Source organism: Perissodus microlepis, chromosome 17 (assembly GCF_051167445.1).
Source record: "Perissodus microlepis isolate ML-2025 ecotype Zambia chromosome 17, ASM5116744v1, whole genome shotgun sequence".
Taxonomy (NCBI): domain Eukaryota; kingdom Metazoa; phylum Chordata; class Actinopteri; order Cichliformes; family Cichlidae; genus Perissodus; species Perissodus microlepis.
In genome coordinates, this window is record NC_140477.1 from 18,977,423 (window position 1) to 19,049,274 (window position 71,852).

Here is a 71,852-nt window from a genome sequence, read left to right on the forward strand (position 1 = left end):
CTTGAGTAACAAGTTTCACCTAATAACTGGAATAAACTCATAGTTTTTAGATTCACACTTAGATTTTTTTTTTAAACATCCAGTTTATATACAGTAGAGCTCAGGCTGAGCAATAAGTGAGCAATCACTGGTCACTAGAGAAAAAAATGCATTCTCCATCACCAACCAATGAAAAGTTGAATTTCAGGGATTTAGCGGTTGCTCGAAGTCATATTTTTGGGTTGCCAGTGGGTCGCTGGTCGGTCTGTAGGCATGTGTGACTGGAGCTTTAAGTAAATTCAGATTGCTCAGTGAAGAAAATAGTAAAACTGAGCCTCATCAAATTTTAAATGCGAAAGCTCTTTTAGTCCAGTGGTTTAAAAACACGCATGATACATTCAAGTGCACAAATTTAATGTTTAACAAGAACAATCGTGTCACAGAAAAATAAATGGAAATTACATTTTATCTTTGCTCTGAAAGCTAAAATCTGGACTGTTGCACATCCTACATCCAAACAAAAATAACGAATTTAACTTTTAAAGAAAAAAGAAGAATATCAACCCTTGCACACTTTGGCACAAAAATTTCAGGCACGGTTTGTCTATGAGGAAATTTTTAACTGCAAAGTACAACGAAAAAGAGTAGGAAATATATCTGGTGAGATGGGATCTACTGTTTCTTCCTCTTCTGCCAAAATCCTTGTGAGTCAGACATTAAATTTGCCAGCGAGCAAGAATCTTAAACGACAGGAAGAAAAAGCACCTCGGGTTTAACTCACTTATACAAAGTTAGTAACACAATGCCGCTTTTTATCTTAGTGTCAAAGTGTGGCTGGGTGATTTTTTCCTACCAGCAACTCAGTCTTTAAACCAAAAAAGAAATGCAAAGACTACAGATAACTATAAACAGCTGTATACAATAATCTTTGTACACAATGACATTTACTTTTTTTTTTATTATTATTCATATTTTGGATGGACAGAAACATTAACAAATATACAACTGGAATAATCATACTGTCAGTTCTCTGTCTGTTTCTTAACAACAACCAACAAATAAGGACTAACAATAACTAATACAAACAGACAAACAAACAAACAAACAAAAAACACCAGGAGAAACAAAATAATATACTGCCTCCTGGGAAACATCAGCAAAAACAAAAGCGATGGGGGCAAAACACCCGGGTGCCTAAAAACAAAACATAACCTTGACCACTGATGACATTAGACAATTTCTTCCCTCTACTGACTTTCAAAGTAAAAAAAAGACAACAACAAAAATACCAACGACACATGAACCCCCCCCCCAAAAGAACATTTATCACAATACCTAGGAGACATTGTCGATGTACAACAAAAAAGGACCCCAGACCTGCTCAAAAATATCTTCTCTCCCCTTAATTCTGTACATAACCTGTTCATATGATGCCATCTTAGACATTTGTTCAGTCCATTCCCTGAGAGAACAGGTGTTGGATGACTTCCAGTGCCTCAGTATTATCCTGCATCCTGTTATGAAAGCCACAGACGCATCCACAGTCTCTGTTTTTTTGAAAGGATATTATTGTCAGGTAACAGGCCCAGGACACATACAGCTGGAGATTTAGAAAGATTAAGTTTAAAAATATCATTCACCATATTAATGATCCTGTCCCACAAATAATCATTTTTCCGACATGTGTACAACATATGAACTAGAGTCCCGGCTTCCTCCTGACATTTCCAACAGGTGTCATTATCCACAAGCTTCAGCCTGACTAATTTACTGGGAGTCCAGTAATTTCTGTGAAGCAACTTGTACTGGATAAGTTGAGACTGTGTTTCAGGTGAGCAAACATACCATGATGAAACCAGCGTCTTCCAACTGTCCTCTAAAATCTGGATACCCAGATCCTTCTCCCAACACTGCCTCAGTCCCCCCAAATTGGGAGAGTGCGCCTCTCTGAAGATCCCATAGAATTTGGATGCCCTGATTCTATTACTGCCAGGGGCTGCAAACATCTTCTGAATACTCGATGGAGGGTCTGGATTATTATTCAAAATGGTTTTAATACAGTGTCTTATTTGAAAAAACCTCCAAATTTCCCTTGGATCCCACTTAAATTCTCGTCTGATTTCTGCAAACGATTTCATGCCAGTCTGCCCAAATAAATCCCCCATCTGATTGATACCTGTCCTAGCCCAAGCCTCCCACCAGACCGGTTTCCTACCAATTAATATTTTCTTATTATACCAGATAGAGGCTCTAGCGGTAAGATAAGGGCTAATGTTGGTATATTGGTGAGCTCTAAACCAGGTATCTTGCATGAAAGCCAATACTGGATCTTTAAACGGTACTGGTCTTCCCTTCTGAGTAAGGAAGGCCTCTAAAGACGAAGGAGCCACAAGACTTTCCTCAATCGCAACCCATGATGGCTTCTCCGTAAAGGAATTATGTATCTTAACTAACTGAGAGAGGGAGAAAGCATAATGATACCAGACCATCTTGGACAATGCCAACCCGCCACTGTCTTTAGCAGCATATAATTTGGACCGATTAAAAGATGGCTTTTTGCCTGCCCACACAAAACCCTCCACACATGTATTATAAAGCTTTAGGAAATTATGTGGGACTGCTATCGGTAACATGTGAAGAAAGTACTGAAGTTTAGGGGCAATAATCATCTTCACCAAATTAATTCTGCCCAAAAGGGACAGATTTATTTTAACCCAATTCTGCAACAGCGGACGAATGTTTTGAAGCACTGGGGAGATGTTTACTTGCATTATGTTGTCTAAACCAGGGGTCAGTTTAATCCCTAAGTAAGTCAAACCCTTGGGCATCCACTTGAAATGCCATGAGCTCCTCATAACTGGCGGACACAATTTAGAAATGGGCATAACTTCCGACTTAGACCAATTTATGGTGTAGCCAGAGATTACAGAAAAGGAATCAATAATTGAGGAAATTGCAGGAACGGCCTGTTCTGGGTTACTTGAGATCAGTAAAATGTCATCTGCATACAAAAAAGTTTTATGTTCTTCTTGACCCATATCCACCCGTCTGATTTGCTTACATTCACGTAATGCAATAGCCAAAGGCTCCAAAAACAGGGCGAAAATGAGAGGTGATAAGGGTGAACCTTGTCTAGTACCCCGACTTAACGAAAAGGAGGGTGACATTATCCCATTGGTAGTAACTGTAGCCATTGGATCTGTGTATACCACCTGAATCCACTGCCTAAAAAAGGGACCAAAACCGAATCTCTTCAACGTATAAAACAGAAAGGGATACTCAACTTTATCGAAGGCCTTCTCTGCATCTAAGGAGAACGCGACGACAGGGTCTAAATTAGTCCTGCTCTTCCAGAATATGTGCAATAACCTACGTAGATTATCTGCAGAACTTCTGTTTTTCACAAAACCGACCTGATCCCTATGCACCAAATAAGGAAGAACTTTCTCAAGCCTAAAAGCTAGTATCTTAGAAATAATTTTTTCGTCCACATTAATTAATGAAATTGGGCGATAATTCCCACAATACTGTGGGTCTTCCCTTTTTTATGTAATAATGTGATCACTGCCGATCGCATACTAAATGGTAGTCTCCCTCTTTGAAACGCATCTTGATATACCAACAGTAGTCTTGGAGCTAATTCGCCCATGAACACCTTATAAAAATCTGATGGAAATCCATCGTTGCCTGGAGATTTGCCCAATCTAAGACTGCCAATTGCCTGCTTAACTTCAATTAGTGTAATCTTACCTTCTAATACAGTTCTTTGATCTTCAGACAGGCTGGGAATTTTAATAGAAGAGAAGAAATCTGACAGCCTCTGTTCCTCCACCAATCCATTAGAGGTGTAAAACTCCTGATAAAATTTAGTAAAAGTATCATTAATTATTCTTTTTTACTGGTGGTCAACTTATTATTATTACTAGGAACAAAAATAGATGGTATAAGGTTGTCAATTACAATATTTGTATTACCTATAGTCCGCACAATGTTACAGACTTCATGAAAAAATTGTGGCTGGGGAGAATTGGGAGCATATATGTTGACCAATGTCATTTTCCGCCCCTGTAAACATGCATCCAAAACCACCCATCTACCCTCCTGATCTGTATAATGCTTAAAAACCTGAAAATCCAAGTTTCTTCTGATCAATATGACCACCCCTCTTTTTCTAGCCGAAAATGCACTAAAATAAACTTGCGCCACCCAATCTCTTTTAAGCTTTAATGATTCCGCCTCATCGAGATGGGTCTCCTGAATCAGGGCTATGTCTGTCTTTTTCTGCTTCAAGTATGTGAGGATTTTCTTCCTTTTAATAACATTATGACAACCCGCTATATTCCACGACACTATTTTACATAACTCCATAACACCACGCGAGCCAAGTTATTGTACAGATTTATCCAGAAGAAAATCCCATTTACCCATATAACAAATCTTAAAGCCAGTTACATGAGACAACCCAGTGGTCCAAAAAATAGGTCTATACAGGACAGTTGGCACCATAGCATCAAAACGAACAACAAAACAAAACACAGTTGAAAAGAAAAGAAAAAGAGGAAAAAAAAAACACCATGAAATCGTTGGTCCGTGCCACTCAAAAATCCCATAATGGCATCCCTCCTCACGTCTCCCCCCCCCCCCCCAAAAAAAAAAAAAAAAACCCCACAGAAGTAAACTAAGCCTTAGCTTATAAAATCCTCTTAATCTACATCACCCGGAATGTTAGCCGAATCTAGGCCGCTCAGAATTGCTTAGCCTCTGCTGGGTTGGAAAACTGACGATACTGGTTATCCACTGAAAAAGTCATAACAGCCGGAAAGCGAAGGGAATAGCCAATATTGCACTGTTGCAGCAAGCGACGCACCTCGTCAAACTTCCGGCGTTTTTCTTGTACCTCCTGTGCATAATCCTGGAAAAAACGAACTCTCATGCCTTTCCAAATGATCTGCTTCTTTTTTCTGGCAGCCGCCAGTACGGACATCTTGGCTTTATCCCGTAGGAAGCGAACGATGATATGTCTCGGTCTGGAGTCCGCAGCTGGCTTCGGAGGTGCTGGCCCCACCCGATGGATTCTGTCTATTTCGTAGTAATCTCCCATCTCAATGTCCAGAGCCTCAGACAACAGATTCTTCACGCAATCCTCAAGATTACGGCCTTCGGTTCCTTCTCTAATGCCCGATATTCTAATATTCTGGCGCCGTGAGAAACCCTTGAGCGCCGTTACTTTTTCCTGCAGCCGCTGGTTCTGTATCTTCAAGTTCTTACTTATTGAGCTAGCTTTAGCCTCTTCGTCCTCCAAACGAGAAATTCTTGTCTCTGTTTCGTCCACCCTCGCGCCTAGGCTATTCACAGCTTCCCTGAGAGACTCAATTCCACCTTTCACCCCCGTCATGTCTTGTGCTACCTGCTCAAGCAGAGATCTTATAGAAGTCAGCTCGGCCGCCACACCATCTTGGGAAGGACACCTGGCATCCACACCATCAGGTGTCTCCGCCATAGTAGTTAGCGAAGTAGCCTGAGTGTTGTGTGCTTTCCCTCGCGGCATAGTCGGATCGTTGCGTGTAAAGTAATGACTCTTCTGACTCCTTCCACAGAATTTGCCAGGGCAGACCCAAAGTAAGACAAATGACCGGCTCTAACTTATTTTTAACAAGGTTTAGGGGGGGTGGAGTGCGCGCCTCCAACTTATGCTGCCATCTTGGGCGGACGTACCACGTGACTCCCCACAATGACATTTACTAAACATGCAGAGCCAACACACACAGGAGTACGAGAAAATAAACTTTATTTTAACTGAAGGTGTCCCGGGAGGGTAGAAGGAAAACACGCGTGAAACTAGAGAAACCAAGGGACCGGGAGATGAGTCGTGCAGGAACGCCGAAACAGGACTGTGGGAGGCTGCAACAGAAAAAGGAAAAGAATTATTGGGGCGCGGGGAAATAGCAGCATACGTGGGGGAGAGTATGAGTCTTACGGTGAAAGCGGGGCCGTGGGAGCCCAAGGGAGGGGTGAGGGTCCGCGGGGAGCTCCAGGAAAGTCGAGGTGACGAGTACTGAAGGCGATCCGAACTCCAGACGGGCAGGTGGACAGGCAGGTGGCTCAAAAAAACACGCCGAGCTGTTATCTGAGTGCACAGGACAGAATTAGCGCTCGTTCAGACAAATTAGAGTTTTCACAATCGCTTTCCCGCAGGTGTACGTTACCGCTGTGAGACGACTAACGGACTGGCGTGGAGCAGCAGGCTGGGCTGGATCAAATAGTCCAGCTGATGATCGCCTGGGATGGGATGCAGGTGTGGAGTTAACAGCCACGCCCGTGGGCATGGGCATCCCATCAGCTCCTCGGACGCCGGGCCGCGGACCATGACAAGCACTCTTTCTCACCAATTTCCCTTAGCAACAATACATCACTGCAGTTGTCCACAGCTGGAAGGTCTCAAGAGTGCAAAAGAGTGTAGCTTGGTAACTAGATAGAAGTGCTGGAAATTCTCATTGGATCATGTGTAGCAGCTAATAGCTAGTCATGGTCTTTCTGCTAGGAGGAAGCTGGGATTTAGTTTCTTGTTAAAGACTCTTTGAACAGCTAGTGATTGAAGGCTGTATCTCCTCCACAGCAGTTGTGCCACTTAGAACTCAATTTGATAGAACCACTAGGATACTTTATAAGTGGTTTTCTTTTGAATCCACAAATTTCAGCTGTTTGTATTGTAACTTAAAAATGTTCAAAACCCAAATGTGTTTTTATGGGTTGAGATGTTATTGTTGTTGCTCTTGTGTATTTATTTATTTATTTTTTATCGTAAACTACCCAATTACACCATTCATGAGTAATGGAAGCATTTGCATTGATTCACGATTTCAAATGAAAGCAGCATAAGATGCTGATGGTGCACCAAACTAACCATGACAAGCACAGGCAAAACAATTCTAATGTGCCACACTAAAATGACGCGCCATCTTCTCTGCTTGGTGAACGGATAAAGGTGCGAGGTTGGGGCAGAAAACTGTGCAGTCCTACATCTCGTCTAAACCGTAGTCCTCCTCAGGGAAATCCCCCACAGTCACACTCAGGGGCTTCACAAACGCACCGTATTTGCTCTCGCACTCAAAGTACTGCTTCCCTTCGACACTACAGAGATACAATAAACAAGGCAGAGCCAAAAATCAGGACCAGTGTCACTGAAACTTTGAATTATTTAAAAACAAAGCCAGAAAAAGGCCCTCTTACGTTCCATTGTGTTTGCCCAGTGGTTCATCGTACTTCACACCCACCCAGTAGCACGGCTTGAAATCTGTTGTTCCTGCAAGAAATGCAACACTTATTGAGCTCTAGCAGGGCATATTAGGAAGACTTTGACTTCACAATAATGATATTATATGAAAAAAGAAGTGCAAACCCCCACCAAAGCAGCTCACTCTCTGGGAAGTATTTACTTTTAAGGAACTAGTATTTTAATTTCCTAGAAGTTTGTAGTGCAGTAAAAATAACACATTTTGGGGTCAACTTGAAAGAAAGGCAGATGTGAAATGTAAGAGTGAGGTCAGAGGTCACTTGCTATAGTTTGACAATACACACCAGACTTGTCATAGTTATAAGCCTTCTTGTCAATTATCAACCAACAAAGTTGATAATCATTAAGTTAACCTTGAAGACCTTGGCAGATGTCAGTTTTAATGGACTGTTAACATGACCCCCCTCTACACCACTACAAAGTTTTAGAAGAATTCATTCAAAACTTTTTAAGCCATCGTACAGACAGAAAGAATGGCACGCATGGAAATGCTAACAACAACATAACCTCTTTGGGGACCTTATTGAAGTTAACAAACTACCTAAACTGAATCACTTTTATTTGCTATGTTTTTGGAGGGTGACACTTGGCGATAGTACTCAGGTAAAGCTGCTTTCAAACTAAACTAGAACATGTTCACCTCACAGGAAATGTAATTAGATTTTCTAGGCAGACTTAAAACCTGCTAATAAAATAGATTAAACAAAACAGTAGGGTTAGGTTAATTGGAAACAATAAATTGCCCATAGGTGTGAATGCAGGAGTGAATGTGAGTGCCAATGTGTTAGCCCTGCGACAGACTGGCGACCTGTCCAGCATGTACCCTGCCTCTCGCCATAAAACAGCTGGGATAGGCTCCAGAGCCCCCCACGACCCTGAAAAGTATAAGCGGAATCGGATGGATGGATGGATGGACAAAACACACAGAATCCAAACGTGATATTTAGCGTACTAAAAAAAAAAAGTTTGTCCTCCACTGACATCACAGATTTGGGAATGGGCCTTAGATAAATCACAGCAAAGTCTGCTCTGCAGGACAGAAAATCCTCAGCAGCACAGGGTTTACACTAATGTCCTACACAAAGTAAACCAGCTCAGCTTTATCCACACTTACCAACATACATGACTGTGCCAAGCTTCGTGGGCTGACCGGTAGTGATGGGTCGGTTGCGAACAAAATGGCTCTTAGAGCCGGGTCTTTGACGTGAACGACGCGAGCCGGCTCCTTATCGCGAGCCGTGGGGTTTTTTTTTTTCTTTCTCTCACTCTCTCTCTCGCACTTTTTTCGGCTTCACTCAGCATGCGAGCCTTGTGCTTTATGCTGGGAAGAGGGGCGGTAGTTGCACTCAGTAGCACAGGAACAGAGCAGGAGGGAGAGAGAGAGAAAGAGAGCCAGGGACAACAACGTCACATTAGAAAGGTATAGTAATCATCCACAACTATTTTCAGTTGCAGATGATAAAGGATTCAGAAAGTTTATACATACAGGTCCATATGACAGAGAATGTGCATCTTCTTTTTGTTTTCATATTTTAATTTATATTTAATTGTGTTGTGATTTGCAGTGTTTTGTGTTGTTTCACTTTAAATTGGTTTAAAAGGAAAAAGCTGAAAATTTAAATAGTTAAAAGTTGAACTGTGACTAGTAGGTTTTTGTATTATATGATTTATTTATTACATTTTATGTGGCGTGAATAAATAAAAGTATATTTACGGTGGCCCCTACAGACAAAGCACGTACAAACTTCAAATCACGTACGAACCCTGAAGCACGTACAAACCCTGAAGCACGTACAAACTCCAAAACACGTACAAACTCCAAAACACTTAAAAACTCCAAAACACGTAAAAACATGTACAAACTCCAAAACACGTAAAAACTCCAAAACACGTACAAACTCCAAAACACGTACAAACTCCAAAACACGTAAAAACTCAGAAGCACATAAAAACTCAAAACACGTACAAAAGACAACAGAAGTGCTCCAGGGTGCTAGGGGCAGTGTTGAACTTCTGTTACCTAGTGGCTACACAAGCCAGCAAGTACCAACGACCGGATTTGGTGTGTGGTAATAACAGGTAAATGAACTTTTTTTTAAATTTTATTTGACTATATATGAATGGTTGTGTATAAATACACAAACAATACACATATGCTTTCATACTTTCAATTGTGTAATTTAAGTGATCTAGGTAGCTCTGTTTTGGAAGTTCAGAGCTACCTAGTAGGGGTGGGTTTTTATAATCGATTCATCGATTAAAATCGATTCTGGCTTGGATAACGTGAAATCGATTCATTAAAATCCTGAATCGATTTTTTTAATTGTGTGGATGCTTTAAGCATCCACACTATTGAGTTCCTCTTGGGACTTCCGTACACTTTTGGCACTTAACTACTTCCACAATTTTCAGCCGATTTTCACCGTTCAAATTTTAAACTATTCTGCTATTTCTGCTAATGTGTGCTATGTCTTTTGGTATTTTTCACTATTATACTTTTTAAAATATTAAGCTTAATTTGTCCCATTGAAATGAATGGGAAACTTCTGCAATTCTGCTAAAATTTGCTTGTTTTTGAAACTTAACTATTTCCTCATATTTTCACGTTGAACAACCATTCAAACTTTAAAATGTTCTCAAATTATTGGGCTATTCAGGTATAAATCAGCTTTTTCAAATCTTTTACCGTTTTGCTTTTATGCCTCTTAAAGTTTTCAGTTGCAAAATTGTGATTTTTCACAAAATACATGCGTTGTTATGGTTGCTATGCACTTGGCTTCCAGTGTGCCACTGAAGGTTTTGCAGTCTTCTCTTCATGTCCGAACAACTTCTTGCTACTTGCTCAATTTTCACTCAACTTCCACAAATTATACATGAAAACGTAGGTATTTTTGCTGGCTTTCAGAAAATGTCACTATCATTGTGGGATTTATAGAATTTTGGCAAATCTCCTCAGACCAACACAAAGTCTCAAAACTCTCCATATAAAGTCAATGGAGAGTTTGTTCAAAATCACCGCTGGATTTCTGTAATGAGAGGCATATTCGAATTGTCATATCTCCTTAACGAAGCGAAGTTAAGACATGAGGCTTGTCCCGGTATATCTTCAGACACTCCTGATGCTCACAATTCAAGAATTTTTTTCTCACCTATTACCGTTCTGAGATGAGTTGGACTTGTTTGAGGGTAGGAAATTCGTCCTTCGCTCAGATTTCTTCAGATTTCAAACTCTGGAAATGAACCACTTTTTTCTCTCATCATATCTTTTTGATGGTTTTCCACAGAGACCTGAAAATTTCCATGACTGTTCACCAAAGCCTGCTGTCTCTTACGGTGAAAGAATGATATCGATACTCCAAATAGATTTAGAGTTACAAAGCGTTGTTTGAGGGCAAGTCAAGGCAGTTTTCGCTTCGCTCTACTCCGTTATGGTGCATTACAAGTCAAATATCTTCAATAATTCATATTTTAATGATAAATTGTCAACACTTGAAGATTCTCCCATCTCTTCTGAACAAAACGGTGTAAGAATGACCGTTCTAGCCCCTACGGTTAGGAAATTATGGCCATTTGTTTGAGGGGAGTCGTCACTATGAGAAATAGACTGCAATAATCCCGTGTCTCTCTGTGCTGCGTGCACCTGTTTTGGCGGGAAAAAGTACACAGCCTCTCTGATTGGTGGATTCAAATTCAGCAGCTCTCTCCCTGTGTGTGTGTGTGTGTGTTTAGTGGGCGAGAGAGAACCCTACCCTTATTTGGCAGCATGTCATTGTAGGATTTAAATTGAATATAGTTAGACTGGTTGACTGGATTAGAGCCTGTGTTTGTGTGTCCCTCTGTGCATTTGTGTTTCAATATGCCTCCATATTTGTAATTTTGTAAGTTATTACTATTCTGCTAAATCATAGTATTTCTGGTACTTTTCGGTACTTGTGCTAAATACAGTATTTCTGCTAAATCATACTATTTCTGCTAAATTATAGTATTTCTGCTTGCTATTTGTGCTAAATTATAGTATTTCTGCTTTTTATACTATTTGTGCTAAATTATAGTATTTCTGCTTTTTATACTATTTGTGCTAAAACATAGTATTTCTACTAAATGTAGTATTTATGCTTAATCATACTATTTCTGCTTTTTATAGGATTTGTGCCTAATATAGTATTTCTGCTTTTTATAGTGTTTGTGCTAAAACATAGTATTTCTAGTAAATGTAGTATTTATGCTTAATCATACTATTTCTATATATTACTGCCAGGTCCCCAGGCAGCCAATCCTCTGTGAGGCCTGAGACATTCAAATTTACATATCAGGGCCTGCACGGGTTCCCAGCCAGCCAATCATATCTTAGGCATGACACATTCAAATTTACAAATCAGGGCCTGCACGGCTTCCCAGCCAGCCAATCATATATGTGGGCTGAGGCATTCAAATTTGCATATTGGGGCCTTCGTGGCTTCTAAACCAACCCGTCACCCATGTCATATATCTCTAAAAATTCATATTTTAATGATAAATTGTCAACACTGGACGATTCCCCCATCTCTTCTGAACAAAACGGTGTAAGAATGACCGTTCTGGCCAATACAGTTAGGAAATTATGGTCATTTGTTTGAGGGGAATCCTCACTATGAGAAATAGACTACAAAAATCCTGTCTCTGTGCTGCGTGTGTGCACCTGTTTTGGCGGGAAAAAGTACACAGCCTCTGGATTCAAATTTAGCAGCTCCCAGGCTGCTTGACTGAAAACATGCTTCTCTCTCCCTGTGTGTGTGTGTGTGTGTGTGTGTGTGTGTGTGTGTGTGTGTGTGTGTGTGTGAGAGAGAGAGAGAGAGAGAGAGAGACCCTCTTTAGGGCAGCATCTCATTGTTGGAAAAAAATATAATATATTCAGACTGGTTGACTGGCATAGACCCTCCGTGTGTCTCTCTCTCTGTGCATTTGTGTATACATATTTAATTTTGTGTGTATCTGTTGGCTGTTCCTTCTTGTTTTTTAAATTTATTTTTATTTCTTTATTTTTTTTTCACAGGTGAACAACAATTAGTTTTGAGGGAATTTAACCATGTTCCGTTTTTTTTTTCAGCTTGTCATCTTACTTTTCCAGTATTTTCACTTAAGTTATTACTATTCTGCTCAATCATAGTATTTGTTCTAAATCATTGTTATTATGCTATATTGTAGTATTTCTGCTAAATCATACTATTTCTACTATATTATATTTTTCTTTCTAAATATAGCATTTCTGCTATATAATTGTATTTCTGCTATCTTATAATATTTGTGCTAAACCAGAGTATTTGTGCTGAAACATAGTATTTCTGCCAAATGATAGTATTTCTGTCAAATTATAGTATTTGTGCTAAAACATAGTATTCATTTAAAATTACAATATTCATAGTTCATCACAGTGTCTCTGGTAAATCACAGTATTTCTGCTCTGTTGTACTATTTTTCTAAATCATAGTGTTTCTGTAATGCTTAAGTATTTTTGGCTAAATATATTCTTTCTGTTATCTTATACTATTTCTCCTAAATTCTTGTATTTTTGAGAAGTTATCATGTTTCTGGTAAGTTACAATATTTCTGCTAAGTTCTGCTATGCTATTGCATTTCTGCCAAGTATTATGTTTCCTCTAAGATATTGCAGTTCTGCTAAGTTATTCCATTTTAGCAAACTTCTTTTGCTTCTGCAAAGTTTTTACAATTTCTGCAACTTTTCAGCTTTTTCAGCTAGTTTTTGCATACAGCTTCAGCTTTAAAGCATCCACACTGCATTTTCGCAGGAAATGCAAATTTTTCTAGTATAAATTTATTTTGCCCGAATTTCCAGAATCTCAGGTGAAAGATCACAAAATTTCAATAACCACCAAACAGCTAAGACAGTAAATGAGAGCAGGAACACGGATTCTGCACAAAGACATAAACACACAGCGTGGACCCGCGGATCAGAATCAGTTAGATGTCGCCTTTCTCAGCTGACGGTCGGGGCTGAAAGCCGACAGCTCGCTGATCCTGATCTGTCGGCGGGTCCGCGCTTTGTGTTTACGCCCTTTTTGTGCTGATTCTAAAGCTGTTAGTCTGATCTCTCTCCAAACAATATTGACTGAACCAGCAGCAAAAGAAGATCCAAACTACCCTTCACATAAACATCGTCATGAATTCACTCTGACTTTTGCTGTTTTGCTAACACCAGGATAAAATCACACTTCATGCACAGCTCTCTTTCTCTCTCTCTCTCTGTCTGTCTGTTTTCTGCATTATTCGCTTGCTTGTTACGCACAAGTTTACCGTTATTTGCAGCGCTGTCGGCCGCTGGTTTTTTTTTTCGTTTTACATATTTCCGAAAAGAAAACCTAATTCAATACTGAACAAATGTAAACTTTTTAAAATTATGCAAAATGCAAAACGCTTAGCCGTGTCTCTAATAAAACCGCTGTAACTTCAGAGGTAACGTTCATATGTTCATTAATGGTATTCTTTCGTTTTTGATGTACTGCAGAATATTTTTATAAAATCCCAGGCCAGGAAAATCACCTTCATGTTTTTCTGTCTTTTATCTTCAGCTACTTTGACACGAAGGCCTCGCTGTGACGCTCACACCTTTGATAAAGTCTCGAAAGTGTCAGCTTCCTTTTTATAGATACAAAAATATGTAAATGTACTGATCTGAATTATACTATTTCTGACTGTCAAAATTTCCCAGATTCAAATCGAATCGAATCGAATCAAATCGTGGATCGAATCGATTCGGGACCTTGTGAATCGGAAACGAATCGATTCTAGAAATCAGTGACGATACCCAGCCCTACTACCTAGATCACTTATGCTAGAAATGCTAGAAATGAGTTTTGGAGTTTGTATGTGCTTTTTGGAGTTTGTACGTGTTTTGTCTCTAGGGGCCACTGCATATATTTATATATAGACATATATAAATAAAACCACTTTTTTTTTTTACATTAGTAATTCCTTTTGTGCATAATTTTATATTATTGTTAATAATAAATAAATTAAAGCAACAAAACAACCTGAAGAGCCGGTTCGGAGCCGAAAGAGCCGGCTCGTTTTAGTGAGCCGAACCGAAAGAGCCGGTTCTCTAAAAAGAGCCGGAAATCCCATCACTACTACGTAGAGAAGGATCCTGGTGTGATTTGTCTCTCAGAAACAGTTCATAACTTCCCTTCAACTCATTCATATCACCTAAAAGGTAAACCTGTTTCTCCATCACCTGTTCAGCTCAGCTGGTTTCCTCTTTCAGGCGCAAAGTGGGCAATAAACAAACAAGAGAGACGGGACTTGCGTCAGAAAAGCAGATTATCTGATCATTTGTTTGATCTATTGAATTTATTTATTGAAAATGACTTGAAGAAAGACAAGAACATTTGTTGTCTTTTCTTTATTTTGTGCCAAATTAGTTCCAAATCAATAAATGAGCGGTAGAAGCTACGGTTCACAGATGGAAAATGTAAAACACTCACTTGCCACAGAACATGTTGCTTTTTGGTCAATGTGACGGACCAAAAAGCAACAAAGTTATTGTATCCAATTGATCCCTATGAGCGACCGTGGAGAGGAAAAACTCCCTGGCAGAACCAGGCTCCAGGAGGGCGGCCATCTGCCTCGACTAGTTGGTGGATAAGTGAGTGTTTTTTGTGCATATTACATATTTACTTACTGTGCATGTTATATCAAATAATTAAATGACATATTTACTTACCTGAAGCAGATGTGATGTACATAATTAGCTAAGGGGACTCAGGGCACGGCATTTATTAATAATTACATTTCATTATCTATATCTTTACCACACATTTGCCACACAGGTGTAGATACTGTAGGTGGAGTGAATGCCTAAATTGTACTGATTAGAATATCGTGGACATTCAATGCTAAGATTCAGCATACTGAATTAAATAGTGAAGCTGAAGGATGAACGCTAACTTTTTTCCACTCAGTCAAAGTTAACATCAAATAGTTTTAAAACTCATATCCTCACATTAAAATGAAAATAATTAATGATAACAGAAGAAAATCATTTTACCAGTCGTCCTGACTCAGCAGGCTGAGGCTCAGCCGGAGAGTCTCTGAAGGATTCGAGACTGGCTGAAGCTCCTCCCCTAACTTTTTGTCAATTGACAGGAGGTACCCCATGATAAGCCCTTTAAAGTCCACCTCTGGAGGGTGTCTAACAACCCTTCGAGGTTTCCTTTGTTCTGGAGCTGGAGTTTGAGGAGGAGCTGGAGGAGCTGGAGGAGCTGGAGGAGCTGGAGTTCGAGCAGGGGCTGTAGCTCCAGCCCCTGCTCGAACTCCAGCTCCTCCTCCAGTTTGAGGCGCTGGAACTCGAGGGGGGGGCCGGAACTGGAGCTCCAGGAGGAGCTGGAGCTCGAACAGGGGTCGGAGCTACAACCCTTGCTCGAGCCCCAGCTCCTCTTCCAGCTCGTGGAGCTGGAACTCGAGGGGGGGCAGGAACTGGAGCTGGAGCTCGGGAAGGAAGAAGCCGCCGCCGAGCTGCAAGGGTTTGGGGCAGGTAGGCATCCACAATTTTTTGACGTGTTTGCTCCAATGCCCTAACCATATGTTGGGCTGTCACCAGCCTGACACCACCGGCGACTTCTTTGTCTGCACAGATTAGATCATGAAATATTTATTACTCACATTTCAGTTTGTTTGCAGCTGAAAATGAACAAGACAAAAGTGCACTTTAAAGGGGAGAGCAAACCATGTATGTCTATAAGTGTGTTTATTAAATTAAAGTACAAGTTTTCAATTCAACATAATCAGTCTTAATTAACCATTTACCAAAATTTGTATTCAAATAAAACCAAATCACAGGCTGGATAAAAAGTGAAGCTGAAATGTCAAACTTTTCACCTCTATAGATATTTTACCATGGCAACACCCAAACATTCAATGTGTTTTAGCAATGTGTAAACTCTGGTTGGAGGGTTTATCTCGCACACAACAGCTGATTAAAAGTCTGAAGGGTTTAAATGTCTGACATTCTGACTTATCTTTACTGCGTCGATATAAGAACTGACCTGTTTCTCTGTAGTTTTTTGACCTCACTGGAATCTGACTTCTGTGAGGTCGAGAGGATGATGGAGGACACGGAGCAAATGGTGGAGGAGGAGAGGGTGTCTTAACTAATGGGATAGCCCTGAGCTCCTCGGGAGTGCGACTGTCTCGAGGTGTTATTGAACTTCCATCAGAGCTCAATGAAGATGCCAAGCTCAATTCCCGCTGCGGCTGCACCTCCCCAAAAATTTCACCAAGTGGATGCAGGCTGTCCCTGGGTGTTTCTCTAAAGGCTGTCACGTTTCCAACAGCCACCCTGGATTCCAAGTGACCATTGAAAATCCGGTCACGGATCCGATTTTGTAAGTCCTCTACAGGTCGAAGAATCTCATCAATTCGGGAAAGAGTGTCTGTCCTTCTCTCCATGTTTTCTATATCCTCTGTATATCTCTAGACAATCAGATTAAAGGAAAAAAAGCTGAGTTGACTTGAAATGTTTAAAAATTATTTTACAAAAATAAGATTCACAATTTTACTGTGATAAACTAAACGACATTACACCATCACACATCTAATCCTAGAAGGTTTGTTTTTTAATGACCAAAGTACTTTAACTTTATGCCATAACAACAGAAAGCATGAAAACAGAAAAAGTGATGAGCTGTCTTCATATCTCAGTTATTGTTACAACAGTCTTTATCTGTTTTTACTTTTTAGCATCTACGTTTTCTCTTCAGGATTTTGAGATGTGAAAAGTATGTTTAGAGAAGTAAACAGAAGCTTGTACTTACATTCATTTCTATAAAGCGATGATTTTCGTTGCGCTATCGTGTAAAGTTATAATTTTTGCCTGTTTAAGCAAACAAAAATGCAGTTAATGCACCGAAAGCTGTATTCTCCCAAAGTGACGTCTCAAAAACGAACACGTCTAACAGTGGTAGGGTGTTTGTGACCTTACACAGAATGTCACGTGCAATGTCTTGCCGTTGTAAAGCTGCATCCATGGTAACAAAACAGCCAGGGCGGGGGAGATTCCAAGATGGCTGCCGAGTAGAAGCATCTCCGCTGAACAAAATAAATCTTAAACTGGTTTTAAAAAAGAAACCTGTTCTCCACTTTTAAACCGATCTTGTGTTAGAAGAAACTGAGATGTATAAACGTCGAATCGTAAGAGAATGAGAATGTAGCAGGCCAGAGCAAGTTTACTGAAGTTTCATCAGGTAATATTTTTCTATTCAATTCAATTCAATTTCATTTAAATCGCATCAAAAGTCGCCTCAAGGCGCTTTATATTCTACATTACATACAGAGAAAACCCAACAATCATATGACCCCCTATGAGCAAGCGCTTTTGCGACAATGGGAAGGAAAAACTCCCTTTTAACAGGAAGAAACCTCCGGCAGAACCAGGCTCAGGGAGGGGCGGCCATCTGCTGCAACATGGCCTGTTATGAGTAAGCTAGCACCTTGAATCCGGCGACGCTCAATGCATTGTGAGTTTCCAAGTCTCCAGCTGCGAAAAAGTCTCTCTATGAAATGGAGAGTAGCTCTTCACAGCAAGACTGTTTTTTTTTTTTATATGGAGTCACTGAGGAAGCCAATGGAAATATAAAGGGGAAAGTGGTGGAGCTGTGTCCGAAAATTCAGGCTGCTGCTGCTGTGGACAAGAACTCACCTGAAACTGTTAGCGGCCAACCCAGGATCCAGGTAGTAAAACTTGAGTTAACAAGCATCCCTCACTTATACTTTTGAGATTTGCTATTTAAAATATATTTTTGTTATTTCCTAGAAATGTTCAAAGTGTTAATGTGTATTTGAGCTCAGCAAGAGCATCTAAGCATCCATTGTTGTATTTTATATTAACTTGTTAAAGCATCTCTTTTTCTGTTATTTTGTTAAATGCCAGGGGTTTAAGAAATATTAATATTTATATTAGACTATATTAGACTTTATTCCTATTTCAAAAGCAGCTAAATACTACATTTAGTTTTGTCAAGAATCTCACTCTATAGCTGTGGTTCTGTTTATATGTGGTACTGCGTGTAGGGCTGGGTATCGTCACTGATTTCTAGAATCGATTCGATCGATTCGATTCAATTCGATTTTGAATCATTTCGAAATATTATTATATGAACCATAATATATATAAAATTATGATAATTCAGCTTGTATATGTACTGTCAAAAGAACCCTCTAAGCCTTGTGAATGAATTATATAAATTTCAAAATTAAGAACAGATACTAAAGCAGTTACAATAATGTAATTTTTAATTAACATTAGTATATATTTATTTTCATACATACATTTCAAGTGGATCAGGGATCCAGTGCAAATAGAACATATCTTTTGTAAACATCAGTAAAACCTCAGATAAATAGTTTTGCTGTTAGTGTCTCACACAGCTTTTCTGAAATCCACTATTGTGTTTTGGAGACACACAGGATAACACAGCGTGTACAAGTGAACTGACAGAAACTGACCGATCAGAAAATGAAAAACTGCCTTTTAAAATACTTCAAAAAATGAAAACATACTGAACAGTATTGTAAAACCTCTGTGAAACTCATGCAATTTAGCCTTATTTATAACTACCCTCTCACTTCTTTGAGACTGTAAGGTTTTTCTGCAAGAAGAGAAGCTGGTCTACATGTTGTGGAGTCAGGTAGCTCCTTTGTGCGGTAACAGTGTCACCAGCAGTTGAAAACACTCGTTCAGAAGGAACACTGGTCCCAGGTATGGAAAGATACTGCTTTGCTTGTAGAGCCAAAAGAGGATACTCCCTTTCACGGTCCCTCCACCAGATCAATGGATCCTCAGAAAGTGCAACAGGCTCAACGTCCCTGTATCGATTCACTTCTTCCTTTGCCTTCTGAGTTGGTGTTTTCTGTGGTGCTGATGTTTTTGTTGAGTAGGCTGGCCCAAGGAGAAAAATTAATGCAGAGTCCTTTGACCTCTTAATTGGAGGGGCATAATCCACTTCATTAACACCACCAAGAGAGATGTCAGGGACAGTTTCCTCAGATGTGTCACCATCAGACTGTCGCTGTAGAAAAATGAAAACTTAATTAATAAAGAAATTACTATTTATATTCTAACTCGAGTAGTGCAAAAAAAACAATAATTTTTTGTTTTTGTTTCTGTAACTCACAATAGCGGTGTCCACGTTCTCCAAACCTGCTGCTTCCAACACCAACTGAGAGAATGTGTTGTTACAGGTCTCTTTGGACAAGAATGGCAGGGCCTTAAAGCGAGGATCTAATGCTGATGCAATGTACAGCTTGTCCTTTAGGGCCACATATCTTGAAAAGAGATTTTGCACATTTAAGTCAGTTTATTATGTTGGATATACATGTGCATGGTTACATACACTCATGCAAGATCAGAAACATTAATATACGACTTTGTTTCCATAATTTATATATAAACATCTATAGATAGATAGATATAAAATCAAAAGGCCTATTACTAGACAAGAGGGCTTAACTAACATTTTTATAATATATATATTTTTTCACTATAGTAAGAATTTTCATGTAATACATACATCCATACAGTTACACTCATTCATGGCATATACACACAATTCATAAACATACCTTGACTTCAAGTTGTCGTATACAGCAGTCTTGAGGTCTTTAATCAGTGAGGAGTCGTGAGAGACACTGATCATCTTCTCCAGCAGCTGTGCATGCAGAGGTGCAATGATGGAAAGGGTCGGGGACTTTTCTTCAGACATAACCAGTGTGGCTGCTTTCAGCGGCTTCAAAGCTTTCACTATATCTTCTCCATCAGTTATGTCAGCCTCTGTAAGACTACAGAGATTACTGTCACTTCTCCTCACTTCAGGTGAGAGTAGAGCTGCAGAGATTGCTGGTTGTTGCTCTAGGAAGTGTTCCAGCATGTCCAACGTGCTGTTCCATCTGGTCACCCCATCAGTCACCAGCTTATGGGCAGGTAGATTCAGTATCTTTTGCTTCTCTTTAAGCTTGCGACTTGCAACAGTGCTGCGATGAAAAAAGGATGCTATGCGTCTCACTCGGCCAAGCAGCTGAGCAACAGCTGGAACTTTCAGTCCTGCTTGTGAAGCTAAATTGAGTGTGTGGGCAAAACAACCAATGTGCAACCAGCCCGTTATTTCCACAGCTCGCACCATATTTGCAGCATTGTCAGTTACGATGACTGGATTTTTGTTTGTAAGCTCCCATTCTTCGATTGCTTTGAACATAATTTCAGATAAATTAACTGCTGTGTGGCTTGCTTCAGTGGTTCTTGTCTGTAAGACATGAGACACGAGTCTCCACTCCTGGTCGATATGGTGTGAGGTGATAGTCAGGTAGTTATCTGTTGCTCTGGATGTCCAGCTGTCACAGGTTATAGCGACTCTCTCTGCTGACTTGAGTGAGGCTGTAACATCGTGTTTCACTTTTTCATACATGTTTGGGATTACCACTTCACTCAAATGTTTGCGTGTTGGTAAAACATAGCGTGGTTCTAGCGTATTAATGAGGTTTTGGAAGCCATCATTTTCAACAACGCTGTACGGACGTATATCTTTACATATGAAAGTTGCGACAGACTGGGTTATTTTTTGGGCACGTGGAGAAGTGGATGCCAACTTCACTGCAAATGCCTTTTCGAGTGAGCGTTGCTTGGTGTCGGCCGTTTTTGCTAGCGGGATATCTGTATGATGCCTCGTTAAATGATTTCTGAGATTTGTGGTATTTCCACAGTGCTTTACCTCCATTTTGCACATCTTACATACGGCTTTGCTTTTGTCCGGCTCTTCACTGTCTTCACAGTTCTTAAATCCAAAGTGTTGCCAGACATCTGCCTTTAGGCTTGGTGGCACATTCCCGGGAGTAGCCATGATGGTCCATGCGTCCTGGTCACTTAACTCTGGCGTGACTTCCTCATGTTAACCGCTTGCAAGTTTCATACGCGGCAAACTACATATGTATATAAAAAAATCGATTTCAGGATTTAATGAATCGATATCGTTTTATTCCAGTTAGAATCTATTTTAATCGACGAATCGATTTTTTAAACCCACCTCTAACTGCGTGCTTTATATCTTGTTGAGAGCGCACAGAGTGATCTCACAGTGACTGCATACTTTGCAGGGCGCCGACCGATGTATGTAAAGGCCACAGGCAGTGTGGGCTGTGAACGCTGAACAAATAGTATGGCATCAAAAGAGGCAGGGCAGCAGAGACACCAAAATAAGCCAAGAAGCAGATAAGGAAAGTTCTGAACCTCCTCTCCTAAAGAAAAAAATACCAATCTGGTTATGTCATCATTTAATTTTTAGATGCATTTTTATGACATAGCACAATGTCTGTAAAATAAACTATTTTACAAAAGTGTAAATGTTGTAGAGAACATTCTAGTGAGAAAGATCTCTGTGTTTTTTCTGGACAATTGAAATTGGCACAAACATATTTTGAAGTTGTTTTGATCAAAATTTCATTTTCCTGATGCAATAATTACTGGATTTGTATTTCAAGGCTTTTGAAGTACAAATCCTAAAATGTAACTGTTGTGGCAATGCAGTCAAATCCAACAAATGCATAAAAACAAGTGGCTGCTCCTGCTAATGTCCCCTAAAAACGAAAAGGGGAAAAACCTCCACTGCCATATGTGCTGGTTTTATTCAGGGTCTTATAGTTCCTGTAAACAGTAGATAAACTGTATTATCTGTTAGAAAAGTCAAGCAGCTAAAAATAAAAATAAAAATAAAAATATAGCAGACGCCAAAATAAAGGGAAAAAGGGGAGGCCACACTCAGATCGATTTAGACGGTTGTCTTCAAATCTGTACCAGTTGTTGATGTCACCCTTTGTGAATCAAGAGAGGATCAAAGAGCAACACCAGGATGTTAAGTGCTGCAAAACCCTTATTTACAGTGGCTGATTCCTTAACACCAAACGCAAGAATCCCTTCATCATTTTTTTAACTTTCAATAAACTAATAGCACCTGTATTGTGTTAATAAATAATTAAGATTTTAGAATATGAAACCTACCTGCCAAAAGCATTATGATACCTGCTGCAAAAAAGTCTAAACATGGAGCTAATCCAATTAAATCCATTACAGCCTGTTTGCCCATCATCAAAGGTCCCTCTCCATGCTCTGGCTACACTTGATGTCCCTTACCAACAGAAACCATTAGCAAATGGTACCTGGTGTTATAAGCAAACCATCCAATGGCGTTATTGTTATAAATAATGATATAAATATGAAGCATTTATTTTTGTTAAATACAATGTGATTAATTGTGATTAATATCATTCCTAATATACTTCTCTAAAGAAAATATCACTATAATCACTAAAAAATAAAGAAATAGATAACTGAGATGAATCTTTATGGAGCTTGAAAACCAAATTTAGTGGCAGAAAAAAATCCGACGGTAAGTATATGTAAGAAGTGCATCTTTTTGCCTGTTAGTGTTACTGGACTGGAGCTTTAGGGACAATACTGCAGTTTGTTCAGTGTCCATGAAGTTAGCATTTGCTCAGTAATTCACTTAATAATCGACGTTGTGGAGTTGGTTACACATCCGTTGGCCAGCTTGAATCTGAGAAAATACATTTGAGAACAAAGATGTAAGATCGGTCCCAAAGTCAAACGAACACTGAGGGATCACTGAGAGCTAAAAACGGTCTAACTTCTTTCATCTTTAATAAAATGATCAGCGTTGCTGCTTTACCAGGTTTAACAATTAAGTTTAACATCCAGGCATCCATGAAAACAGAGTTTATTCAATTTAACTGAGTTAGAGGTTAGCAGGAAGTTAGCTCGCTAGTTTCCACCTAAACATGATCATCATAATCAGTGTTACCAATTCATACACTGGTTTATCATCTAGACTTTTTGTCTCATGCAGCACCATGATCAGGTCCAGGTTTTATTTCATCTTTGATTTTTCAGCTGCTGTGCCTGAGCAGCCTCCCAGAGACCCTTTGTTGCAGTTAGTCTTCCTCCAGAAGCCAACTGGCTGCTTGATCCAGCTCTGGCTGCTGCACTGGGAAAGAGCAGTGAGGAGGTGGATTGATAAATGAAATTCATAACAAAAATTCATAATGGACTTTTTCCATTTAGGAATAATAAAAATCAGCTTTCTTTTTAATTGTTATTATCTGACAGTCAGATAACCAGCTTTTAAAAACATATTCATAAACACTTTGCAGTCAACAAAATTTGCACAGAGGTTATAGATGAAATAAAAGTATCACGTGTTTTCTAGGTGTGTTTATAACTCTGTTATTGTACATATTCTGTGTTATACATCATAATCATTCCAGTCTTCTTTTTTTTTTTTTTTACTGTTTTAATCTTTATAAAACTGTTATTTATTTATTTATTTTTGTGATTTCTGCTGCCCTATTGGTCTGGTCTCTCTTGAAAATCTGAGAATGTGATATTCATAATAAAAGGATTTAAACGTTTACTGCCAAAAAATTATTGCACTTCATAACAGAAATGTGCTAACTGGCTTGAAATAGATTGAAACTGTTATGAGATTGCTTCAGGGAGCAGACATGACACCGTCTTTTAGGTTTCGCCATCACTTTGTATTATGCGCACAACACCACCCTCCTCTGGCTTCCACATGAACTGCACCTTAAACATCAACTGTTCACAAATGTCATGACACAAACAAACGTTTCAATACCGTAAATCACTTTTTGGACTGCGATCACTTTTTGGCACAACATCAGCTCTGATAACATTTAAAGCGCATTGAAAAACTATTCTTTAATGCTAAAAATCCATTATCAATTGTAATTATTTATTTATTAATTTAAATTTCAGATATCGATCTTCATTTTTGTAAACTGGTGAATTAATGATTTTTTTAAAGAATTAAAACGACAAAGTTTGGCAATATATATATATTTTTTAAAAAAAGGATGAATAAAACAGTAAAATAAAATGAGAAATATATATATTTTAAAAGCTATGATAATTAGACGAATTTTATTTTAAATAAATAAAATAGATTTTCGGTGACACTGGGAGTCATGGTGATGATGACGTGTTTGAGTGCAGGTATAAAAGCAGGAGGCAAAATTGGAATTCGGGTTTCACGTTTGAGCGCAAACAGGAGCTTTTTCCCACTAGTGCTGTGAAAACTCGGATTTTTCAAACTACAGCTGTTTGAAAATCTTCAAGAAGGATTTGCAAAATGACTTCTACAAACTTCAATCGCGAGATGCACCTGCTCTCCCTTTTCATTGAGGAGGTGATAGATCAACGCTATGGTGAGTACAGCAGGCTAATATGTCAGAGTGCTAGCAAACAAATACAACTTAGATTTTTGTCTTTTATTGTTTGGAAGTAGGACTTCATGAGTGTTAACATTTAGGATGAGATGTTTCATACTTGAGTAACATCAATTTTAACATGTGCCAGTACACTACAAAGATGGCGCCATGTTTTTTTTTAATTGCTGAAAAAAAAACAATTGAATGCACGTGCCCTGGAAACGACATAAGGCATTGGAGGACGCTGACGTCAGCGCGCGGGCCGTTTTTGCATGTAGAGGGTTTGAGTTGACATGTTTGGGCTGCTGGCGCTGAGTTATACATGAAAGTTTCATAGATTGTGAATGTGTAAAGCTGGAGAATGGAGTTTTAAAAGTTCACAGAGTCGCTGGATGAGTTTGAGATTGAAACAGTGTGTGCCTACAATAAGGAGGTGTGAGGTTTCTCACCTAAATGTAGCTGCTTTATTCTCAAAATATTGATGCTCAACTAATATGAAGATATTAGTCCTTAATGTGAATGCGTATTAAAACCTCAGTGAAAGTCCATGCAGCCTTACGCCACATGAAAACTTTTACCACATGAAAAATGTGAAGGCTTTCATAAACAATGAGTTCTGCTGGGAGCTTCTTACTGTTTGTGTGTGGAAGAGCTTATGATGATGTAAAGCCATGTCTGGACAATTTAAATTCAGGCTTTAATTTGTGTGATCACATGATTAACGTAGACGCACGCTTTGCTTTCTCGTAGCTGAGCTGGTGAGTCCAATCACTGCACCTCAGATGGTCGTCATTAACTTGAGGAACCGTGAACTGAGCAGCAGCCAACTGGACTCCATGTCCCACCTGGTCCTCACTCTTTACCATAACCTGGTGACGGGGTCCAAGGACTTTCCTTACATACCTTTTAAAGGATTGTTCCACCGGGACCAGGTGACGACACCATTTGTCCATGTGAGGCAGAGCCAGAGAGAGAACACCACTCCTTCTCCTCCTACGGACTCACCAGCTGGCATGATGCTGCCGCCTGCGGGCTCCAGCTCTCATCCACGCTTCCTGACTCCAGTTCTTCCAGAGAAAGTGGATCTTGCTGTGCTGAAGGCAGATCGGAGGAACTGTGTCCGCACCCTGACTGTCGACGGCCTCCCCGTCACCAGAGTCATCTCCACTGTTTACCGAACAGAGGACACTGAGATGACGAACCGCTGGAGAATAACAGACTACAGCGCGGACGGCAGAGTTCTCACTTCAGTGCTCTGCCGTTTTCTAAATATGTCGGCAAAGCGTGCTAAGAGGAAGGCTCCGGAGGAAGAGAGCAGCATCCGGAGCCCGACTCCAGCAAGGAAGCGCTTGAGAATATAATATACAGTGAAGCATGTCGAACGTCAGCAAGCCTGAACAAAGTGGTAAGTAGTAAATAGTGCTTAAGGTTGTTTCTAAAATAATGTCCTAAAATATTTGAAAATCGTCAAGGTTTTAACTTTTATTCTTTCTTTTCTGCCTCTTGTTTCTAAAAGTCAGGAAAAAGAGTCACGCTGCGAAGAAACACCACACAGAAGATTTTCCCTCAGTAAAATGGTAAATATATTCATCTTGTTATGACGTTTGCTCACAATAACCAGGAGTGTTCCTGTGTTTCTGAAGTGATTCACTCTCATTTGGTGTTATTTGGTCCAAAGACAACTGATGGTCTTCAGAGCAGCATGAACGGCCGTCACCTGAGAGCAAGACAGTCCTCGGGCCTTTGTGGTTCCCTCCAGGTACTCCAGCTTCATCCCACAGTCCAGAGAGATGCAGTTAGGTTGAATGTGAGTGTGAATGCTTGTCTGTTTCTGTGTTAGAATGACCTGTCCAGGTTGTACCCCCGCCTCTGGCCCCATAACAGCTGGGATGGCTCCAATCTTGAATTGGATAAGCTGAAGAAATGGATGGAAGGATGATCCAAAGAGAAACATTGAAGGCCCTCTCACAAAAAAAGATAAGAACTCATTTTACACATTGTTGAAACATCCTGAAAGTTATTTGTTGTTATTTGTTTTTGTCCCCCTTGTGGTGACGGATCCGTTTCTGCAGCGATTCCCGGTGGGCTCGGCTCGGGGGCCGTCCGTCCCGCTGGGGGTCTGGTAGAGGACTTGGCTCCCTGGGGGGCTCAGCTGGCTCCGCGTGGCTTTGACCGTTGGCCACGTGGTTTGCTACGGCTATCTCAGGAGGAAGCTGCCCTAGAGGCTTCTTGGGAAACTCGTCCCCTTTACCTGTAAAAGATCGGAGGGGGAAAAAAGGTGTAAACGCATTAGAACGCCATCAGGAAACAAAGGTGAGCGGTGATGACTGAACACACTGTGTGGCGCTGGTTCACATCTGATGACGTGTCACAAACGGGCACATGAATTCATGCAACAACACTGCCATAGAGAGTACAAAATAAAGGAGAATACACTCATGAAGACACATAATCACATATCCACAGGCAAAGAGTGGGAGGAGGATAGGGAAAAAAACATCAGAAATAATGTTTGATATAAATTCCCATCATGGGAGACTCAATTAGGAAGAGACACTCTACTGAGCGTGCTCTGAAATTATTAGTCTTTCTACATTTCATTAAACAGTACTCGGCTGCAGTAGTAGCTCCAGGCTTGAAAGGTCATACAGAAATATTTCTTGATTAATGAACCTTCTTAAATGCACTGAGACTTATAAGTACAACTATAAAAAAAGAGAGAGAGTACTCAGCTTCTACAACCAGTACAAGGTTTGACATTAGTACTCAAACTTGCTGCTTTACATCTGAAAGAAATGAGCAGAGCTGACAGGAACACACGGTGTGGGTTATGTGGGTGTTTTAAGGGAAAAAGTGATGACCAGAGTGAGGTCAGGACGACAGCAGCTGGAAGAAGAGGAAGCGCTGTGGGAGTTATCCAGGAAGTCGACTTACTGGACCTGCATCCACAGACTAAAGAGCGTGTGCGTGACGAAATTACCCACTGACCTCGGTCACTTTTGTTCCACCACAAACTGCTTAAAACCCACCGGGGGACAAAGTTAACGTCTTTCACTTATTTAATTTATTGTTTTAATTTAAAAAAAAATAGAAACTTGGGATTTTCTACAAATTTCAACTGATGAAATTTTTTTCCTAACCAACTTTTCTGTTTTGTTTTCTTCGTTCATTTCCATTCACGTTTATTAGACGAGCCAAAACACAATCATCTTTTTCATTCGTGCGTTTTATTAGATAACAAAATACAAATCAAACTTGTGTTTCTTCTGCTACTGCAAGACTACAGCCCTCAATCAAGAGGTTTATACAGTGCTGTGAAAAAGTGTTTGCCCCTTATTAATTTTGTAGTTTTTTGCATATTTATCACACTTACATATTTCTGATATTGGAACAAATATCAATATAAGACAAAGATAAGGGAAGAATACGAAACGCAGTTTTTCATTTGTTAAGGAGGAAAGACGTTATAAGCCCTTAACCCTAATAACTGCTTGTGCCACCCTTGGTAGCAACTGCAATCAAACTTTTGCAGTTACTGACTACGTGTGTTTCACATTGCTGTGGAGGAATTTGGGCCCAGAATTGTTTTAATTCAGCCACACTGGAGGGTTTTCCAGCACAAACAGCCTGTTTAAGGTCAAAGCACATCAATCAGATTTGCGTTTAAGCTTTGACCCGGCCACTCCAAAGCCTTCATTTAGTTTTTTTTGAGCCATTCAATCACTGTCCTGCTCCAGGTCCAAAGTGTTTCAGGACACAAACTGATGGCTGGAGATTCTTCTTCAGGGTTTTGAATCTTAACTGAGGTAAGTAAGGCCTGCAGTTGTTCAGATTTTGTTTTAAGTGTCCTTTAACTTGTGTGATGCAAACAGAAAAGTGATGCCAGTGTAGTGAGCGATGGTTTTTCCAGCATGACTGTAGAAATGCTGCTGTAGAGTCTTTTCACCTCACCTGCTGACAGGTCAGAGGCAAATAAAATTGCTCTTTGAAGTCAACACCCCTGTATTAAATGCCATTTCTGCAGTTGTTGGAAACAATAAAGAACTCAGAGTACTGAGTAAATTACATGCTGTGGTGATTAAAAAAACTTAAATTAAGCCAAGTAAACACTCAGAATCATAAAACTGTCAAATCTCACAGTTCAGCCTATTCAGACACAAGGATGCAGATTAAAATAGCCCTGCTGCACAGCAGCACATGTGGCAGCAGATAGCTGTTTATTTGAATCATATTTGCTTTCTGGTAGAACAAGAACGCCCCACAAGGTCTGCAGATATCGTGATGAATAGATAATCAGTGTTCTTTAATTTACCTGTCAGTTTATTTATATAACCTCTGTGTGTGTGTGTGTGTGTGTGTGTGTGTGTGTGTGTGTGTGTGTGTGTGTGTGCGTTACCTGTCTGGGCTGATTTTGAATGCAGGGTTGGCTGTAAATATGTTTGAGGGGCTCCAGGATCTCTGTTCCTCCAAGATCAGCCTCCATCTCCTCAACTTTCTTCAGAGCCTCCTCCATGGTCTTCTGGCTGTACTCCACACTCTTACTGCCATGAGATACACATAAGTGTCACAGTACTGGCTCTCTGACCCAGTGTTTGTGTTTCAGTTCTTGGTTTAATATTCTTTGATTGTTATTCCTGGTTTTGGTTTCCTTTCGTTTGTGCTTAGTGATCTTAGTTCTTCCTCCCTTTGTATGTTTCTCGGTCTGTGTTTAGTCTCTGCCCCCGTGTTTTCTCTGTGCCTGTCCTAGTCCCCAGTCGCATGTCTAATCACCCTTGTCTCCATGTTCCCTCTGTTACAGAGTCAGTCATGTCTCTGTGTGAAGCCCGTATCTCTGAGTCTGTGTCTTTGCGTATGTGTCATGTTTCCTGTTTTACTTTGATAGTCTGTGTCCTATGTCAGTGTATCCTGCTTTGCTTCCTGTCTCTTTATGTCGGATTAGCCCCAGCTGTGCTTCCCTCCTGTTTTCCATTCCTTCGTTACTCCCTGGTATATTTAAGCTGTGCTTTTCTCTGTTAGTTGTCATGTCCTCTGCATTAGTTGTGTTCCTCGCGTGTCACGTCACGTCACGTCACGTCACGTCACGTCACGCCACGCCACGCCACGCCACGTCACGCCACGCACTCCCAGTTTAGGTCATTCTTCCTAGTTTGAGTTTTTGTTTTATTTCTAGTGCTCATATATTGTGTTTCTCAGTTTGCTTTTGCCAGTGAATAAAAGCTGCTGCCTTCAAGTTAAATACTCCAGCTTAGGCTCCGTTCACACTGCAGGCGAAAGCGCATCAAATCCGATTTTTTTGACCCTGTGCGACCCATATCCGATCATGCTATGACAGTGTGAACGGCACAAATCCGGTATTTTCAAATCCGACCTGGGTCACTTTCGTATGTGGTACTGAATCCGATACATATCTGATGTTTTAGAAAGCGACTGCTGTTTGAACGGTCATGTCGCATTAAATTCGTCTTTTACGTCACTGACACAAGACAGACGCCAATTATCAGCGCCAGAGAAGACATCGCGAACGCTTCCGGGCCATCCAGTGTAGATGTCAGTGAAACTATTGGGAAGACAGCGTTGGAGAAACGTGAACATTTTATTTGTACTTGTAACAACCCTTTTGGGTTATAGCACCACTAGGGGGGGGTTGCCCTACTATTGTAGTAGTTGTGGGAGTCTCCTAGTGGGTGTGGTGTTGTTAGCGGCAGCCATTCCATGCTGCTCATGTTCCATTCTCCGAGGAAACACCTTACTGTTGTAACGGCCTGGCGCCGGCGACTACCGAACCCCGCACATGTATGTACGGACAGAGTAGAGCCGTGGAGACCTGGCTTGTATGGTCTTATGTTGCTGATAATGAATAAAGGTCTGTTGTTTAATTTAACTGACTGGCTTCGAGTTATCCGGCTAACCTCCACACCACATGCCCACTGGACCTGCTAGCCGCTCCTTCCTCACCAGACTGCTGTTACATACTGTATAATCTGCAGATTCTGACAGAAATCTGCAACTATCCTTTGAAGCACCGCTCCTCTCTAAAACAGCAATAAGGATCATTATTAGGTTATTTACATTATTATGTAAATAACAAAATAACTTAAAGCAAAAATTGGGAAACGTAAAGTCCGAAGTCTTTATATTAAGGGCCATCAGTCAAACAATATTGTTTGCTCTGGGTCTAAACAGAGCGCGTTGTGTGTGACGTCTTCTTTGGCGCATGCGGGCCGCTTTGAGCGTTCACACTAGAGCGCGTTTGCTGTCACATTTTATTTGTAGTGTGAACAAGCAGACAAAAAGGGTGGCTGTAGCTCAGGTGGCAGAGCAGGTCAGCCACTAATCAGAAGGTCGGTGGTTCGATCCCAGGCTGCCTCCTGGCTGCATGCCAAATATCCTTGGGCAAGATACTAACCCCATGTTTGCCTACTGGTGGTGGTGGTCAGAGGGCCCGGTGGCGCCTGTGTCCGGCAGCCTCGCCTCTGTCAGTGCGCCCCAGGGCAGCTGTGGCTACAATGTAGCTTGCTATCGCCAGTGTGTGAATGTGTGTGTGAATGGGTGAATGACTGAATGTAGTGTAAAGCGCTTTGGGGTCCTATGGACTAGAAAAGCGCTATACAAATGCAGGCCATTTACAAAAAAATCGGATTTGATCAGAAAATCGGAATTGAGCATTAAGACCTGCAGTGTGAACGTAGCCTTAGAGTCCTGCGTTTCGTCCAACCACTACCTGCCACACAGCAAACCTTGACAATAAGTGATTGATGGCTGTTTAGCACTGCCAAATTCTACATTGTAATTCAATGAGTTTCACTCATGCACTTTCAAAACTGCCTTTTAGAACCATAACGTAACAGCAGCTTACCTAAATGAGCTGTAAGTATTCTAGAAATGCATTATCTGGTGTAACTAGAGCAGATATCTTATTACACACTTACACACAAGTGACATCATTGACTGAAGCACAGTTTTATGGACTGAATCACTCACGAGAAGATGTGTTCATAACCAAAACTGTAAATGTTGAAATAGCAGCCCATTGGTAAGCTCTTCAACAGGAGCAGCAGAGTGTCCTTCAGGGAAGAGGGAGAAGATGATGAGGCCACTGTGTGAGAGGAACACTATGAAACACCACATTATGAATACCTTGGCACTGCTGATCCGAGTATTACTCATACTTCCAGATCGATCCAATAAGAACACGAAATCTCCACATGAAGCCATTGAAGACATCACAGACTGGGTGAACTCAGGGTACAGACTCACCATCACCACTGGATCACCCATCAGAGAGTCTGAAACACATGAAAAGGACAGAAAAATGTCAAGTTTAAATTTTTAATATTTTCCAACATGTTTATAATTGTGGTTTATATTCACTTATCATGGTAATAAATGTCATGGTAATTCTGGGCTTTTATTGATTCTCTGAACTGTTTTTTTGAGCGTGAAATAAAACTTTGTTTTTTTTAATATTTAACTTTCTCTAATTCACACAGGGTCAAAATTATGCAAGCATGATGTTACCACCACCATGCTTCACAGCTGGTACAATGTTCTTAAGTTTGAAAGCCTCTCCTTTACTTCTCCAATACCTCTTATCATTATGGCCAAATAGTTCAATCCTTCTCTCATCTGACCGTAACTCTCTGGAAGGTATTTGCTTTGTCCACGTGACCAGCTGCAGATTTCAGTCAAGTGTAAGGGGCTTCTTTGTTGGCACCTTCTCAGTCCACAGCTTCACCATGGACACTGACGCCCAGTACAGTAACACTGGTGTTCCAGCAGTTTAAAGTTCATGTCACGCTTGAGAATTACTGATACTTGGGTTGTTCCTGAAGATCCTAACCAATTTCTTAAAATTGAGAGTTTTGGTATTCTTTACAAACTTATTAAAGTGATGACACATCCAAAAACAGAGGATGTGCCAGTGGCCCTGGGACCTCAGGTGGTGGGTCATTTTCACACTTTTGTACAGCATTGGGTGCAGGCTGTAGTGATACTTCCGTGTGATTTTCTTTTGGGTCCACAGCTGCTGGTAAGTTCTAGTTGGATGATTGTTTTATTGTAATTTAGGACACTGTCGACAACAACACAACATTCAGTTTTCTTACTATTTTATTCTTTATTTTACTTCTATAATTACAAATAAAATTGTATTAATATTTGAGCCAGCCTGCCTCGGTGTGCATCCTTGAACTTGTGCGACCATCTCAAAACCATTTGAGATGTTGCTCAGGAAGAAGTAGTCAAGGAGTTAGCACGTAGATACTTAGAAGAACTGAAGGCTGTTGGAAGTAGTGTTAAAGCAGGTTTCTTGAGTGTTATTCAGAGTGAGGTCAAAGAAGCTCAACATTACTCTGAGACTCCTGAAACACAGCCTCGTGGTCTACACAAAACAGACTGCACACCTTCTCTGGCCGCACTCCTAGGCCCACTAGAGAGGTAGACTATGAAACATGGCGCACACAAGTGGATCTTCTCCTCTGTGATTCTCCTTTAATGATGCACTAAAGGTTAGGAACATTCTTGAAACTTTGCTCAGTGCAGCAGCAGATATCGTTAAGCGTTTTGATGTGAGCTCACCTGTCAGAGCTTATTTTAGGCAGCTTGATTCTGCTTTTAGTGTTGTAGAGAATGGAGAAGAGCTATTTGCAGCCTTTCTAAGCTCCAATCAGAATAATAGAGAAAAGCCCTCAGCATATTTGAACACACTCCATAGCCTCCTTACTCAAGCTATTTCTAGAGGGGCAGTCTCTGTTGAAACCTTGAGCAACAACATGCTCAGACAGTTCAATAGAGGCTGCTGGGATGAGTCTCATCATGGCTCTCCAGCTAGAGAACAAAAAACCCCCGAGTCCATCAGCATTTTCAGAAGTCCTCCTCGTGTTAAGAACTGAGGAAGGTGCTAGATCTGCAAAGCTAGGCTAAAATATCTTTGTTCTACAAAAGCAGCTGTACATGCCCACTCCATTTTTGATGTACCCTCCTATGATGATGAGCCTGTTCCAATACAGACTACAAAACAGAGCGAGGCATCTAAGCTTGAAAGGAGAGTGGATGAGGTTGCAAAGCAAGTAGACAAACTGAGCCAAAGGTCCAAGAATCCTCCTCCTGACAGTGAGCTTAGTGCAGCGTTAAAACAGAGACAAGAAGAAACTGTTAAACTTCAAACTAAGAAAAATGAGTTGCCTAAGCTACTGAGAGCTCGCTCAGAACTAAAAATGTTAAAGAAAATAACAGTGATGGCAAAGATTGCTTAATGGCAAGAAACAGCAGTGCCAGGAGACCTGTTAAGGTTCCCTCTATGCCAAAAGTGTGATTCTCCTTTAGATGTGGTGAAGAAGCCTATTGCTGCTCGATGTCCAAATGAACCTAACCAGAAAAATGTTGAGTTAAAGGCAAAGCAAGAAAGGTTCCAGCCCAACAGGTTACTGAGCCTTTTACTTTAAACTTGTAGCAGCTCCTATTGTGGGAGACGCAGGAGCTGAGACCAGCGTCAGCATATATTTGAACACAGCATTAGTGTTCAGAGCAAAATAAATAGTTGGGTTTAAGTCATTCACAGTTTAGACTAAAATCTAAACACTCTCCTTTACAAATAACTGTTAAAAAAAACAACCTCCAAGCAACTAGTTGAGCATGTAATTTATGGAGTGCCAAGAATGCTAAAATAAATAAACAATCATTAAATAATAAGAATAATGAGTGCACCATTAAATTCATTAAATCTCATAAGTTAAATTGGAAATAAAAGTATTAAATATATAATTAAAATGTTAATTCATTTAAAACCAACTCATTCATTTTTAGGAAAAATTTATTATTTTTTTCCATGTTTACTGTGATGCACTGCATGATGAATTTATTTCATCCGTCAACCTCACCCATCAGAGTTAGGGGGCGGGGCTAACAATGAAACGGTTAAAACGCTGCTTTAGTCCAGAGTCGATTCCTTTAGATGGCATCTCTCAGTACCAAGTAAAGAGATCGTACATGCATACTTGCTAGTTCTTATTTGGCACGTTCGCTCACGAGTCCAGACTTCTGAAGATGAGAGGACACAGCTGACAGGGAGACGGCAGCATCATCTGCCCTTCACTGTGTCATCAGATTTCTTGCAGTGATGTAATAAATGATTTTCCCTCTAAAAAAGCTGGAAAAACAAATGTTGAGAGGAGGATGGAGTATTGAGGAAAAACAAAAGTCAAATGTTTGGATTCCAATCATTCATTTTCAAATGTAGTTCTTCCTGTTTTTACCAAAGCATTTACACAGTTTTACAGAGTTTTTGAACAAATTATTCTACTTAATTATTCGACTGATTTACAAATCATGTTCCCTTATTGCACCTACCTCTATGAATTTACAGTACTGAAGCATTTCTCTGATATTTTTTGTATTTTATTTAGTAGTTAAAACTTAAAACATATGAACTAGGTACTGTTTTATTTAAGGGATTTTTTCTTTGTTGTTGCACATTGCTCTTACACTTTATTTAAAACCAGAAATAATAAAGCAGTTGACGTGTTTCAGGCTGTGACTTTTAGTATCTGTTGGTACTTCATCACTTTGAATAAGTGTAAGTCAACAGCAGGCCACACTTTCAGCACTTTCAGTCTTTCCATTAAACAAATGAACAACAATCCATTATTTTCACCATTAAACAATAAAATATGCTTCTTGACTCCTTGATGCAGGTGCCCACCTACGACCTGGTTTATCAATACTAAGCTAAAGAGGAAAGCAACTCACTGTAGTTCTCACAGCTCAGGACAAGCAGACACCTGATGTTGAGTGACTGAATGGAACTAAAATAAGAATTCATAATTATGTTTGTCTGCCATGAACACGTGATGATAAAACTCTGCATATGCAGTCAGGAGACTGATGACCTGTGAAATGAGCTGTTAGAAATGTGCAGATATGTGTAAACATTGATCAGCATTTAACATCCAGGATGGAGCAAAACTTCTGACCTGCATGTATGAGAACCTTTAATCACATCATCTTTGTAGTGAAATAGCTGATGACTCATTAAACGTTTCCATGTAATTTATCCACAGTGAAAAATATTCACTTTGCTGGATCTGAAAATCATGTGTTCATTTCATTAGACACTAGCAATACTATTAAACTGGACCTTATCATTATCATATAGCACTAAATGTGAAACTGAGTCATATCATAACAATCTATATATGTATGTGTTTGCCTGAATCTTCCAGCACAAACAGAAAGAGGAGCTGTTGTCTGAGTATCAATGCAAATACACACCAGAAATCATTCAGTAAAGACAAATTTAATAAATGAAAGCTGGTGAGAGGGCCTTTGATGTTTCTCTTTGGATCATCCTTCCATCCATTTCTTCAGCTTGGAGAGATTGGAGCCATCCCAGCTGTTATGGGGCCAGAGGCGGGGGTACAACCTGGACAGGTCAGTCTAACACAGAGAAACAGACAAGCATTCACACTCACATTCAACCTAACTGCATCTCTCTGGACTGTGGGATGAAGCTGGAGTACCTGGAGGGAACCACAAAGGCCCGAGGACTGTCTTGCTCTCAGGTGACGGCCGTTCACGCTGCTCTGAACACTCTCAGTTGTCTTTGGATCATCCTGTTGTTTGTCTCCCAGTGTCGTTACTGCTCCTCTCCTTTCAAAGACAAACACCAAATAACACCAAATGAGAGTGAATCACTTCAGAAACACAGGAACACTCCTGGTTATTGTGAGCAAACGTCATAACAAGATGAATATATTTACCATTTTACTGAGGGAAAATCTTCTGTGTGGAGTTTCTTCTCATCTTGGCTCTTTTTCCTGACATTTAGAAACAAGAGGCAGAAAAAAAAGAATAAAAGTTAAAACCTCAACGACTTTTTAATATTTGGGATATTTTAGAAACAACCTTAAACACTATTTACTACTTACCACTTTGTTCATTCTTGCTGACGTTCACTCTCCTCATCTTCTCTCTAAAGGACAAATGACAGTAAAGAGGGAATCATTTTAGTAACTTTATCAACCAGGTGAGCAGAATTTTGTCTAATAATGGATTTTTAGCATTAAAGAATAGTTTTTCAATGCGCTTTAAATGTTATCAGAGCTGATGTTGTGCCAAAAAGTGATCGCAGTCCAAAAAGTGATTTACGGTATTGAAACGTTTGTTTGTGTCATGACATTTGTGAACAGTTGATGTTTAAGGTGCAGTTCATGTGGAAGCCAGAGGAGGGTGGTGTTGTGCGCATAATACAAAGTGATGGCGAAACCTAAAAGACGGTGTCATGTCTGCTCCCTGAAGCAATCTCATAACAGTTTCAATCTATTTCAAGCCAGTTAGCACATTTCTGTTATGAAGTGCAATAATTTTTTTGGCAGTAAACGTTTAAATCCTTTTATTATGAATATCACATTCTCAGATTTTCAAGAGAGACCAGACCAATAGGGCAGCAGAAATCACAAAAATAAATAAATAAATAACAGTTTTATAAAGATTAAAACAGTAAAAAAAAAAAAAAAAGACTGGAATGATTATGATGTATAACACAGAATATGTACAATAACAGAGTTATAAACACACCTAGAAAACACGTGATACTTTTATTTCATCTATAACCTCTGTGCAAATTTTGTTGACTGCAAAGTGTTTATGAATATGTTTTTAAAAGCTGGTTATCTGACTGTCAGATAATAACAATTAAAAAGAAAGCTGATTTTTATTATTCCTAAATGGAAAAAGTCCATTATGAATTTTTGTTATGAATTTCATTTATCAATCCACCTCCTCACTGCTCTTTCCCAGTGCAGCAGCCAGAGCTGGATCAAGCAGCCAGTTGGCTTCTGGAGGAAGACTAACTGCAACAAAGGGTCTCTGGGAGGCTGCTCAGGCACAGCAGCTGAAAAATCAAAGATGAAATAAAACCTGGACCTGATCATGGTGCTGCATGAGACAAAAAGTCTAGATGATAAACCAGTGTATGAATTGGTAACACTGATTATGATGATCATGTTTAGGTGGAAACTAGCGAGCTAACTTCCTGCTAACCTCTAACTCAGTTAAATTGAATAAACTCTGTTTTCATGGATGCCTGGATGTTAAACTTAATTGTTAAACCTGGTAAAGCAGCAACGCTGATCATTTTATTAAAGATGAAAGAAGTTAGACCGTTTTTAGCTCTCAGTGATCCCTCAGTGTTCGTTTGACTTTGGGACCGATCTTACATCTTTGTTCTCAAATGTATTTTCTCAGATTCAAGCTGGCCAACGGATGTGTAACCAACTCCACAACGTCGATTATTAAGTGAATTACTGAGCAAATGCCAACTTCATGGACACTGAACAAACTGCAGTATTGTCCCTAAAGCTCCAGTCCAGTAACACTAACAGGCAAAAAGATGCACTTCTTACATATACTTACCGTCGGATTTTTTTCTGCCACTAAATTTGGTTTTCAAGCTCCATAAAGATTCATCTCAGTTATCTATTTCTTTATTTTTTAGTGATTATAGTGATATTTTCTTTAGAGAAGTATATTAGGAATGATATTAATCACAATTAATCACATTGTATTTAACAAAAATAAATGCTTCATATTTATATCATTATTTATAACAATAACGCCATTGGATGGTTTGCTTATAACACCAGGTACCATTTGCTAATGGTTTCTGTTGGTAAGGGACATCAAGTGTAGCCAGAGCATGGAGAGGGACCTTTGATGATGGGCAAACAGGCTGTAATGGATTTAATTGGATTAGCTCCATGTTTAGACTTTTTTGCAGCAGGTATCATAATGCTTTTGGCAGGTAGGTTTCATATTCTAAAATCTTAATTATTTATTAACACAATACAGGTGCTATTAGTTTATTGAAAGTTAAAAAAATGATGAAGGGATTCTTGCGTTTGGTGTTAAGGAATCAGCCACTGTAAATAAGGGTTTTGCAGCACTTAACATCCTGGTGTTGCTCTTTGATCCTCTCTTGATTCACAAAGGGTGACATCAACAACTGGTACAGATTTGAAGACAACCGTCTAAATCGATCTGAGTGTGGCCTCCCCTTTTTCCCTTTATTTTGGCGTCTGCTATATTTTTATTTTTATTTTTATTTTTAGCTGCTTGACTTTTCTAACAGATAATACAGTTTATCTACTGTTTACAGGAACTATAAGACCCTGAATAAAACCAGCACATATGGCAGTGGAGGTTTTTCCCCTTTTCGTTTTTAGGGGACATTAGCAGGAGCAGCCACTTGTTTTTATGCATTTGTTGGATTTGACTGCATTGCCACAACAGTTACATTTTAGGATTTGTACTTCAAAAGCCTTGAAATACAAATCCAGTAATTATTGCATCAGGAAAATGAAATTTTGATCAAAACAACTTCAAAATATGTTTGTGCCAATTTCAATTGTCCAGAAAAAACACAGAGATCTTTCTCACTAGAATGTTCTCTACAACATTTACACTTTTGTAAAATAGTTTATTTTACAGACATTGTGCTATGTCATAAAAATGCATCTAAAAATTAAATGATGACATAACCAGATTGGTATTTTTTTCTTTAGGAGAGGAGGTTCAGAACTTTCCTTATCTGCTTCTTGGCTTATTTTGGTGTCTCTGCTGCCCTGCCTCTTTTGATGCCATACTATTTGTTCAGCGTTCACAGCCCACACTGCCTGTGGCCTTTACATACATCGGTCGGCGCCCTGCAAAGTATGCAGTCACTGTGAGATCACTCTGTGCGCTCTCAACAAGATATAAAGCACGCAGTTAGAGGTGGGTTTAAAAAATCGATTCGTCGATTAAAATAGATTCTAACTGGAATAAAACGATATCGATTCATTAAATCCTGAAATCGATTTTTTTATATACATATGTAGTTTGCCGCGTATGAAACTTGCAAGCGGTTAACATGAGGAAGTCACGCCAGAGTTAAGTGACCAGGACGCATGGACCATCATGGCTACTCCCGGGAATGTGCCACCAAGCCTAAAGGTAGATGTCTGGCAACACTTTGGATTTAAGAACTGTGAAGACAGTGAAGAGCTGGACAAAAGCAAAGCCGTATGTAAGATGTGCAAAATGGAGGTAAAGCACTGTGGAAATACCACAAATCTCAGAAATCATTTAACGAGGCATCATACAGATATCCCGCTAGCAAAAACGGCCGACACCAAGCAACGCTCACTCGAAAAGGCATTTGCAGTGAAGTTGGCATCCACTTCTCCACGTGCCCAAAAAATAACCCAGTCTGTCGCAACTTTCATATGTAAAGATATACGTCCGTACAGCGTTGTTGAAAATGATGGCTTCCAAAACCTCATTAATACGCTAGAACCATGCTATGTTTTACCAACACGCAAACATTTGAGTGAAGTGGTAATCCCAAACATGTATGAAAAAGTGAAACACGATGTTACAGCCTCACTCAAGTCAGCAGAGAGAGTCGCTATAACCTGTGACAGCTGGACATCCAGAGCAACAGATAACTACCTGACTATCACCTCACACCATATCGACCAGGAGTGGAGACTCGTGTCTCATGTCTTACAGACAAGAACCACTGAAGCAAGCCACACAGCAGTTAATTTATCTGAAATTATGTTCAAAGCAATCGAAGAATGGGAGCTTACAAACAAAAATCCAGTCATCGTAACTGACAATGCTGCAAATATGGTGCGAGCTGTGGAAATAACGGGCTGGTTGCACATTGGTTGTTTTGCCCACACACTCAATTTAGCTTCACAAGCAGGACTGAAAGTTCCAGCTGTTGCTCAGCTGCTTGGCCGAGTGAGACGCATAGCATCCTTTTTTCATCGCAGCACTGTTGCAAGTCGCAAGCTTAAAGAGAAGCAAAAGATACTGAATCTACCTGCCCATAAGCTGGTGACTGATGGGGTGACCAGATGGAACAGCACGTTGGACATGCTGGAACACTTCCTAGAGCAACAACCAGCAATCTCTGCAGCTCTACTCTCACCTGAAGTGAGGAGAAGTGACAGTAATCTCTGTAGTCTTACAGAGGCTGACATAACTGATGGAGAAGATATAGTGAAAGCTTTGAAGCCGCTGAAAGCAGCCACACTGGTTATGTCTGAAGAAAAGTCCCCGACCCTTTCCATCATTGCACCTCTGCATGCACAGCTGCTGGAGAAGATGATCAGTGTCTCTCACGACTCCTCACTGATTAAAGACCTCAAGACTGCTGTATACGACAACTTGAAGTCAAGGTATGTTTATGAATTGTGTGTATATGCCATGAATGAGTGTAACTGTATGGATGTATGTATTACATGAAAATTCTTACTATAGTGAAAAAATATATATATTATAAAAATGTTAGTTAAGCCCTCTTGTCTAGTAATAGGCCTTTTGATTTTATATCTATCTATCTATAGATGTTTATATATAAATTATGGAAACAAAGTCGTATATTAATGTTTCTGATCTTGCATGAGTGTATGTAACCATGCACATGTATATCCAACATAATAAACTGACTTAAATGTGCAAAATCTCTTTTCAAGATATGTGGCCCTAAAGGACAAGCTGTACATTGCATCAGCATTAGATCCTCGCTTTAAGGCCCTGCCATTCTTGTCCAAAGAGACCTGTAACAACACATTCTCTCAGTTGGTGTTGGAAGCAGCAGGTTTGGAGAACGTGGACACCGCTATTGTGAGTTACAGAAACAAAAACAAAAAATTATTGTTTTTTTTGCACTACTCGAGTTAGAATATAAATAGTAATTTCTTTATTAATTAAGTTTTCATTTTTCTACAGCGACAGTCTGATGGTGACACATCTGAGGAAACTGTCCCTGACATCTCTCTTGGTGGTGTTAATGAAGTGGATTATGCCCCTCCAATTAAGAGGTCAAAGGACTCTGCATTAATTTTTCTCCTTGGGCCAGCCTACTCAACAAAAACATCAGCACCACAGAAAACACCAACTCAGAAGGCAAAGGAAGAAGTGAATCGATACAGGGACGTTGAGCCTGTTGCACTTTCTGAGGATCCATTGATCTGGTGGAGGGACCGTGAAAGGGAGTATCCTCTTTTGGCTCTACAAGCAAAGCAGTATCTTTCCATACCTGGGACCAGTGTTCCTTCTGAACGAGTGTTTTCAACTGCTGGTGACACTGTTACCGCACAAAGGAGCTACCTGACTCCACAACATGTAGACCAGCTTCTCTTCTTGCAGAAAAACCTTACAGTCTCAAAGAAGTGAGAGGGTAGTTATAAATAAGGCTAAATTGCATGAGTTTCACAGAGGTTTTACAATACTGTTCAGTATGTTTTCATTTTTTGAAGTATTTTAAAAGGCAGTTTTTCATTTTCTGATCGGTCAGTTTCTGTCAGTTCACTTGTACACGCTGTGTTATCCTGTGTGTCTCCAAAACACAATAGTGGATTTCAGAAAAGCTGTGTGAGACACTAACAGCAAAACTATTTATCTGAGGTTTTACTGATGTTTACAAAAGATATGTTCTATTTGCACTGGATCCCTGATCCACTTGAAATGTATGTATGAAAATAAATATATACTAATGTTAATTAAAAATTACATTATTGTAACTGCTTTAGTATCTGTTCTTAATTTTGAAATTTATATAATTCATTCACAAGGCTTAGAGGGTTCTTTTGACAGTACATATACAAGGTGAATTATCATAATTTTATATATATTATGGTTCATATAATAATATTTCGAAATGATTCAAAATCGAATTGAATCGAATCGATCGAATCGATTCTAGAAATCAGTGACGATACCCAGCCCTACACGCAGTACCACATATAAACAGAACCACAGCTATAGAGTGAGATTCTTGACAAAACTAAATGTAGTATTTAGCTGCTTTTGAAATAGGAATAAAGTCTAATATAGTCTAATATAAATATTAATATTTCTTAAACCCCTGGCATTTAACAAAATAACAGAAAAAGAGATGCTTTAACAAGTTAATATAAAATACAACAATGGATGCTTAGATGCTCTTGCTGAGCTCAAATACACATTAACACTTTGAACATTTCTAGGAAATAACAAAAATATATTTTAAATAGCAAATCTCAAAAGTATAAGTGAGGGATGCTTGTTAACTCAAGTTTTACTACCTGGATCCTGGGTTGGCCGCTAACAGTTTCAGGTGAGTTCTTGTCCACAGCAGCAGCAGCCTGAATTTTCGGACACAGCTCCACCACTTTCCCCTTTATATTTCCATTGGCTTCCTCAGTGACTCCATATAAAAAAAAAAACAGTCTTGCTGTGAAGAGCTACTCTCCATTTCATAGAGAGACTTTTTCGCAGCTGGAGACTTGGAAACTCACAATGCATTGAGCGTCGCCGGATTCAAGGTGCTAGCTTACTCATAACAGGCCATGTTGCAGCAGATGGCCGCCCCTCCCTGAGCCTGGTTCTGCCGGAGGTTTCTTCCTGTTAAAAGGGAGTTTTTCCTTCCCATTGTCGCAAAAGCGCTTGCTCATAGGGGGTCATATGATTGTTGGGTTTTCTCTGTATGTAATGTAGAATATAAAGCGCCTTGAGGCGACTTTTGATGCGATTTAAATGAAATTGAATTGAATTGAATAGAAAAATATTACCTGATGAAACTTCAGTAAACTTGCTCTGGCCTGCTACATTCTCATTCTCTTACGATTCGACGTTTATACATCTCAGTTTCTTCTAACACAAGATCGGTTTAAAAGTGGAGAACAGGTTTCTTTTTTAAAACCAGTTTAAGATTTATTTTGTTCAGCGGAGATGCTTCTACTCGGCAGCCATCTTGGAATCTCCCCCGCCCTGGCTGTTTTGTTACCATGGATGCAGCTTTACAACGGCAAGACATTGCACGTGACATTCTGTGTAAGGTCACAAACACCCTACCACTGTTAGACGTGTTCGTTTTTGAGACGTCACTTTGGGAGAATACAGCTTTCGGTGCATTAACTGCATTTTTGTTTGCTTAAACAGGCAAAAATTATAACTTTACACGATAGCGCAACGAAAATCATCGCTTTATAGAAATGAATGTAAGTACAAGCTTCTGTTTACTTCTCTAAACATACTTTTCACATCTCAAAATCCTGAAGAGAAAACGTAGATGCTAAAAAGTAAAAACAGATAAAGACTGTTGTAACAATAACTGAGATATGAAGACAGCTCATCACTTTTTCTGTTTTCATGCTTTCTGTTGTTATGGCATAAAGTTAAAGTACTTTGGTCATTAAAAAACAAACCTTCTAGGATTAGATGTGTGATGGTGTAATGTCGTTTAGTTTATCACAGTAAAATTGTGAATCTTATTTTTGTAAAATAATTTTTAAACATTTCAAGTCAACTCAGCTTTTTTTCCTTTAATCTGATTGTCTAGAGATATACAGAGGATATAGAAAACATGGAGAGAAGGACAGACACTCTTTCCCGAATTGATGAGATTCTTCGACCTGTAGAGGACTTACAAAATCGGATCCGTGACCGGATTTTCAATGGTCACTTGGAATCCAGGGTGGCTGTTGGAAACGTGACAGCCTTTAGAGAAACACCCAGGGACAGCCTGCATCCACTTGGTGAAATTTTTGGGGAGGTGCAGCCGCAGCGGGAATTGAGCTTGGCATCTTCATTGAGCTCTGATGGAAGTTCAATAACACCTCGAGACAGTCGCACTCCCGAGGAGCTCAGGGCTATCCCATTAGTTAAGACACCCTCTCCTCCTCCACCATTTGCTCCGTGTCCTCCATCATCCTCTCGACCTCACAGAAGTCAGATTCCAGTGAGGTCAAAAAACTACAGAGAAACAGGTCAGTTCTTATATCGACGCAGTAAAGAGTCAGAATGTCAGACATTTAAACCCTTCAGACTTTTAATCAGCTGTTGTGTGCGAGATAAACCCTCCAACCAGAGTTTACACATTGCTAAAACACATTGAATGTTTGGGTGTTGCCATGGTAAAATATCTATAGAGGTGAAAAGTTTGACATTTCAGCTTCACTTTTTATCCAGCCTGTGATTTGGTTTTATTTGAATACAAATTTTGGTAAATGGTTAATTAAGACTGATTATGTTGAATTGAAAACTTGTACTTTAATTTAATAAACACACTTATAGACATACATGGTTTGCTCTCCCCTTTAAAGTGCACTTTTGTCTTGTTCATTTTCAGCTGCAAACAAACTGAAATGTGAGTAATAAATATTTCATGATCTAATCTGTGCAGACAAAGAAGTCGCCGGTGGTGTCAGGCTGGTGACAGCCCAACATATGGTTAGGGCATTGGAGCAAACACGTCAAAAAATTGTGGATGCCTACCTGCCCCAAACCCTTGCAGCTCGGCGGCGGCTTCTTCCTTCCCGAGCTCCAGCTCCAGCTCCAGTTCCTGCCCCCCCTCGAGTTCCAGCTCCACGAGCTGGAAGAGGAGCTGGGGCTCGAGCAAGGGTTGTAGCTCCGACCCCTGTTCGAGCTCCAGCTCCTCCTGGAGCTCCAGTTCCGGCCCCCCCCTCGAGTTCCAGCGCCTCAAACTGGAGGAGGAGCTGGAGTTCGAGCAGGGGCTGGAGCTACAGCCCCTGCTCGAACTCCAGCTCCTCCAGCTCCTCCAGCTCCTCCAGCTCCTCCTCAAACTCCAGCTCCAGAACAAAGGAAACCTCGAAGGGTTGTTAGACACCCTCCAGAGGTGGACTTTAAAGGGCTTATCATGGGGTACCTCCTGTCAATTGACAAAAAGTTAGGGGAGGAGCTTCAGCCAGTCTCGAATCCTTCAGAGACTCTCCGGCTGAGCCTCAGCCTGCTGAGTCAGGACGACTGGTAAAATGATTTTCTTCTGTTATCATTAATTATTTTCATTTTAATGTGAGGATATGAGTTTTAAAACTATTTGATGTTCCTACAGGCAGAAAAAGATACAGGGGCTACGATACATTCGCACCCTGGCGCGGCATCACCAAAAGGAGTTGGAGTTAAACCTCCGTACAGTTTGCTTGGGGGTGACACAAGAGGTATACCAGCTGTTTTTCTCTCTACATCTGTGTTTTTGCCACTCTCTTCTGTCCATGTTTGCAAGCGTGCCCTGTCTCATGCAGTTTTGTAACAGGTTTGATTTCTAACTGCTGAAATTTCCTCTGATTCTTTAGATTAAAAACAATCGCTCTTGTGTGTCCTGTGCGGCACTGGACACCGTAATATATTTGTGTGTACACCTCAGAGAGAGGATGGACAAAGAAGCTGAATGGACCTGTGAGAGTTTACTCCGGGTGTTTGCAAGGGCAAACACCAATGTGTTCATTCAGCAGCATGCCAAGGAAGCTCTGACAGCTCTGGTTCACGGTTGTAGCCCGAGTCGCTTTCTAAACAGCCTGGTGACTATGGGTTTGAAGTAAGTTCACACCTGTGAAGTGTATCTGTGACCCCAGCATCACAATCAGATCAGGTGAAAATCAAACACACTGAGTGGATTTGTCTGTGTTTCCTTCCTCAGACATAAGAGCGTTCTCGTGAGAGCTGGTGCCGCACTGGGGCTCTTTATCATCAATAAATTCATGGAAGCGGAGAAAGTCCTGTCTGCAGGACAGATTTTCACCAAATGCTTCCTGTTGGCTGTCAGTGAACTGTGTCAGGATGCTTCCTCTGAAGTCAGGTCAGTGTGAACTTTTAACAATTATAGGCTGACATTTCTATTTTACTTTCTTTTGATAAATTCTCTGCATTTACTTAGAAACTAAAGTGTTGATTAAAACTGCATCTCTCTGCAGAGCTCATGGAAAGGCCATCCTAAAAGACCTGGTCAAACAGAGGAAATTCAAAAAGATGTGGGAAGAAAGCGTCTCAGATAAATCCCGTTGTGAAGTGGAAAGAAGACTCAGAGACGTATTTCAGAAACAGCAGACACAGGTAAGCCGCACAGCATACATGAGCAGCCTTCACATTCAGAAACCACTTTGAAGGCTGCTCATTATTGTGTGGCATTTTCACAAATTTTTTTAACTACTTCTGCCTAAAATATTTGTATCCAGTTTTAATTTTTATTTTACTTTTAATTAGCTCATGGTTTAACTATCCGGTCTTTAAGTGATGACATAATAAATCCTGCTTCCGGGCCCAAATTACTCTACGTTTAATAAAGCTGTTGTGTTTTTAACATGTTTTAATGCTTAATATCTTGTTCTATTTAATCTCAACAAGCCCCTAAAAACAGTCAGTGATCACTGTCTGCTTCCTCGGTTTTTATTACTGCATTTTAAAACTCAGTCAGTTTTTTGGGGGAATGTCCCCAAACCTTACGATGTAACTACAGCCCAGGCGATGCATTAATGACTAACCCTTATATTGTGGATGGATTATCTCAGTTGTTCTCCTGACAAAAGTTTGGTCCTTTTACAGCATCCTGCCATGTGATTACACGTGACTTGTCCTTATCCGGGATATCGGGAGTCCTCACGTTAACTTTGACTGAGTGGAAAAAAGTTAGCGTTCATCCTTCAGCTTCACTATTTAATTCAGTATGCTGAATCTTAGCATTGAATGTCCACGATATTCTAATCAGTACAATTTAGGCATTCACTCCACCTACAGTATCTACACCTGTGTGGCAAATGTGTGGTAAAGATATAGATAATGAAATGTAATTATTAATAAATGCCGTGCCCTGAGTCCCCTTAGCTAATTATGCACATCACATCTGCTTCAGGTAAGTAAATATGTCATTTAATTATTTGATATAACATGCACAGTAAGTAAATATGTAATATGCACAAAAAACACTCACTTATCCACCAACTAGTCGAGGCAGATGGCCGCCCTCCTGGAGCCTGGTTCTGCCAGGGAGTTTTTCCTCTCCACGGTCGCTCATAGGGATCAATTGGATACAATAACTTTGTTGCTTTTTGGTCCGTCACATTGACCAAAAAGCAACATGTTCTGTGGCAAGTGAGTGTTTTACATTTTCCATCTGTGAACCGTAGCTTCTACCGCTCATTTATTGATTTGGAACTAATTTGGCACAAAATAAAGAAAAGACAACAAATGTTCTTGTCTTTCTTCAAGTCATTTTCAATAAATAAATTCAATAGATCAAACAAATGATCAGATAATCTGCTTTTCTGACGCAAGTCCCGTCTCTCTTGTTTGTTTATTGCCCACTTTGCGCCTGAAAGAGGAAACCAGCTGAGCTGAACAGGTGATGGAGAAACAGGTTTACCTTTTAGGTGATATGAATGAGTTGAAGGGAAGTTATGAACTGTTTCTGAGAGACAAATCACACCAGGATCCTTCTCTACGTAGTAGTGATGGGATTTCCGGCTCTTTTTAGAGAACCGGCTCTTTCGGTTCGGCTCACTAAAACGAGCCGGCTCTTTCGGCTCCGAACCGGCTCTTCAGGTTGTTTTGTTGCTTTAATTTATTTATTATTAACAATAATATAAAATTATGCACAAAAGGAATTACTAATGTAAAAAAAAAAAGTGGTTTTATTTATATATGTTTATATATAAATATATGCAGTGGCCCCTAGAGACAAAACACGTACAAACTCCAAAAAGCACATACAAACTCCAAAACTCATTTCTAGCATTTCTAGCATAAGTGATCTAGGTAGTAGGGCTGGGTATCGTCACTGATTTCTAGAATCGATTCGTTTCCGATTCACAAGGTCCCGAATCGATTCGATCCACGATTTGATTCGATTCGATTCGATTCGATTCGAATCTGGGAAATTTTGACAGTCAGAAATAGTATAATTCAGATCAGTACATTTACATATTTTTGTATCTATAAAAAGGAAGCTGACACTTTCGAGACTTTATCAAAGGTGTGAGCGTCACAGCGAGGCCTTCGTGTCAAAGTAGCTGAAGATAAAAGACAGAAAAACATGAAGGTGATTTTCCTGGCCTGGGATTTTATAAAAATATTCTGCAGTACATCAAAAACGAAAGAATACCATTAATGAACATATGAACGTTACCTCTGAAGTTACAGCGGTTTTATTAGAGACACGGCTAAGCGTTTTGCATTTTGCATAATTTTAAAAAGTTTACATTTGTTCAGTATTGAATTAGGTTTTCTTTTCGGAAATATGTAAAACGAAAAAAAAAACCAGCGGCCGACAGCGCTGCAAATAACGGTAGACTTGTGCGTAACAAGCAAGCGAATAATGCAGAAAACAGACAGACAGAGAGAGAGAGAGAAAGAGAGCTGTGCATGAAGTGTGATTTTATCCTGGTGTTAGCAAAACAGCAAAAGTCAGAGTGAATTCATGACGATGTTTATGTGAAGGGTAGTTTGGATCTTCTTTTGCTGCTGGTTCAGTCAATATTGTTTGGAGAGAGATCAGACTAACAGCTTTAGAATCAGCACAAAAAGGGCGTAAACACAAAGCGCGGACCCGCCGACAGATCAGGATCAGCGAGCTGTCGGCTTTCAGCCCCGACCGTCAGCTGAGAAAGGCGACATCTAACTGATTCTGATCCGCGGGTCCACGCTGTGTGTTTATGTCTTTGTGCAGAATCCGTGTTCCTGCTCTCATTTACTGTCTTAGCTGTTTGGTGGTTATTGAAATTTTGTGATCTTTCACCTGAGATTCTGGAAATTCGGGCAAAATAAATTTATACTAGAAAAATTTGCATTTCCTGCGAAAATGCAGTGTGGATGCTTTAAAGCTGAAGCTGTATGCAAAAACTAGCTGAAAAAGCTGAAAAGTTGCAGAAATTGTAAAAACTTTGCAGAAGCAAAGGAACTTTGCTAAAATGGAATAACTTAGCAGAACTGCAATATCTTAGAGGAAATATAATACTTGGCAGAAATACAATAGCATAGCAGAACTTAGCAGAAATATTGTAACTTACCAGAAACATGATAACTTCTCAAAAATACAAGAATTTAGGAGAAATAGTATAAGATAACAGAAAGAATATATTTAGCCAAAAATACTTAAGCATTACAGAAACACTATGATTTAGAAAAATAGTACAACAGAGCAGAAATACTGTGATTTACCAGAGACACTGTGATGAACTATGAATATTGTAATTTTAAATGAATACTATGTTTTAGCACAAATACTATAATTTGACAGAAATACTATCATTTGGCAGAAATACTATGTTTCAGCACAAATACTCTGGTTTAGCACAAATATTATAAGATAGCAGAAATACAATTATATAGCAGAAATGCTATATTTAGAAAGAAAAATATAATATAGTAGAAATAGTATGATTTAGCAGAAATACTACAATATAGCATAATAACAATGATTTAGAACAAATACTATGATTGAGCAGAATAGTAATAACTTAAGTGAAAATACTGGAAAAGTAAGATGACAAGCTGAAAAAAAAACGGAACATGGTTAAATTCCCTCAAAACTAATTGTTGTTCACCTGTGAAAAAAAAATAAAGAAATAAAAATAAATTTAAAAAACAAGAAGGAACAGCCAACAGATACACACAAAATTAAATATGTATACACAAATGCACAGAGAGAGAGACACACGGAGGGTCTATGCCAGTCAACCAGTCTGAATATATTATATTTTTTTCCAACAATGAGATGCTGCCCTAAAGAGGGTCTCTCTCTCTCTCTCTCTCTCTCACACACACACACACACACACACACACACACACACAGGGAGAGAGAAGCATGTTTTCAGTCAAGCAGCCTGGGAGCTGCTAAATTTGAATCCAGAGGCTGTGTACTTTTTCCCGCCAAAACAGGTGCACACACGCAGCACAGAGACAGGATTTTTGTAGTCTATTTCTCATAGTGAGGATTCCCCTCAAACAAATGACCATAATTTCCTAACCGTAGGGACTAGAACGGTCATTCTTACACCGTTTTGTTCAGAAGAGATGGGAGAATCTTCAAGTGTTGACAATTTATCATTAAAATATGAATTATTGAAGATATTTGACTTGTAATGCACCATAACGGAGTAGAGCGAAGCGAAAACTGCCTTGACTTGCCCTCAAACAACGCTTTGTAACTCTAAATCTATTTGGAGTATCGATATCATTCTTTCACCGTAAGAGACAGCAGGCTTTGGTGAACAGTCATGGAAATTTTCAGGTCTCTGTGGAAAACCATCAAAAAGATATGATGAGAGAAAAAAGTGGTTCATTTCCAGAGTTTGAAATCTGAAGAAATCTGAGTGAAGGACGAATTTCCTACCCTCAAACAAGTCCAACTCATCTCAGAACGGTAATAGGTGAGAAAAAAATTCTTGAATTGTGAGCATCAGGAGTGTTAAGCCTCATGTCTTAACTTCGCTTCGTTAAGGAGATATGACAATTCGAATATGCCTCTCATTACAGAAATCCAGCGGTGATTTTGAACAAACTCTCCATTGACTTTATATGGAGAGTTTTGAGACTTTGTGTTGGTCTGAGGAGATTTGCCAAAATTCTATAAATCCCACAACAATGATAGTGACATTTTCTGAAAGCCAGCAAAAATACCTACGTTTTCATGTATAATTTGTGGAAGTTGAGTGAAAATTGAGCAAGTAGCAAGAAGTTGTTCGGACATGAAGAGAAGACTGCAAAACCTTCAGTGGCACACTGGAAGCCAAGTGCATAGCAACCATAACAACGCATGTATTTTGTGAAAAATCACAATTTTGCAACTGAAAACTTTAAGAGGCATAAAAGCAAAACGGTAAAAGATTTGAAAAAGCTGATTTATACCTGAATAGCCCAATAATTTGAGAACATTTTAAAGTTTGAATGGTTGTTCAACGTGAAAATATGAGGAAGTAGTTAAGTTTCAAAAACAAGCAAATTTTAGCAGAATTGCAGAAGTTTCCCATTCATTTCAATGGGACAAATTAAGCTTAATATTTTAAAAAGTATAATAGTGAAAAATACCAAAAGACATAGCACACATTAGCAGAAATAGCAGAATAGTTTAAAATTTGAACGGTGAAAATCGGCTGAAAATTGTGGAAGTAGTTAAGTGCCAAAAGTGTACGGAAGTCCCAAGAGGAACTCAATAGTGTGGATGCTTAAAGCATCCACACAATTAAAAAAATCGATTCAGGATTTTAATGAATCGATTTCACGTTATCCAAGCCAGAATCGATTTTAATCGATGAATCGATTATAAAAACCCACCCCTACTAGGTAGCTCTGAACTTCCAAAACAGAGCTACCTAGATCACTTAAATTACACAATTGCAAGTATGAAAGCATATGTGTATTGTTTGTGTATTTATACACAACCATTCATATATAGTCAAATAAAATTTAAAAAAAAGTTCATTTACCTGTTATTACCACACACCAAATCCGGTCGTTGGTACTTGCTGGCTTGTGTAGCCACTAGGTAACAGAAGTTCAACACTGCCCCTAGCACCCTGGAGCACTTCTGTTGTCTTTTGTACGTGTTTTGAGTTTTTATGTGCTTCTGAGTTTTTACGTGTTTTGGAGTTTGTACGTGTTTTGGAGTTTGTACGTGTTTTGGAGTTTTTACGTGTTTTGGAGTTTGTACATGTTTTTACGTGTTTTGGAGTTTTTAAGTGTTTTGGAGTTTGTACGTGTTTTGGAGTTTGTACGTGCTTCAGGGTTTGTACGTGCTTCAGGGTTCGTACGTGATTTGAAGTTTGTACGTGCTTTGTCTGTAGGGGCCACCGTAAATATACTTTTATTTATTCACGCCACATAAAATGTAATAAATAAATCATATAATACAAAAACCTACTAGTCACAGTTCAACTTTTAACTATTTAAATTTTCAGCTTTTTCCTTTTAAACCAATTTAAAGTGAAACAACACAAAACACTGCAAATCACAACACAATTAAATATAAATTAAAATATGAAAACAAAAAGAAGATGCACATTCTCTGTCATATGGACCTGTATGTATAAACTTTCTGAATCCTTTATCATCTGCAACTGAAAATAGTTGTGGATGATTACTATACCTTTCTAATGTGACGTTGTTGTCCCTGGCTCTCTTTCTCTCTCTCTCCCTCCTGCTCTGTTCCTGTGCTACTGAGTGCAACTACCGCCCCTTTTCCCAGCATAAAGCACAAGGCTCGCATGCTGAGTGAAGCCGAAAAAAGTGCGGGAGAGAGAGTGAGAGAAAGAAAAAAAAAAACCCCACGGCTCGCGATAAGGAGCCGGCTCGCGTCGTTCACGTCAAAGACCCGGCTCTAAGAGCCATTTTGTTCGCGACCGACCCATCACTACCGGTCAGCCCACGAAGCTTGGCACAGTCATGTATGTTGGTAAGTGTGGATAAAGCTGAGCTGGTTTACTTTGTGTAGGACATTAGTGTAAACCCTGTGCTGCTGAGGATTTTCTGTCCTGCAGAGCAGACTTTGCTGTGATTTATCTAAGGCCCATTCCCAAATCTGTGATGTCAGTGGAGGAGAAACTTTTTTTTTTTAGTACGCTAAATATCACGTTTGGATTCTGTGTGTTTTGTCCATCCATCCATCCATCCGATTCCGCTTATACTTTTCTTGGTCGTGGGGGGCTCTGGAGCCTATCCCAGCTGTTTTATGGCGAGAGGCAGGGTACATGCTGGACAGGTCGCCAGTCTGTCGCAGGGCTAACACATTGGCACTCACATTCACTCCTGCATTCACACCTATGGGCAATTTATTGTTTCCAATTAACCTAACCCTACTGTTTTGTTTAATCTATTTTATTAGCAGGTTTTAAGTCTGCCTAGAAAATCTAATTACATTTCCTGTGAGGTGAACATGTTCTAGTTTAGTTTGAAAGCAGCTTTACCTGAGTACTATCGCCAAGTGTCACCCTCCAAAAACATAGCAAATAAAAGTGATTCAGTTTAGGTAGTTTGTTAACTTCAATAAGGTCCCCAAAGAGGTTATGTTGTTGTTAGCATTTCCATGCGTGCCATTCTTTCTGTCTGTACGATGGCTTAAAAAGTTTTGAATGAATTCTTCTAAAACTTTGTAGTGGTGTAGAGGGGGGTCATGTTAACAGTCCATTAAAACTGACATCTGCCAAGGTCTTCAAGATTAACTTAATGATTATCAACTTTGTTGGTTGATAATTGACAAGAAGGCTTATAACTATGACAAGTCTGGTGTGTATTGTCAAACTATAGCAAGTGACCTCTGACCTCACTCTTACATTTCACATCTGCCTTTCTTTCAAGTTGACCCCAAAATGTGTTATTTTTACTGCACTACAAACTTCTAGGAAATTAAAATACTAGTTCCTTAAAAGTAAATACTTCCCAGAGAGTGAGCTGCTTTGGTGGGGGTTTGCACTTCTTTTTTCATATAATATCATTATTGTGAAGTCAAAGTCTTCCTAATATGCCCTGCTAGAGCTCAATAAGTGTTGCATTTCTTGCAGGAACAACAGATTTCAAGCCGGGCTACTGGGTGGGTGTGAAGTACGATGAACCACTGGGCAAACACAATGGAATGTAAGAGGGCCTTTTTCTGGTTTTGTTTTTAAATAATTCAAAGTTTCAGTGACGCTGGTCCTGATTTTTGACTCTGCCTTGTTTATTGTATCTCTGTAGTGTCGAAGGGAAGCAGTACTTTGAGTGCGAGAGCAAATACGGTGCGTTTGTGAAGCCCCTGAGTGTGACTGTGGGGGATTTCCCTGAGGAGGACTACGATTTAGACGAGATGTAGGACTGCACAGTTTTCTGCCCCAACCTCGCACCTTTATCCGTTCACCAAGCAGAGAAGATGGCGCGTCATTTTAGTGTGGCACATTAGAATTGTTTTGCCTGTGCTTGTCATGGTTAGTTTGGTGCACCATCAGCATCTTATGCTGCTTTCATTTGAAATCGTGAATCAATGCAAATGCTTCCATTACTCATGAATGGTGTAATTGCGTAGTTTACGATAAAAAATAAATAAATAAATACACAAGAGCAACAACAATAACATCTCAACCCATAAAAACACATTTGGGTTTTGAACATTTTTAAGTTACAATACAAACAGCTGAAATTTGTGGATTCAAAAGAAAACCACTTATAAAGTATCCTAGTGGTTCTATCAAATTGAGTTCTAAGTGGCACAACTGCTGTGGAGGAGATACAGCCTTCAATCACTAGCTGTTCAAAGAGTCTTTAACAAGAAACTAAATCCCAGCTTCCTCCTAGCAGAAAGACCATGACTAGCTATTAGCTGCTACACATGATCCAATGAGAATTTCCAGCACTTCTATCTAGTTACCAAGCTACACTCTTTTGCACTCTTGAGACCTTCCAGCTGTGGACAACTGCAGTGATGTATTGTTGCTAAGGGAAATTGGTGAGAAAGAGTGCTTGTCATGGTCCGCGGCCCGGCGTCCGAGGAGCTGATGGGATGCCCATGCCCACGGGCGTGGCTGTTAACTCCACACCTGCATCCCATCCCAGGCGATCATCAGCTGGACTATTTGATCCAGCCCAGCCTGCTGCTCCACGCCAGTCCGTTAGTCGTCTCACAGCGGTAACGTACACCTGCGGGAAAGCGATTGTGAAAACTCTAATTTGTCTGAACGAGCGCTAATTCTGTCCTGTGCACTCAGATAACAGCTCGGCGTGTTTTTTTGAGCCACCTGCCTGTCCACCTGCCCGTCTGGAGTTCGGATCGCCTTCAGTACTCGTCACCTCGACTTTCCTGGAGCTCCCCGCGGACCCTCACCCCTCCCTTGGGCTCCCACGGCCCCGCTTTCACCGTAAGACTCATACTCTCCCCCACGTATGCTGCTATTTCCCCGCGCCCCAATAATTCTTTTCCTTTTTCTGTTGCAGCCTCCCACAGTCCTGTTTCGGCGTTCCTGCACGACTCATCTCCCGGTCCCTTGGTTTCTCTAGTTTCACGCGTGTTTTCCTTCTACCCTCCCGGGACACCTTCAGTTAAAATAAAGTTTATTTTCTCGTACTCCTGTGTGTGTTGGCTCTGCATGTTTAGTAAATGTCATTGTGGGGAGTCACGTGGTACGTCCGCCCAAGATGGCAGCATAAGTTGGAGGCGCGCACTCCACCCCCCCTAAACCTTGTTAAAAATAAGTTAGAGCCGGTCATTTGTCTTACTTTGGGTCTGCCCTGGCAAATTCTGTGGAAGGAGTCAGAAGAGTCATTACTTTACACGCAACGATCCGACTATGCCGCGAGGGAAAGCACACAACACTCAGGCTACTTCGCTAACTACTATGGCGGAGACACCTGATGGTGTGGATGCCAGGTGTCCTTCCCAAGATGGTGTGGCGGCCGAGCTGACTTCTATAAGATCTCTGCTTGAGCAGGTAGCACAAGACATGACGGGGGTGAAAGGTGGAATTGAGTCTCTCAGGGAAGCTGTGAATAGCCTAGGCGCGAGGGTGGACGAAACAGAGACAAGAATTTCTCGTTTGGAGGACGAAGAGGCTAAAGCTAGCTCAATAAGTAAGAACTTGAAGATACAGAACCAGCGGCTGCAGGAAAAAGTAACGGCGCTCAAGGGTTTCTCACGGCGCCAGAATATTAGAATATCGGGCATTAGAGAAGGAACCGAAGGCCGTAATCTTGAGGATTGCGTGAAGAATCTGTTGTCTGAGGCTCTGGACATTGAGATGGGAGATTACTACGAAATAGACAGAATCCATCGGGTGGGGCCAGCACCTCCGAAGCCAGCTGCGGACTCCAGACCGAGACATATCATCGTTCGCTTCCTACGGGATAAAGCCAAGATGTCCGTACTGGCGGCTGCCAGAAAAAAGAAGCAGATCATTTGGAAAGGCATGAGAGTTCGTTTTTTCCAGGATTATGCACAGGAGGTACAAGAAAAACGCCGGAAGTTTGACGAGGTGCGTCGCTTGCTGCAACAGTGCAATATTGGCTATTCCCTTCGCTTTCCGGCTGTTATGACTTTTTCAGTGGATAACCAGTATCGTCAGTTTTCCAACCCAGCAGAGGCTAAGCAATTCTGAGCGGCCTAGAGTCGGCTAACATTCCGGGTGATGTAGATTAAGAGGATTTTATAAGCTAAGGCTTAGTTTACTTCTGTGGGGTTTTTTTTTTTTTTTTGGGGGGGGGGGGGGGGAGACGTGAGGAGGGATGCCATTATGGGATTTTTGAGTGGCACGGACCAACGATTTCATGGTGTTTTTTTTTCCTCTTTTTCTTTTCTTTTCAACTGTGTTTTGTTTTGTTGTTCGTTTTGATGCTATGGTGCCAACTGTCCTGTATAGACCTATTTTTTGGACCACTGGGTTGTCTCATGTAACTGGCTTTAAGATTTGTTATATGGGTAAATGGGATTTTCTTCTGGATAAATCTGTACAATAACTTGGCTCGCGTGGTGTTATGGAGTTATGTAAAATAGTGTCGTGGAATATAGCGGGTTGTCATAATGTTATTAAAAGGAAGAAAATCCTCACATACTTGAAGCAGAAAAAGACAGACATAGCCCTGATTCAGGAGACCCATCTCGATGAGGCGGAATCATTAAAGCTTAAAAGAGATTGGGTGGCGCAAGTTTATTTTAGTGCATTTTCGGCTAGAAAAAGAGGGGTGGTCATATTGATCAGAAGAAACTTGGATTTTCAGGTTTTTAAGCATTATACAGATCAGGAGGGTAGATGGGTGGTTTTGGATGCATGTTTACAGGGGCGGAAAATGACATTGGTCAACATATATGCTCCCAATTCTCCCCAGCCACAATTTTTTCATGAAGTCTGTAACATTGTGCGGACTATAGGTAATACAAATATTGTAATTGACAACCTTATACCATCTATTTTTGTTCCTAGTAATAATAATAAGTTGACCACCAGTAAAAAAGAATAATTAATGATACTTTTACTAAATTTTATCAGGAGTTTTACACCTCTAATGGATTGGTGGAGGAACAGAGGCTGTCAGATTTCTTCTCTTCTATTAAAATTCCCAGCCTGTCTGAAGATCAAAGAACTGTATTAGAAGGTAAGATTACACTAATTGAAGTTAAGCAGGCAATTGGCAGTCTTAGATTGGGCAAATCTCCAGGCAACGATGGATTTCCATCAGATTTTTATAAGGTGTTCATGGGCGAATTAGCTCCAAGACTACTGTTGGTATATCAAGATGCGTTTCAAAGAGGGAGACTACCATTTAGTATGCGATCGGCAGTGATCACATTATTACATAAAAAAGGGAAGACCCACAGTATTGTGGGAATTATCGCCCAATTTCATTAATTAATGTGGACGAAAAAATTATTTCTAAGATACTAGCTTTTAGGCTTGAGAAAGTTCTTCCTTATTTGGTGCATAGGGATCAGGTCGGTTTTGTGAAAAACAGAAGTTCTGCAGATAATCTACGTAGGTTATTGCACATATTCTGGAAGAGCAGGACTAATTTAGACCCTGTCGTCGCGTTCTCCTTAGATGCAGAGAAGGCCTTCGATAAAGTTGAGTATCCCTTTCTGTTTTATACGTTGAAGAGATTCGGTTTTGGTCCCTTTTTTAGGCAGTGGATTCAGGTGGTATACACAGATCCAATGGCTACAGTTACTACCAATGGGATAATGTCACCCTCCTTTTCGTTAAGTCGGGGTACTAGACAAGGTTCACCCTTATCACCTCTCATTTTCGCCCTGTTTTTGGAGCCTTTGGCTATTGCATTACGTGAATGTAAGCAAATCAGACGGGTGGATATGGGTCAAGAAGAACATAAAACTTTTTTGTATGCAGATGACATTTTACTGATCTCAAGTAACCCAGAACAGGCCGTTCCTGCAATTTCCTCAATTATTGATTCCTTTTCTGTAATCTCTGGCTACACCATAAATTGGTCTAAGTCGGAAGTTATGCCCATTTCTAAATTGTGTCCGCCAGTTATGAGGAGCTCATGGCATTTCAAGTGGATGCCCAAGGGTTTGACTTACTTAGGGATTAAACTGACCCCTGGTTTAGACAACATAATGCAAGTAAACATCTCCCCAGTGCTTCAAAACATTCGTCCGCTGTTGCAGAATTGGGTTAAAATAAATCTGTCCCTTTTGGGCAGAATTAATTTGGTGAAGATGATTATTGCCCCTAAACTTCAGTACTTTCTTCACATGTTACCGATAGCAGTCCCACATAATTTCCTAAAGCTTTATAATACATGTGTGGAGGGTTTTGTGTGGGCAGGCAAAAAGCCATCTTTTAATCGGTCCAAATTATATGCTGCTAAAGACAGTGGCGATGATACCAGACCATCAGTGCTACAAGATGGTCTGGTATCATTATGCTTTCTCCCTCTCTCAGTTAGTTAAGATACATAATTCCTTTACGGAGAAGCCATCATGGGTTGCGATTGAGGAAAGTCTTGTGGCTCCTTCGTCTTTAGAGGCCTTCCTTACTCAGAAGGGAAGACCAGTACCGTTTAAAGATCCAGTATTGGCTTTCATGCAAGATACCTGGTTTAGAGCTCACCAATATACCAACATTAGCCCTTATCTTACCGCTAGAGCCTCTATCTGGTATAATAAGAAAATATTAATTGGTAGGAAACCGGTCTGGTGGGAGGCTTGGGCTAGGACAGGTATCAATCAGATGGGGGATTTATTTGGGCAGACTGGCATGAAATCGTTTGCAGAAATCAGACGAGAATTTAAGTGGGATCCAAGGGAAATTTGGAGGTTTTTTCAAATAAGACACTGTATTAAAACCATTTTGAATAATAATCCAGACCCTCCATCGAGTATTCAGAAGATGTTTGCAGCCCCTGGCAGTAATAGAATCAGGGCATCCAAATTCTATGGGATCTTCAGAGAGGCGCACTCTCCCAATTTGGGGGGACTGAGGCAGTGTTGGGAGAAGGATCTGGGTATCCAGATTTTAGAGGACAGTTGGAAGACGCTGGTTTCATCATGGTATGTTTGCTCACCTGAAACACAGTCTCAACTTATCCAGTACAAGTTGCTTCACAGAAATTACTGGACTCCCAGTAAATTAGTCAGGCTGAAGCTTGTGGATAATGACACCTGTTGGAAATGTCAGGAGGAAGCCGGGACTCTAGTTCATATGTTGTACACATGTTGGAAAAATGATTATTTGTGGGACAGGATCATTAATATGGTGAATGATATTTTTAAACTTAATCTTTCTAAATCTCCAGCTGTATGTGTCCTGGGCCTGTTACCTGACAATAATATCCTTTCAAAAAAACAGAGACTGTGGATGCGTCTGTGGCTTTCATAACAGGATGCAGGATAATACTGAGGCACTGGAAGTCATCCAACACCTGTTCTCTCAGGGAATGGACTGAACAAATGTCTAAGATGGCATCATATGAACAGGTTATGTACAGAATTAAGGGGAGAGAAGATATTTTTGAGCAGGTCTGGGGTCCTTTTTTGTTGTACATCGACAATGTCTCCTAGGTATTGTGATAAATGTTCTTTTGGGGGGGGGGGTTCATGTGTCGTTGGTATTTTTGTTGTTGTCTTTTTTTTACTTTGAAAGTCAGTAGAGGGAAGAAATTGTCTAATGTCATCAGTGGTCAAGGTTATGTTTTCTTTTTAGGCACCCGGGTGTTTTGCCCCCATCGCTTTTGTTTTTGCTGATGTTTCCCAGGAGGCAGTATATTATTTTGTTTCTCCTGGTGTTTTTTGTTTGTTTGTTTGTTTGTCTGTTTGTATTAGTTATTGTTAGTCCTTATTTGTTGGTTGTTGTTAAGAAACAGACAGAGAACTGACAGTATGATTATTCCAGTTGTATATTTGTTAATGTTTCTGTCCATCCAAAATATGAATAATAATAAAAAAAAAAGTAAATGTCATTGTGTACAAAGATTATTGTATACAGCTGTTTATAGTTATCTGTAGTCTTTGCATTTCTTTTTTGGTTTAAAGACTGAGTTGCTGGTAGGAAAAAATCACCCAGCCACACTTTGACACTAAGATAAAAAGCGGCATTGTGTTACTAACTTTGTATAAGTGAGTTAAACCCGAGGTGCTTTTTCTTCCTGTCGTTTAAGATTCTTGCTCGCTGGCAAATTTAATGTCTGACTCACAAGGATTTTGGCAGAAGAGGAAGAAACAGTAGATCCCATCTCACCAGATATATTTCCTACTCTTTTTCGTTGTACTTTGCAGTTAAAAATTTCCTCATAGACAAACCGTGCCTGAAATTTTTGTGCCAAAGTGTGCAAGGGTTGATATTCTTCTTTTTTCTTTAAAAGTTAAATTCGTTATTTTTGTTTGGATGTAGGATGTGCAACAGTCCAGATTTTAGCTTTCAGAGCAAAGATAAAATGTAATTTCCATTTATTTTTCTGTGACACGATTGTTCTTGTTAAACATTAAATTTGTGCACTTGAATGTATCATGCGTGTTTTTAAACCACTGGACTAAAAGAGCTTTCGCATTTAAAATTTGATGAGGCTCAGTTTTACTATTTTCTTCACTGAGCAATCTGAATTGACTTAAAGCTCCAGTCACACATGCCTACAGACCGACCAGCGACCCACTGGCAACCCAAAAATATGACTTCGAGCAACCGCTAAATCCCTGAAATTCAACTTTTCATTGGTTGGTGATGGAGAATGCATTTTTTTCTCTAGTGACCAGTGATTGCTCACTTATTGCTCAGCCTGAGCTCTACTGTATATAAACTGGATGTTTAAAAAAAAAATCTAAGTGTGAATCTAAAAACTATGAGTTTATTCCAGTTATTAGGTGAAACTTGTTACTCAAGTCTGAAACCTGAGATGGATTTTATATTGCATCAACCCCCCCCCCCCCCAAACATATTTTCAAGTCTTTAATTGCTGCAGTTTAATGTAAACACAGCATGTAAAATTTCACAGAGAACATAAGAATCAGAATACTTTATTAGTCCCAGAGGAAATTATTTAAATGTTAATAAGTCAGCTTTGGTTCTAAACCTTTCATTATGTATCGATTCACACTTGAGTAAACTCTGAAATAAACCTGGTTATGGTTACCGCCTGTAGCACCCTTACCAATTGCTTTTGTGAAGTGTACAAAGTACCCTCAGATGCATTTTGATCGTACATACTCGAAGGCCATCAAGTTAAAACACAAGGTAAAGCAAAAAAAAAAAAAACTGTCCTCATTGTGCTCACAACACTCACTCTTGGACTGTGTTTCAAATGGCCTTATTTATGCTTTGTTTTATGTTACTGATCAAAACCTCTTCATGTCTTTGTCCTCTGTTGCTTATAGAACAACTGTAAAAGTCTTTTTAAGGAAATGTCACACATGGAAGATTGTCCAGGTGTTTTCTCTCTTCCTTAAAATCTGTGTCTATCTGAGGTACTGGTGTTATGTGCCAAAGCGTAATGATTAGAAATGAGAAGTGTTTACCAGTACACTTATAGCTTATTAAAGTGAGTGAATCTATTTGATTTGCAGTAATATTCATTTCTTATCATATGTCAATCTGTTTTCCATTTTGTTTTACAGCTTCTCCAGGCAAAAGAAACTCACTCGACTCACATCAGTTCTTCCTTCAGCCCCTTCACTATTTATGCACAATAAACAAAGGAGCATAGCACGACAATTTCTGTTCAGCGCCAGACTTGCTTGTAACCTATATCACCAGTTATGTTATGAAAAATGACGTATTAACTACTACAAAACACTGACCTTTGTGGGAATGCTTGGAGCAGACTAACATGTGAGCTGGAGTGTTCTGGGACGTTATATTTGGTCTTTGAATGGCTGCAATCCAGGTCATCTGTCGCCTGTTTGTTACTTCGGAAACATGGCTCGAACAATTTCTCTTCAGCGACGTAATCCGATAACAACCGATCTCTTTACCCGTAGGCTTCCCGTGGCTGTCATGCGACCGGCTATTGCAGTTAATAATACAACAGCTTCTTGCCATTTTTTGTGTTTCTTTTTATCGCTGTGTAACTGATTTCAATTGAAAGCCTGCGTGCGCTAGTACCTCTTGCCACGAGTTCCCAGAATCCTTTGCGGTTTTGCCCCTGAATGACGTCACATTTTCAATCTCTATTCATGACGATGTTTATGTGAAGGGTAATTTGGATCTTCTTTTGCTGCTGGTTCAGTCAATATTGTTTGGAGAGAGATCAGACTAACAGCTTTAGAATCAGCACAAAAAGGGCGTAAACATCCTGATCTGTCGGCTTTCAGCCCCAACCGTCAGCTGAGAAAGGCGACATCTACCTGATTCTGATCCGGGGGTCCACGCTGTGTGTTTATGTCTTTGTGCAGAATCCGTGTTCCTGCTCTCATTTACTGTCTTAGCTGTTTGGTGGTTATTGAAATTTTGTGATCTTTCACCTGAGATTCTGGAATTTCGGGCAAAATAAATTTATATTAAAAAAATCGATTCAGGATTTTAATGAATCGATTTCACTTTATCCAAGCCAGAATCGATTTTAATCGATTATAAAAACCCACCCCTACTAGGTAGCTCTGAACTTCCAAAACAGAGCTACCTAGATCACTTAAATTACACAATTGAAAGTATGAAAGCATATGTGTATTGTTTGTGTATTTATACACAACCATTCATATATAGTCAAATAAAATTTAAAAAAAAGTTCATTTACCTGTTATTACCACACACCAAATCCGGTCGTTGGTACTTGCTGGCTTGTGTAGCCACTAGGTAACAGAAGTTCAACACTGCCCCTAGCATCCTGGAGCACTTCTGTTGTCTTTTGTACGTGTTTTGAGTTTTTATGTGCTTCTGAGTTTTTACGTGTTTTGGAGTTTTTACGTGTTTTGGAGTTTGTACATGTTTTTACGTGTTTTGGAGTTTTTACGTGTTTTGGAGTTTGTACGTGCTTCAGGGTTTGTACGTGCTTCAGGGTTCGTACGTGATTTGAAGTTTGTACGTGCTTTGTCTGTAGGGGCCACCGTAAATATACTTTTATTTATTCACGCCACATAAAATGTAATAAATAAATCATATAATACAAAAACCTACTAGTCACAGTTCAACTTTTAACTATTTAAATTTTCAGCTTTTTCCTTTTAAACCAATTTAAAGTGAAACAACACAAAACACTGCAAATCACAACACAATTAAATATAAATTAAAATATGAAAACCAAAAAAAGATGCATATTCTCTGTCGTATGGGCCTGCATGAATAAACTTTCTGAATCCTTTATCATCTGCAACTGAAAATAGTTGTGGATGATTACTATACCTTTCTATTGTCCCTGGCTCTCTTTCTCTGTCTCTCCCTCCCGCTCCGTTCCTGTGCTACTGAGTGTAACTACCGCCCCTCCCCCCTCATCCAAGGCTCGTGTGCGGAGTGCAGTGTTGGTCAAGTTACTTGAAAAAAGTAATCAGTAACTAACTGATTACTTCCCCAAAAAAGTAATTCCGTTACTTTACTGATTACTTATTTTCAAAAGTTTTTAAAAACACGATTTACAACCTGAATAGGTAATAAAGTGATAGATCTTTCAGCCCAATTCTATTTTTTCTGCATAATCCATCATACAAAATGTAATCAAATGGAAAAGTCTTTTTTTTTTTACTTGTTTTATCAGTTTTAACCTTTTAACTTTATGCATCAAGTAAAAATTAAATTATATGCACCATTCTCTGACTTGAAGAAAATAGTTTAACATTTAAACCTATTTTCTGCACATTCCAGGTCCTGTAGAGGACTTACAAAATCGGATCCGTGACCGGATTTTCAATGGTCACTTGGAATCCAGGGTGGCTGTTGGAAACGTGACAGCCTTTAGAGAAACACCCAGGGACAGCCTGCATCCACTTGGTGAAATTTTTGGGGAGGTGCAGCCGCAGCGGGAATTGAGCTTGGCATCTTCATTGAGCTCTGATGGAAGTTCAATAACACCTCGAGACAGTCGCACTCCCGAGGAGCTCAGGGCTATCCCATTAGTTAAGACACCCTCTCCTCCTCCACCATTTGCTCCGTGTCCTCCATCATCCTCTCGACCTCACAGAAGTCAGATTCCAGTGAGGTCAAAAAACTACAGAGAAACAGGTCAGTTCTTATATCGACGCAGTAAAGAGTCAGAATGTCAGACATTTAAACCCTTCAGACTTTTAATCAGCTGTTGTGTGCGAGATAAACCCTCCAACCAGAGTTTACACATTGCTAAAACACATTGAATGTTTGGGTGTTGCCATGGTAAAATATCTATAGAGGTGAAAAGTTTGACATTTCAGCTTCACTTTTTATCCAGCCTGTGATTTGGTTTTATTTGAATACAAATTTTGGTAAATGGTTAATTAAGACTGATTATGTTGAATTGAAAACTTGTACTTTAATTTAATAAACACACTTATAGACATACATGGTTTGCTCTCCCCTTTAAAGTGCACTTTTGTCTTGTTCATTTTCAGCTGCAAACAAACTGAAATGTGAGTAATAAATATTTCATGATCTAATCTGTGCAGACAAAGAAGTCGCCGGTGGTGTCAGGCTGGTGACAGCCCAACATATGGTTAGGGCATTGGAGCAAACACGTCAAAAAATTGTGGATGCCTACCTGCCCCAAACCCTTGCAGCTCGGCGGCGGCTTCTTCCTTCCCGAGCTCCAGCTCCAGCTCCAGTTCCTGCCCCCCCTCGAGTTCCAGCTCCACGAGCTGGAAGAGGAGCTGGGGCTCGAGCAAGGGTTGTAGCTCCGACCCCTGTTCGAGCTCCAGCTCCTCCTGGAGCTCCAGTTCCGGCCCCCCCCTCGAGTTCCAGCGCCTCAAACTGGAGGAGGAGCTGGAGTTCGAGCAGGGGCTGTAGCTCCAGCCCCTGCTCGAACTCCAGCTCCTCCAGCTCCTCCTCAAACTCCAGCTCCAGAACAAAGGAAACCTCGAAGGGTTGTTAGACACCCTCCAGAGGTGGACTTTAAAGGGCTTATCATGGGGTACCTCCTGTCAATTGACAAAAAGTTAGGGGAGGAGCTTCAGCCAGTCTCGAATCCTTCAGAGACTCTCCGGCTGAGCCTCAGCCTGCTGAGTCAGGACGACTGGTAAAATGATTTTCTTCTGTTATCATTAATTATTTTCATTTTAATGTGAGGATATGAGTTTTAAAACTATTTGATGTTCCTACAGGCAGAAAAAGATACAGGGGCTACGATACATTCGCACCCTGGCGCGGCATCACCAAAAGGAGTTGGAGTTAAACCTCCGTACAGTTTGCTTGGGGGTGACACAAGAGGTATACCAGCTGTTTTTCTCTCTACATCTGTGTTTTTGCCACTCTCTTCTGTCCATGTTTGCAAGCGTGCCCTGTCTCATGCAGTTTTGTAACAGGTTTGATTTCTAACTGCTGAAATTTCCTCTGATTCTTTAGATTAAAAACAATCGCTCTTGTGTGTCCTGTGCGGCACTGGACACCGTAATATATTTGTGTGTACACCTCAGAGAGAGGATGGACAAAGAAGCTGAATGGACCTGTGAGAGTTTACTCCGGGTGTTTGCAAGGGCAAACACCAATGTGTTCATTCAGCAGCATGCCAAGGAAGCTCTGACAGCTCTGGTTCACGGTTGTAGCCCGAGTCGCTTTCTAAACAGCCTGGTGACTATGGGTTTGAAGTAAGTTCACACCTGTGAAGTGTATCTGTGACCCCAGCATCACAATCAGATCAGGTGAAAATCAAACACACTGAGTGGATTTGTCTGTGTTTCCTTCCTCAGACATAAGAGCGTTCTCGTGAGAGCTGGTGCCGCACTGGGGCTCCTTATCATCAATAAATTCATGGAAGCGGAGAAAGTCCTGTCTGCAGGACAGATTTTCACCAAATGCTTCCTGTTGGCTGTCAGTGAACTGTGTCAGGATGCTTCCTCTGAAGTCAGGTCAGTGTGAACTTTTAACAATTATAGGCTGACATTTCTATTTTACTTTCTTTTGATAAATTCTCTGCATTTACTTAGAAACTAAAGTGTTGATTAAAACTGCATCTCTCTGCAGAGCTCATGGAAAGGCCATCCTAAAAGACCTGGTCAAACAGAGGAAATTCAAAAAGATGTGGGAAGAAAGCGTCTCAGATAAATCCCGTTGTGAAGTGGAAAGAAGACTCAGAGACGTATTTCAGAAACAGCAGACACAGGTAAGCCGCACAGCATACATGAGCAGCCTTCACATTCAGAAACCACTTTGAAGGCTGCTCATTATTGTGTGGCATTTTCACAAATTTTTTTAACTACTTCTGCCTAAAATATTTGTATCCAGTTTTAATTTTTATTTTACTTTTAATTAGCTCATGGTTTAACTATCCGGTCTTTAAGTGATGACATAATAAATCCTGCTTCCGGGCCCAAATTACTCTACGTTTAATAAAGCTGTTGTGTTTTTAACATGTTTTAATGCTTAATATCTTGTTCTATTTAATCTCAACAAGCCCCTAAAAACAGTCAGTGATCACTGTCTGCTTCCTCGGTTTTTATTACTGCATTTTAAAACTCAGTCAGTTTTTTGGGGGAATGTCCCCAAACCTTACGATGTAACTACAGCCCAGGCGATGCATTAATGACTAACCCTTATATTGTGGATGGATTATCTCAGTTGTTCTCCTGACAAAAGTTTGGTCCTTTTACAGCATCCTGCCATGTGATTACACGTGACTTGTCCTTATCCGGGATACCGGGAGTCCTCACGTTAACTTTGACTGAGTGGAAAAAAGTTAGCGTTCATCCTTCAGCTTCACTATTTAATTCAGTATGCTGAATCTTAGCATTGAATGTCCACGATATTCTAATCAGTACAATTTAGGCATTCACTCCACCTACAGTATCTACACCTGTGTGGCAAATGTGTGGTAAAGATATAGATAATGAAATGTAATTATTAATAAATGCCGTGCCCTGAGTCCCCTTAGCTAATTATGCACATCACATCTGCTTCAGGTAAGTAAATATGTCATTTAATTATTTGATATAACATGCACAGTAAGTAAATATGTAATATGCACAAAAAACACTCACTTATCCACCAACTAGTCGAGGCAGATGGCCGCCCTCCTGGAGCCTGGTTCTGCCAGGGAGTTTTTCCTCTCCACGGTCGCTCATAGGGATCAATTGGATACAATAACTTTGTTGCTTTTTGGTCCGTCACATTGACCAAAAAGCAACATGTTCTGTGGCAAGTGAGTGTTTTACATTTTCCATCTGTGAACCGTAGCTTCTACCGCTCATTTATTGATTTGGAACTAATTTGGCACAAAATAAAGAAAAGACAACAAATGTTCTTGTCTTTCTTCAAGTCATTTTCAATAAATAAATTCAATAAATCAAACAAATGATCAGATAATCTGCTTTTCTGACGCAAGTCCCGTCTCTCTTGTTTGTTTATTGCCCACTTTGCGCCTGAAAGAGGAAACCAGCTGAGCTGAACAGGTGATGGAGAAACAGGTTTACCTTTTAGGTGATATGAATGAGTTGAAGGGAAGTTATGAACTGTTTCTGAGAGACAAATCACACCAGGATCCTTCTCTACGTAGTAGTGATGGGATTTCCGGCTCTTTTTAGAGAACCGGCTCTTTCGGTTCGGCTCACTAACGGCTCCGAACCGGCTCTTCAGGTTGTTTTGTTGCTTTAATTTATTTATTATTAACAATAATATAAAATTATGCACAAAAGGAATTACTAATGTAAAAAAAAAAGTGGTTTTATTTATATATGTTTATATATAAATATATGCAGTGGCCCCTAGAGACAAAACACGTACAAACTCCAAAAAGCACATACAAACTCCAAAACTCATTTCTAGCATTTCTAGCATAAGTGATCTAGGTAGTAGGGCTGGGTATCGTCACTGATTTCTAGAATCGATTCGTTTCCGATTCACAAGGTCCCGAATCGATTCGATCCACGATTTGATTCGATTCGATTCGATTCGAATCTGGGAAATTTTGACAGTCAGAAATAGTATAATTCAGATCAGTACATTTACATATTTTTGTATCTATAAAAAGGAAGCTGACACTTTCGAGACTTTATCAAAGGTGTGAGCGTCACAGCGAGGCCTTCGTGTCAAAGTAGCTGAAGATAAAAGACAGAAAAACATGAAGGTGATTTTCCTGGCCTGGGATTTTATAAAAATATTCTGCAGCACATCAAAAACGAAAGAATACCATTAATGAACATATGAACGTTACCTCTGAAGTTACAGCGGTTTTATTAGAGACACGGCTAAGCGTTTTGCATTTTGCATAATTTTAAAAAGTTTACATTTGTTCAGTATTGAATTAGGTTTTCTTTTCGGAAATATGTAAAACGAAAAAAAAAACCAGCGGCCGACAGCGCTGCAAATAACGGTAGACTTGTGCGTAACAAGCAAGCGAATAATGCAGAAAACAGACAGACAGAGAGAGAGAGAGAAAGAGAGCTGTGCATGAAGTGTGATTTTATCCTGGTGTTAGCAAAACAGCAAAAGTCAGAGTGAATTCATGACGATGTTTATGTGAAGGGTAGTTTGGATCTTCTTTTGCTGCTGGTTCAGTCAATATTGTTTGGAGAGAGATCAGACTAACAGCTTTAGAATCAGCACAAAAAGGGCGTAAACACAAAGCGCGGACCCGCCGACAGATCAGGATCAGCGAGCTGTCGGCTTTCAGCCCCGACCGTCAGCTGAGAAAGGCGACATCTAACTGATTCTGATCCGCGGGTCCACGCTGTGTGTTTATGTCTTTGTGCAGAATCCGTGTTCCTGCTCTCATTTACTGTCTTAGCTGTTTGGTGGTTATTGAAATTTTGTGATCTTTCACCTGAGATTCTGGAAATTCGGGCAAAATAAATTTATACTAGAAAAATTTGCATTTCCTGCGAAAATGCAGTGTGGATGCTTTAAAGCTGAAGCTGTATGCAAAAACTAGCTGAAAAAGCTGAAAAGTTGCAGAAATTGTAAAAACTTTGCAGAAGCAAAAGAAGTTTGCTAAAATGGAATAACTTAGCAGAACTGCAATATCTTAGAGGAAACATAATACTTGGCAGAAATGCAATAGCATAGCAGAACTTAGCAGAAATATTGTAACTTACCAGAAACATGATAACTTCTCAAAAATACAAGAATTTAGGAGAAATAGTATAAGATAACAGAAAGAATATATTTAGCCAAAAATACTTAAGCATTACAGAAACACTATGATTTAGAAAAATAGTACAACAGAGCAGAAATACTGTGATTTACCAGAGACACTGTGATGAACTATGAATATTGTAATTTTAAATTAATACTATGTTTTAGCACAAATACTATAATTTGACAGAAATACTATGTTTCAGCACAAATACTCTGGTTTAGCACAAATATTATAAGATAGCAGAAATACAATTATATAGCAGAAATGCTATATTTAGAAAGAAAAATATAATATAGTAGAAATAGTATGATTTAGCAGAAATACTACAATATAGCATAATAACAATGATTTAGAACAAATACTATGATTGAGCAGAATAGTAATAACTTAAGTGAAAATACTGGAAAAGTAAGATGACAAGCTGAAAAAAAAAACGGAACATGGTTAAATTCCCTCAAAACTAATTGTTGTTCACCTGTGAAAAAAAAATAAAGAAATAAAAATAAATTTAAAAAACAAGAAGGAACAGCCAACAGATACACACAAAATTAAATATGTATACACAAATGCACAGAGAGAGAGACACACGGAGGGTCTATGCCAGTCAACCAGTCTGAATATATTATATTTTTTTCCAACAATGAGATGCTGCCCTAAAGAGGGTCTCTCTCTCTCTCTCTCTCTCTCTCTCACACACACACACACACACACACACACAGGGAGAGAGAAGCATGTTTTCAGTCAAGCAGCCTGGGAGCTGCTAAATTTGAATCCAGAGGCTGTGTACTTTTTCCCGCCAAAACAGGTGCACACACGCAGCACAGAGACAGGATTTTTGTAGTCTATTTCTCATAGTGAGGATTCCCCTCAAACAAATGACCATAATTTCCTAACTGTATTGGCCAGAACGGTCATTCTTACACCGTTTTGTTCAGAAGAGATGGGGGAATCGTCAAGTGTTGACAATTTATCATTAAAATATGAATTTTTAGAGATATATGACATGGGTGACGGGTTGGTTTAGAAGCCACGAAGGCCCCAATATGCAAATTTGAATGCCTCAGCCCACATATATGATTGGCTGGCTGGGAAGCCGTGCAGGCCCTGATTTGTAAATTTGAATGTGTCATGCCTAAGATATGATTGGCTGGCTGGGAACCCGTGCAGGCCCTGATATGTAAATTTGAATGTCTCAGGCCTCACAGAGGATTGGCTGCCTGGGGACCTGGCAGTAATATATAGAAATAGTATGATTAAGCATAAATACTACATTTACTAGAAATACTATGTTTTAGCACAAACACTATAAAAAGCAGAAATACTATATTAGGCACAAATCCTATAAAAAGCAGAAATAGTATGATTAAGCATAAATACTACATTTAGTAGAAATACTATGTTTTAGCACAAATAGTATAAAAAGCAGAAATACTATAATTTAGCACAAATAGTATAAAAAGCAGAAATACTATAATTTAGCACAAATAGTATAAAAAGCAGAAATACTATAATTTAGCAGAAATAGTATGATTTAGCAGAAATACTGTATTTAGCACAAGTACCGAAAAGTACCAGAAATACTATGATTTAGCAGAATAGTAATAACTTACAAAATTACAAATATGGAGGCATATTGAAACACAAATGCACAGAGGGACACACAAACACAGGCTCTAATCCAGTCAACCAGTCTAACTATATTCAATTTAAATCCTACAATGACATGCTGCCAAATAAGGGTAGGGTTCTCTCTCGCCCACTAAACACACACACACACACACACACACACACACACACACACACACACAGGGAGAGAGCTGCTGAATTTGAATCCACCAATCAGAGAGGCTGTGTACTTTTTCCCGCCAAAACAGGTGCACGCAGCACAGAGAGACACGGGATTATTGCAGTCTATTTCTCATAGTGACGACTCCCCTCAAACAAATGGCCATAATTTCCTAACCGTAGGGGCTAGAACGGTCATTCTTACACCGTTTTGTTCAGAAGAGATGGGAGAATCTTCAAGTGTTGACAATTTATCATTAAAATATGAATTATTGAAGATATTTGACTTGTAATGCACCATAACGGAGTAGAGCGAAGCGAAAACTGCCTTGACTTGCCCTCAAACAACGCTTTGTAACTCTAAATCTATTTGGAGTATCGATATCATTCTTTCACCGTAAGAGACAGCAGGCTTTGGTGAACAGTCATGGAAATTTTCAGGTCTCTGTGGAAAACCATCAAAAAGATATGATGAGAGAAAAAAGTGGTTCATTTCCAGAGTTTGAAATCTGAAGAAATCTGAGCGAAGGACGAATTTCCTACCCTCAAACAAGTCCAACTCATCTCAGAACGGTAATAGGTGAGAAAAAAATTCTTGAAT

General features: G+C 39.9%; 3 protein-coding genes and 2 long non-coding RNA genes across 6 annotated transcripts; 3 read left to right on the top strand and 2 right to left on the bottom strand.

Moving 5' to 3' along the window:
* Nucleotides 1-18,638: 18,638 nt before the first annotated feature.
* Nucleotides 18,639-21,349, bottom strand: LOC146369482 (E3 SUMO-protein ligase ZBED1-like). Its single transcript, XM_084910241.1, has 3 exons — nt 19,886-21,349; nt 19,438-19,588; nt 18,639-19,332 (listed from the first exon to the last, which is right to left on the bottom strand). Exons 1-3 carry the CDS (start codon nt 21,154-21,156, stop codon nt 18,886-18,888), a joined length of 1,869 nt encoding a protein of 622 aa, XP_084766367.1. The 5' UTR covers nt 21,157-21,349; the 3' UTR covers nt 18,639-18,885.
* Nucleotides 21,350-24,218: 2,869 nt separating this feature from the next.
* LOC146369483 (uncharacterized) lies at nt 24,219-25,949 on the top strand. Its single transcript, XM_084910244.1, has 2 exons — nt 24,219-24,553; nt 25,307-25,949. The coding sequence occupies exons 1-2, from the start codon at nt 24,478-24,480 to the stop codon at nt 25,915-25,917; spliced, it is 687 nt and encodes a 228-aa protein (XP_084766370.1). The 5' UTR covers nt 24,219-24,477; the 3' UTR covers nt 25,918-25,949.
* A 103-nt stretch (nt 25,950-26,052) lies between these two features.
* Nucleotides 26,053-32,463, top strand: LOC146369484 (uncharacterized). Of its 2 annotated transcripts, XR_014797370.1 has the most exons (5): nt 26,053-26,133; nt 26,235-26,315; nt 26,397-26,869; nt 27,746-28,362; nt 28,978-32,463. It is a non-coding gene; the product is annotated as an uncharacterized LOC146369484 (long non-coding RNA). The 2 variants fall into 2 exon arrangements; XR_014797369.1 differs by having other exon boundaries at nt 26,397-28,362.
* A 3,464-nt stretch (nt 32,464-35,927) lies between these two features.
* Nucleotides 35,928-36,609, bottom strand: LOC146369485 (uncharacterized). Its single transcript, XR_014797366.1, has 4 exons — nt 36,481-36,609; nt 36,313-36,369; nt 36,073-36,202; nt 35,928-35,989 (listed from the first exon to the last, which is right to left on the bottom strand). It is a non-coding gene; the product is annotated as an uncharacterized LOC146369485 (long non-coding RNA).
* Nucleotides 36,610-39,900: 3,291 nt separating this feature from the next.
* Nucleotides 39,901-42,026, top strand: LOC146369486 (E3 SUMO-protein ligase ZBED1-like). The gene is made up of 3 exons (XM_084910242.1): nt 39,901-40,779; nt 41,077-41,227; nt 41,333-42,026. The coding sequence occupies exons 1-3, from the start codon at nt 39,941-39,943 to the stop codon at nt 41,777-41,779; spliced, it is 1,437 nt and encodes a 478-aa protein (XP_084766368.1). The 5' UTR covers nt 39,901-39,940; the 3' UTR covers nt 41,780-42,026.
* The last annotated feature ends 29,826 nt before the right edge of the window (nt 42,027-71,852 follow it).

What these genes read in the sequence shown, in the direction of transcription:
- LOC146369482 (XM_084910241.1), bottom strand. Translation starts at nt 21,156, where the DNA reads ATGGCTACTCCCGGGAATGTGCCACCAAGCCTAAAGGCAGATGTCTGG. An exon ending in TACGACAACTTGAAGTCAAG is followed by an intron (nt 19,589 to 19,885) that starts GTATGTTTATGA and finishes TCTCTTTTCAAG; the next exon opens with ATATGTGGCCCTAAAGGACA. An exon ending in AGAACGTGGACACCGCTATT is followed by an intron (nt 19,333 to 19,437) that starts GTGAGTTACAGA and finishes ATTTTTCTACAG; the next exon opens with CGACAGTCTGATGGTGACAC.
- LOC146369483 (XM_084910244.1), top strand. Translation starts at nt 24,478, where the DNA reads ATGACTTCTACAAACTTCAATCGCGAGATGCACCTGCTCTCCCTTTTC. An exon ending in GGTGATAGATCAACGCTATG is followed by an intron (nt 24,554 to 25,306) that starts GTGAGTACAGCA and finishes GCTTTCTCGTAG; the next exon opens with CTGAGCTGGTGAGTCCAATC.
- LOC146369486 (XM_084910242.1), top strand. Translation starts at nt 39,941, where the DNA reads ATGTATGAAAAAGTGAAACACGATGTTACAGCCTCACTCAAGTCAGCA. An exon ending in TACGACAACTTGAAGTCAAG is followed by an intron (nt 40,780 to 41,076) that starts GTATGTTTATGA and finishes TCTCTTTTCAAG; the next exon opens with ATATGTGGCCCTAAAGGACA. An exon ending in AGAACGTGGACACCGCTATT is followed by an intron (nt 41,228 to 41,332) that starts GTGAGTTACAGA and finishes ATTTTTCTACAG; the next exon opens with CGACAGTCTGATGGTGACAC.